The sequence below is a fragment of the Bombina bombina genome, chromosome 2 (assembly GCF_027579735.1).
Source record: "Bombina bombina isolate aBomBom1 chromosome 2, aBomBom1.pri, whole genome shotgun sequence".
Classification (NCBI taxonomy): Eukaryota; Metazoa; Chordata; class Amphibia; order Anura; family Bombinatoridae; genus Bombina; species Bombina bombina.
Window position 1 is genome coordinate 1,401,037,722 of NC_069500.1, and position 72,089 is coordinate 1,401,109,810.

Sequence of the window (72,089 nt, forward strand, 5' to 3'; positions counted from 1 at the left end):
GCAGTATTAGTGTGCTCATTGAGCTTGTATTGGAAGTAGTCAGTGAGAGCAGTATTAGTGTGCTCATTGAGCTTGTATTAGAAGTAGTCAGTGAGAGCAGTATTAGTGCGCTCATTGAGCTTGTATTGGAAGTAGTCAGTGAGAGCGGTATTAGTGCGCTCTTTGAGCTTGTATTAGAAGTAGTCAGTGAGAGCGGTATTTGTGCGCTCATTGAGCTTGTATTAGAAGTAGTCAGTGAGAGCGGTATTAGTGCGCTCATTGAGCTTGTATTGGAAGTAGTCAGTGAGAGCAGTATTAGTGCACATATTGAGCTTGTATTAGAAGTGGTCACTGAGAGCGGTATTAGTGCACTCATTGAGCTTGAATTAGAAGTGGTCAGTGAGAGCGGTATTAGTGCGCTCATTAAGCTTGTATTAGAATTGGTCAGTGAGAGTGGTATTAGTGCGCTCATTGAGTTTGTATTGGAAGTAGTCAGTGAGAGCAGTATTAGTGCACTTATTGAGCTTGTATTAGAAGTGGTCAGTGAGAGCGGTATTAGTGCGCTCATTAAGCTTGTATTAGAATTGGTCAGTGAGAGCGGTATTAGTGCGCTCATTGAGCTTGTATTAGAATTGGTCAGTGAGAGCGGTATTAGTGCGCTCATTGAGCTTGTATTAGAAGTGGTCAGTGAGAGTGGCATAAGTGTGCTCATTGTATTAGAAGTGGTCAGTGAGAGCGGTATTAGTGTGCTCATTGTTTTAGAAGTGGTCAGTGAGTGCAGTATTAGTGTGCTCATTGAGCTTGTATTAGAAGTAGTCAGAGAGAGCAGTATTAGTGCGCTCATTGAGCTTGTATTGGAAGTAGTCAGTGAGAGCAGTATTAGTGTGCTCATTGAGCTTGTATTAGAAGTAGTCAGTGAGAGCAGTATTAGTGCGCTCATTGAGCTTGTATTGGAAGTAGTCAGTGAGAGCGGTATTAGTGCGCTCTTTGAGCTTGTATTAGAAGTAGTCAGTGAGAGCGGTATTTTTGCGCTCATTGAGCTTGTATTAGAAGTAGTCAGTGAGAGCGGTATTAGTGTGCTCATTGAGCTTGTATTGGAAGTAGTCAGTGAGAGCAGTATTAGTGCACTTATTGAGCTTGTATTAGAAGTGATCACTGAGAGCGGTATTAGTGCGCTCATTGAGCTTGAATTAGAAGTGGTCAGTGAGAGCGGTATTAGTGCGCTCATTAAGCTTGTATTAGGATTGGTCAGTGAGAGTGGTATTAGTGCGCTCATTGAGTTTGTATTGGAAGTAGTCAGTGAGAGCAGTATTAGTGCACTTATTGAGCTTGTATTAGAAGTGGTCAGTGAGAGCGGTATTAGTGCGCTCATTAAGCTTGTATTAGAATTGGTCAGTGAGAGCGGTATTAGTGCGCTCATTGAGCTTGTATTAGAATTGGTCAGTGAGAGTGGTATTAGTGCGCTCATTGAGCTTGTATTAGAATCTGTCAGCTGTACTTATGGATTTTTAAAATGCTGTACTATATATGGTCTTGGTGGAACCATAAGCTGTGGCACTAGGTCTCATACCATTAAATCTGGTTAAATGCAGGATTTAGGCTTAATTATATGTATTTCAAAATTAAGTCAGCTGTAGTGTAAACTGAACAGTGTTAAGTTAATCTGTCTCATTTCAAACACCGAGCAATCTTAGCCTGAGAGTATAACATTTTATGAAGATGTAAAAATCTTAGATAAAATGCCTCCTGGCATCTGGAAAGTCCTTGCATAAAGGGGCAGTAAACTGGAATGTAATATATATATATATATATATATATATATATATATATAAATCATATCTGCCAAAAGGGCACCTACTATTTGTGTATTGAGGAGGAAACATTTCTGCATGATTTTAAATATAGAATTTCTACAGCCTTGTCAAATAATCATAAATACACTGCTGCATATTGCTAAGAAAAATTTGTTTTTATGGACCCCTGGCCCCACCACACATCTACCTCACTGACGTTACATACTGAAATTGCACAAATAAATAAAAAAACATTTACTAAGTAAGTCCTACCTACTCTGCAAATGAAAGTGATCTGCCGCCTGACTCAGGCATGCACTGTACAAACTGAAAAGCCAAGTCTGTACCACACTTTGTATAGTGGTTTAATGCACACTCAGAAATCCTCTCAAATGCTAATGTTTTATTCCTTGTAATGACATTTCCCATGCTCATGAGCGCACTAATACTGCTCTCACTGACCACTTCTAATACAAGCTCAATGAGCGCACTAATACCGCTCTCACTGACCAATTCTAATACAATCTTAATGAGAGCACTAATACCGCTCTCACTGACTACTTCCAATACAAGCTCAATGAGCTCACTAATACCGCTCTCACTGACTACTTCCAATACAAACTCAATGAGCGCACTAATACCGCTCTCACTGACCAATTCTAATACAAGCTTAATGAGCGCACTAATACTGCTCTCACTGACTACTTCCAATACAAGCTCAATGAGCGTACTAATACTGCTCTCACTGACCACTTCTAATGTAAGCTCAATGAGGGCACTAATACTGCTCTCACTGATCACTTCAAATGCAAGCTCAATGAGCGCACTCATACCGCTCTCACTGACCACTTCAAATGCAATGGGCGCACTAGTACAGCTCTCACTGACCACTTCTAATACAATGATCGCACTAATACCACTCTTACTGACTACTTCTAATACAAGTTCAATGAGCGCACTAATACTGCTCTCACTGACCACTTCTAATACAAGCTAAATGAGTGCACTAATACCGCTCTCACTGACCAATTCTAATACACGAATAATGAGCGCAATAATACCGCTATCACTGACTACTTCCAATACAAGCTCAATGAGCGCACTAATACCACTCACACTGACCAATTCTAATACAAGCTTAATGAGCGCACTAATACCGCTCTCACTGACCACTTCTAATACAATGAGCGCACTAATACCGCTCTCAGTAACCACTTTTAATACAAGCTCAATGAGCGCACTAATACCGCTCTCACTGACCACTTCTAATACAAGCTTAATGAGCGCACTAATACCGATATCACTGACTACTTCCAATACAAGCTCAATGAGCGCACTATTACCGCTCTCACTGACCAATTCTAATACAAGCTCAATGAGCGCACTAATACTGCTCTCACTGACCAATTCTAATACAAGCTTAATGAGCGCACTAATACCGCCGAAAAAGAAGGCATCTAAGCTTTTTTTTTTTTTGGTTCAGTACTCTGGACAGCACTTTTTTATTGGTGGATGAATTTATCCTCCAATCAGCAAGGACAACCCAGTTTGACTACACTTAAGAATAAAGTGCATAAACGTTTAAGTCACTTGGTCAAAAATTCCACGTCTAAGGGGGGGGGGGGGGGCCCTGATCAACGTTAAGTAAGGGGCCCCAAAATTTCTAGTGGCGGCCCTGGTGGTCAGTGAGAGCGGTATTAGTGCGCTCATTGTATTAGAAGTGGTCAGTGCGAGCTGTATTAGTGTGCTCATTGTATTAGAAGTGGTCAGTGAGAGCTGTATTAGTGCACTAATTGAGCTTGTATTAGAAGTGGTCAGTGAGAGCAGTATTAGTGCGCTCATTGAGCTTGTATTAGAGTGGTATAAGTGAGCTCATTGTATTAGCAGTGGTCAGTGAGGCTTAATTAGTGCGCTCATTGTATTAGAAGTGGTCAGTGAGAGCAGTATTAGTGCGCTCATTGGGCTTGTATTAGAAGTAGTCAATGAGATCGGTATTAGTGCGCTCATTGAGCTTACATTAGAAGTGGTCAGTGAGAGTGGTATTAGTGCACTCATTTAGCTTGTATTAGAAGTGGTTAGTGAGAGCAGTATTAGTGCACTCATTGAGCTTGTATTGGAAGTAGTCAGTGAGAGCAGTATTAGTGAGCTCATTAAGCTTGTATTAGAAGTGGTCAGTGAGAGCGGTATTAGTGCGCTCATTGAGCTTGTATTAGAATTGGTCTGTGAGAGCGGTATTAGTGAGCTCATTGAGCTTGCATTAGAAGTGGTTATTGATAGCGGTGTTAGTGCGCTCATTAAGCTTGTATTAGAAGTGGTCAGTGAGAGCAGTATTAGTGCGCTCATTGAGCTTGTATTAGAATGGGTCAGTGAGAGTGGTGATAGTGCGCTCATTAAGCTTGTATTAGAAGTGGTCAGTGAGACCGGTATTAGTGCGCTCATTAAGCTTGTATTAGATGTGATCAGTGAGACCGGTATTAGTGCGCTCATTGAGCTTGTATTAGAAGTGGTCAGTGAGAGCAGTATTAGTGTCCTCATTGAGCTTGCATTAGAAGTGGTCAGTGAGAGTGGTATTAGTGCGCTCATTGGGCTTGTAGTAGAAGTTGTCATTGATAGTGGAGTTAGTGCGCTCATTGAGCTTGTATTAGAAGTGGTCAGTGAGAGCAGTATTAGTGCACTTATTGAGTTTGTATTAGAAGTAGTCAGCTTGAGGGGTATTAGTGCGCTCATTGAGCTTGCATTAGAAGTGGTCAGTGAGAGCAGTATTAGTGCGCTCATTGAGCTTGCATTAGAAGTAGTCAGTGAGAGCCATATTAGTGCACTCATTGAGCTTGTAGTAGAAGTTGTCATTGATAGTGGAGTTAGTGCGCTGATTGAGCTTGTATTAGAAGTGGTCAGTGAGAGCAGTATTAGTGCGCTCATTGAGCTTGCATTAGAAGTGGTCAGTGAGAGCAGTATTAGTGCGCTCATTGAGCTTGCATTAGAAGTAGTCAGTGAGAGCCATATTAGTGCACTCATTGAGCTTGCATTAGAAGTTGCCATTGATAGCGGTACTAGTGCGCTCATTGAGCTTGTATTAGAAGTGGTCAGTGAGAGCGGTATTAGTGTCCTCATTGAGCTTGCATTAGAAGTGGTCAGTGAGAGTGGTATTAGTGCGCTCATTGGGCTTGTAGTAGAAGTTGTCATTGATAGTGGAGTTAGTGCGCTCATTGAGCTTGTATTAGAAGTGGTCAGTGAGATCAGTATTATTGCACTTATTGAGTTTGTATTAGAAGTAGTCAGCTTGAGGGGTATTAGTGCGCTCATTGAGCTTGCATTAGAAGTGGTCAGTGAGAGCAGTATTAGTGCGCTCATTGAGCTTGCATTAGAATTGGTCAGTGAAAGCCATATTAGTGCGCTCATTGAGCTTGCATTAGAAGTAGTCAGTGAAAGCCATATTAGTGCACTCATTGAGCTTGTAGTAGAAGTTGTCATTGATAGTGGAGTTAGTGCGCTCATTGAGCTTGTATTAGAAGTGGTCAGTGAGAGCAGTATTAGTGCACTTATTGAGTTTGTATTAGAAGTAGTCAGCTAGAGGGGTATTTGTGCGCTCATTGAGCTTGCATTAGAAGTGGTCAGTGAGAGCAGTATTAGTGCGCTCATTGAGCTTGGATTAGAAGTGGTCAGTGAGAGCAGTATTAGTGCGCTCATTGAGCTTGCATTAGAAGTAGTCAGTGAGAGCCATATTAGTGCACTCATTGAGCTTGCATTAGAAGTTGCCATTGATAGCGGTGCTAGTGCGCTCATTGAGCTTGTATTAGAAGTGGTCAGTGAGAGCGGTATTAGTGCATTCATTGAGCTTGTATTAGAAGTAGTCAGTGAGAGCGATATTAGTGCACTCATTGAGCTTGTATTAGAAGTGGTCAGTGAGAGCGGTATTATTGCGCTCATTGAGCTTGTATTGGAAGTAGTCAGTTAGAGCAGTATTATTGCGCTCAATGAGCTTGTATTGGAAGTAGTCAGTGAGAGCGGTATTAGTGCGCTCATTGAGCTTGTATTAGAATTGGTAAGTGAGAGCGGTATTAGTGAGCTCATTGATTTTGCATTAGAAGTGGTCATTGATAGCGGTGTTAGTGCGCTCATTGCTTGTATTAGAAGTGTTGTAAAAGAGAGTTGAAGCAGCACCAAATAGGAATATTCTTAAATCCTTTTATTCATCAGAGACATAAAAAAACAAACAACGTTTCGGTCAGCACCTGACCTTAATCATGTTGTATATACAAATGCCATACATCATTCCTTATGTAGCCATAATGGGCGGAGTTACTACCTGTACAGGTGTTGGACTATTTGTTAACCCTATGCATAAACAGACCTGGAAAAATTTCTTCATACTCCCTCTAGTGGTTAGACATTTTTCATCTTATCAATCTACAATAACCTGGAAAACACAATATATATGTATTTTTACATGTACATCAGTGTGGATATAGTCATTAAAAATTACATTTACAAAAATTTAATTTACAAAAATTTCATTTTAATTTTTTTTTTTAAATTTTACCAAAAATAGGTAGGTTCAAGAAACTACAATTCATAACAGCATTCCTCTAATAGATACTACTAATTATTAATTTCACAAAAGGATATTACATATGCTCTTACTTTGACACAACTAATTCAGGGTCACTTGCCAATCTATCTCCCTATTCATTCCCAGAGGTATTAGTGTTTGTAAGGTGTAGATCCAGTATGTTTCTCTGGATTTGAGGATCTGTTGTCTGTCCCCTCTCCTCCTAGGTCTCTTTATCTGTTCAATGACCTGATAGCTTAACTGGGAGATGGTATGTCCTGCCTGTAAAAAATGATTTGAAACTGGAGCATCCCTGTTATTGCAGCGTATATTAGATTTATGTTCCACAATTCTATCCCTTATCCTCCTAGTTGATTCACCTATGTATATTTTCGAACAAGGACACTTGACTAAATATATTACATATTCTGTATTACAGGTGAAATACCCTGGGATTTTGTACTTCTTACCAGTCAGTGGATGGGAAAAGGAATTCCCTTTAATGATGTTTCCGCAATTGCAGCACCCTAAGCAGGGGAAACATCCTAATTTAGGAGTAGAAATATAAGTCTGAATCTGTCTATTAACTGTACCTATATCTGCTCTCACAAGGACATCCTTTAAGTTTCTGCACCTCTTATATGCAGGCATCGGGGGCTCCTCAAATTCCTTAATGTGGGGATTTAGATTTTTAATAATAGGCCAATGTCTCTTGATCACTTTATTTATATCCGTACTCAATGGATTATACTGTGAGACAAAGACCATACGTTTCCCATCCTGTTTATTCTTTATCTTAGTACCTCTTAGGATAGAATGTCTGGGGATTTTGCTCACTTCTTCAATTTGTTTCTGTATAAATTGTTACTACTGTAATAAAGAATGGGAGGACACTGAAAGTTGATATCTATAGAAAGGAGAGTGATAGAAATAGCCTTTTAAGATTTGAGAGTGCACATCCATTGCCCCTAATTAAAAGTCTCCCTAAGAGCCAATTACTTAGAGTCAGGAAGATAGTCTTTGATGAGGATGTGATACAGACTAGACTGACTGAAATGGGTAATCTGTTTATTGAGAGAGGTTTTCCTAAACAATTTATACAGAAAACAATTGAAGAAGTGAGCAAAATCCCCAGACATTCTATCCTAAGATTTACTAAGGTAAAGAATAAACAGGATGGGAAACGTATGGTCTTTGTCTCACAGTATAATCCATTGAGTACGGATATAAAAGTGATCAAGAGACATTGGCCTATTATTAAAAATCTAAATCCCCACATTAAGGAATTTGAGGAGCCCCCGATGCCTGCATATAAGAGGTGCAGAAACTTAAAGGATGTCCTTGTGAGAGCAGATATAGGTACAGTTAATAGACAGATTCAGACTTATATTTCTACTCCTAAATTAGGATGTTTCCCCTGCTTAGGGTGCTGCAATTGCGGCAACATCATTAAAGGGAATTCCTTTTCCCATCCACTGACTGGTAAGAAGTACAAAATCCCAGGATATTTCACCTGTAATACAGAATATGTAATATATTTAGTCAAGTGTCCTTGTTCGAAAATATACATAGGTGAATCAACTAGGAGGATAAGGGATAGAATTGTGGAACATAAATCTAATATACGCTGCAATAACAGGGATGCTCCAGTTTCAAATCATTTTTTTACAGGCAGGACATACCATCTCCCAGTGAAGATATCAGGTCATTGAACAGATAAAGAGACCTAGGAGGGGAGGGGACAGACAACAGATCCTCAAATCCAGAGAAACATACTGGATCTACACCTTACAAACACTAATACCTCTGGGAATGAATAGGGAGATAGATTGGCAAGTGACCCTGAATTAGTTGTGTCAAAGTATGAGCATATGAAATATCCTTTTGTGAAATTAATAATTAGTAGTATCTATTAGAGGAATGCTGTTATGAATTGTAGTTTCGTGAACCTACCTATTTTTTGTAAAATGAAAATTATTTAGTAAAATGAAATTTTTGTAAATTAAATTTTTCTAAATGTAATTTTTAATGACTATATCCACACTGATGTACATGTAAAAATACATATGTATTGTGTTTTCCAGGTTATTGTAGATTAATAAGATGAAAAATGTCTAACCACTAGAGGGAGTATGAAGACATTTTTACAGGTCTGTTTATGCAGAGGGTTAACCAATAGTCCAACACCTGTACAGGTAGTAACTCCGCCCATTATGGCTACATAAGGAGTGATGTATGGCATTTGTATATAGAAGTGGCCAGTGAGAGCGATATTAGTGCACTCACTGTGCTTACATTAGAAGTGGTCAGTGAGAGTGGTATTAGTGCACTCATTGAGCTTACATTAGAAGTGGTCAGTGAGAGCGGTATTAGTGCACTCATTAAGCTTGTATTAGAAGTGGTCAGTGAGAGTGGTGGTAGTGCGCTCATTGAGCTTGTATTAGAAGTGGTCAGTGAGAGCGGTATAAGTGCGCTCATTGAGCTTGTATTAGAAGTGGTCAGTGAGAGCGGTATAAGTGCGCTCATTGAGCTTGTATTAGAAGTGGTCAGTGAGAGTGGTATTAGTGCGCTCATTAAGCTTGTATTAGAAGTGGTCAGTGAGAGTGGTGGTAGTGCGCTCATTGAGCTTGTATTAGAAGTGGACAGTGAGAGTGGTATAAGTGCGCTCATTGAGCTTGTATTAGAAGTGGTCAGTGAGAGCGGTATAAGTGCGCTCATTGAGCTTGTATTAGAAGTGGTCAGTGAGAGCAGTATTAGTGCGCTCATTGAGCTTGTATTAGAAGTGGTCAGTGAGAGCGGTATTAGTGCACTCATTAAGCTTGTATTAGAAGTGGTCAGTGAGAGTGGTGGTAGTGCGCTCATTGAGCTTGTATTAGAAGTGGTCAGTGAGAGCGGTATAAGTGCGCTCATTGAGCTTGTATTAGAAGTGGTCAGTGAGAGCGGTATAAGTGCGCTCATTGAGCTTGTATTAGAAGTGGTCAGTGAGAGCGGTATCAGTGCGCTCATTGAGCTTGTATTAGAAGTGGTCAGTGAGAGTGGTGTTAGTGTGCTCATTAAGCTTGTATTAGAAGTGGTCAGTGAGAGTGGTATTAATGCGCTCATTGAGCTTGCATTATAAGTGGTCATTGATAGCGGTGTTTGTGTGCTCATTGAGCTTGTATTAGAAGTGGTCCATGAGAGCAGTATCAGTGCGCTTATTGAGCTTGCATTAGAAGTGGTCATAGATAGCAGTGTTAGTGCGCTCATTGAGCTTGTATTAAAAGTTGTCAGTGATAGCAATATTGGTGTGCTCATTGAGCTTGTATTAGAAGTGGTCAGTGAGAGTGGTATTAGTACGCTCATTAAGCTTGTATTAGAATTGGTCAGAAAGACCGGTATTAGTGCGCTCATTGAGCTTGCATTAGAAGTGGTCAGTGAGAGCGGTATTAGTGCGCTCATTAAGATTGCATTAGAAGAGGTCATTGATAGCGGTGTTAGTGCACTCATTGAGCTTGTATTAGAAGTGGTCAATGAGAGCGGTATTAGTGCACTCATTGAGCTTGTATTAGAAGTGGTCAGTGAGAGCGGTATTAGTGCGCTCATTGAGCTTGTATCAGAAGTAGTCAGTGAGAGCGGTATTAGTGCGCTCATAGAGCTTGTATCAGAAGTAGTCAGTGAGAGCGGTATTAGTGCACTCATTGAGTTTGTATTAGAAGTGGTCAGTGAGAGCGAGTTGTATTAGTGTGCTCATTGAGCTTGTATTAGAAGTGGTCAGTGAGAGCAGTATTAGTGCGCTCATTATATTATTGAGTTTTTATTAGAAGTGGTCAGTGAGAGCGGTATTAGTGCGCTCATTATATTATTCAGTTTTTATTAGAAGTAGTCAGTGAGAGCGGCATTAGTGCGCTCATTGAGCTTGCATTAGAAGTGGTCAGTGAGAGTGGTATTAGTGCACTCATTGAGCTTGCATTAGAAGTGGTCAGTAAGAGCGGTATTAGTGCACTCACTGTGCTTACATTAGAAGTGGTCAGTGAGAGTGGTATTAGTGCACTCATTAAGCTTGGATTAGAAGTGTTCAATGAAAGCAGTATTAGTGCACTCATTGAGCTTGTATTAGAAGTGGTCAGTGAGAGCGGTATTAGTGCACTCATTATATTAGAAGTAGTCAATGAGAGCAGTATTAGTGCACTCATTAAGCTTGTATTAGAAGTGGTCAGTGAGAGCGGTATTAGTGCACTCATTGAGCTTGTATTAGAAGTGGTCAGTGAGAGCGGTATTAGTGCGCTCATTGAGCTTGTATCAGAAGTAGTCAGTGAGAGCGGTATTACTGCACTCATTGAGTTTGTATTAGAAGTGGTCAGTGAGAGCGAGCTGTATTAGTGTGCTTATTGAGCTTGTATTAGAAGTGGTCAGTGAGAGCGGTATTAGTGCGCTCATTATATTATTGAGTTTTTATTAGAAGTGGTCAGTGAGAGCGGTATTTGTGTGCTCATTGAGCTTGCATTAGAAGTGGTCAGTGAGAGCGGTATTAGTGCGCTCATTGAGCTTGTATCAGAAGTAGTCAGTGAGAGCGGTATTACTGCACTCATTGAGTTTGTATTAGAAGTGGTCAGTGAGAGCGAGCTGTATTAGTGTGCTTATTGAGCTTGTATTAGAAGTGGTCAGTGAGAGCGGTATTAGTGCGCTCATTATATTATTGAGTTTTTATTAGAAGTGGTCAGTGAGAGCGGTATTTGTGTGCTCATTGAGCTTGCATTAGAAGTGGTCAGTGAGAGCGGTATTAGTGCACTCATTGAGCTTGCATTAGAAGTGGTCAGTAAGAGCGGTATTAGTGCACTCTCTGTGCTTACATTTGAAGTGGTCAGTGAGAGTGGTATTAGTGCACCCATTGAGCTTGCATTAGAAGTGGTCAGTGAGAGCGATATTAGTGCACTCACTGTGCTTACATTAGAAGTGGTCAGTGAGAGTGGTATTAGTGCACTCATTGAGCTTACATTAGAAGTGGTCAGTGAGAGCGGTATTAGTGCACTCATTAAGCTTGTATTAGAAGTGGTCAGTGAGAGAGGTGGTAGTGCGCTCATTGAGCTTGTATTAGAAGTGGTCAGTGAGAGCGGTATAAGTGCGCTCATTGAGCTTGTATTAGAAGTGGTCAGTGAGAGCGGTATAAGTGCGCTCATTGAGCGTGTATTAGAAGTGGTCAGTGAGAGTGGTATTAGTGCGCTCATTAAGCTTGTATTAGAAGTGGTCAGTGAGAGTGGTGGTAGTGCGCTCATTGAGCTTGTATTAGAAGTGGTCAGTGAGAGTGGTATAAGTGCGCTCATTGAGCTTGTATTAGAAGTGGTCAGTGAGAGCGGTATAAGTGCGCTCATTGAGCTTGTATTAGAAGTGGTCAGTGAGAGCAGTATTAGTGCGCTCATTGAGCTTGTATTAGAAGTGGTCAGTGAGAGCGGTATTAGTGCACTCATTAAGCTTGTATTAGAAGTGGTCAGTGAGAGTGGTGGTAGTGCGCTCATTGAGCTTGTATTAGAAGTGGTCAGTGAGAGCGGTATAAGTGCGCTCATTGAGCTTGTATTAGAAGTGGTCAGTGAGAGCGGTATAAGTGCGCTCATTGAGCTTGTATTAGAAGTGGTCAGTGAGAGTGGTATTAGTGCGCTCATTAAGCTTGTATTAGAAGTGGTCAGTGAGAGTGGTGTTAGTGTGCTCATTAAGCTTGTATTAGAAGTGGTCAGTGAGAGTGGTATTAATGCGCTCATTGAGCTTGCATTATAAGTGGTCATTGATAGCGGTGTTTGTGTGCTCATTGAGCTTGTATTAGAAGTGGTCCATGAGAGCAGTATCAGTGCGCTTATTGAGCTTGCATTAGAAGTGGTCATAGATAGCAGTGTTAGTGCGCTCATTGAGCTTTTATTAAAAGTTGTCAGTGAAAGCAATATTGGTGTGCTCATTGAGCTTGTATTAGAAGTGGTCAGTGAGAGTGGTATTAGTACGTTCATTAAGCTTGTATTAGAATTGGTCAGAAAGACCGGTATTAGTGCGCTCATTGAGCTTGCATTAGAAGTGGTCAGTGAGAGCGGTATTAGTGCGCTCATTAAGATTGCATTAGAAGAGGTCATTGATAGCGGTGTTAGTGCACTCATTGAGCTTGTATTAGAAGTGGTCAGTGAGAGCGGTATTAGTGCACTCATTGAGCTTGTATTAGAAGTGGTCAGTGAGAGCGGTATTAGTGCGCTCATTGAGCTTGTATCAGAAGTAGTCAGTGAGAGCGGTATTAGTGCGCTCATAGAGCTTGTATCAGAAGTGGTCAGTGAGAGCGAGCTGTATTAGTGTGCTCATTGAGCTTGTATTAGAAGTGGTCAGTGAGAGCGGTATTAGTGCGCTCATTATATTATTGAGTTTTTATTAGAAGTGGTCAGTGAGAGCGGTATTAGTGCGCTCATTATATTATTGAGTTTTTATTAGAAGTAGTCAGTGAGAGCGGCATTAGTGCGCTCATTGAGCTTGCATTAGAAGTGGTCAGTGAGAGCGGTATTAGTGCACTCATTGAGCTTGCATTAGAAGTGGTCAGTAAGAGCGGTATTAGTGCACTCACTGTGCTTACATTAGAAGTGGTCAGTGAGAGTGGTATTAGTGCACTCATTAAGCTTGGATTAGAAGTGTTCAATGAAAGCAGTATTAGTGCACTCATTGAGCTTGTATTAGAAGTGGTCAGTGAGAGCGGTATTAGTGCACTCATTATATTAGAAGTAGTCAATGAGAGCAGTATTAGTGCACTCATTAAGCTTGTATTAGAAGTAGTCAGTGAGAGCGGTATTAGTGCACTCATTATATTAGAAGTAGTCAATGAGAGCAGTATTAGTGCATCCATTGAGCTTGTATTAGTGCTAGAGAGGGGAGTTCACTGTTTGTGTAAAGCTGTCTCACAACTCAATCCTTTCAACTGTCCCTCTTTACATAATTTCCCTTCGCCCCATCAACTGAACAACCAGAAACATCCACAATCTGCCCAGCGGTATTAGTGCACTCATTAAGCTTGGATTAGAAGTGGTCAATGAGAGCGGTATAAGTGCGCTCTTTAAGATTGCATTAGAAGTGGTCATTGATAGCGGTGTTAGTGCACTCATCGAGCTTGTATTAGAAGTGGTCAGTGAGAGCGGTATTAGTGCACTCATTGAGCTTGTATTAGAAGTGGTCAGTGAGAGCAGTATTAGTGCGCTCATTGAGCTTGTATCAGAAGTAGTCAGTGAGAGCGGTATTAGTGCACTCATTGAGTTTGTATTAGAAGTGGTCAGTGAGAGGGAGCTGTATTAGTGTGCTTATTGAGCTTGTATTAGAAGTGGTCAGTGAGAGCGGTATTAGTGCGCTCATTATATTATTGAGTTTTTATTAGAAGTGGTCAGTGAGAGCGGTATTTGTGTGCTCATTGAGCTTGCATTAGAAGTGGTCAGTGAGAGCGGTATTAGTGCACTCATTGAGCTTGCATTAGAAGTGGTCAGTAAGAGCGGTATTAGTGCACTCTCTGTGCTTACATTTGAAGTGGTCAGTGAGAGTGGTATTAGTGCACCCATTGAGCTTGCATTAGAAGTGGTCAGTGAGAGCGATATTAGTGCACTCACTGTGCTTACATTAGAAGTGGTCAGTGAGAGTGGTATTAGTGCACTCATTGAGCTTACATTAGAAGTGGTCAGTGAGAGCGGTATTAGTGCACTCATTAAGCTTGTATTAGAAGTGGTCAGTGAGAGTGGTGGTAGTGCGCTCATTGAGCTTGTATTAGAAGTGGTCAGTGAGAGCTGTACAAGTGCGCTCATTGAGCTTGTATTAGAAGTAGTCAGTGAGAGCAGTATTAGTGCACTTATTGAGCTTGTATTAGAAGTAGTCAGTGAGAGCGTTATAAGTGCGCTCATTAAGCTTGTATTAGAAGTGGTCAGTGAGAGTGGTATTAGTGCGCTCATTAAGCTTGTATTAGAAGTGGTCAGTGAGAGTGGTGGTAGTGCGCTCATTGAGCTTGTATTAGAAGTGGTCAGTGAGAGCGGTATAAGTGCGCTCATTGAGCTTGTATTAGAAGTGGTCAGTGAGAGTGGTATTAGTGCACTTATTGAGTTTGTATTATAAGTGGTCAGTGAGAGTGGTATTAGTGCACTCATTGAGTTTGTATTATAAGTGGTCAGTGAGAGCGGTATTAGTGCACTCATTGAGTTTGTATTATAAGTGGTTAGTGAGAGTGGTATTAGTGCACTTATTGAGTTTGTATTATAAGTAGTCAGCGAGAGCGGTATTAGTGCACTCATTGAGTTTGTATTATAAGTGGTCAGTGAGGGCGGTATTAGTGCACTTATTGAGTTTGTATTATAAGTGGTCAGTGAGGGCGGTATTAGTGCACTTATTGAGTTTGTATTATAAGTGGTCAGTGAGAGCGGTATTAGTGCACTCATTGAGTTTGTATTATAAGTGGTCAGTGAGAGCGGTATTAGTGCACTTATTGAGTTTGTATTATAAGTGGTCAGTGAGAGCGGTATTAGTGCACTTATTGAGTTTGTATTAGAAGTGGTCAGTGAGAGCGGTATTAGTGCACTCATTGAGTTTGTTTTATAAGTGGTCAGTGAGAGTGGTATTAGTGCACTCATTGAGCTTGTATTAGAAGTGCTCAGTGAGACCTAAAGTAAAGAATTATAATATTGACAGTTTCAGTGTGCTAGAGAGGGTAGTTCACTGTTTGTGTAAAGCTGTCTCACAACTCAATCCTTTCAACTTTCCCTCTTTACATAATTTCCCTTCGCCCCATCAACTGAACAACCAGAAACATCCACAATCTGCCCAGCGGTATTAGTGCACTCATTAAGCTTGGATTAGAAGTAGTCAGCTAGAGGGGTATTAGTGCACTCATTGAGTTTGTAGTAGAAGTGGTCAGTGAGAGCGGTATTAGTACGCTCATTGAGCTTGTATTAGAAGTGGTCAGTGAGAGCAGTATTAGTGCACTCATTGAGCTTGTATTAGAAGTAGTCAGTGAGAGTGGTATTAGTGCGCTCATTGTATTAGAAGTGGTCAGTGAGAGCGGTATTAGTGTGCTCATTGTATTTGAAGTGGTCATTGAGAGCGGTATGAGTGCGCTCATTGAGTTTGTATTAGAAGTAGTCAGCGAGAGCAGTATTAGTGCGCTCATTGACTTAGTATTAGAAGTGGTCAGCGAGAGCGGTATTCGTGCACTCATTGAGTTTGTATTATAAGTGGTCAGTGAGAGTGGTATTAGTGCACTCATTGAGTTTGTATTATAAGTGGTCAGTGAGAGTGGTATTAGTGCACTCATTGAGCTTGTATTAGAAGTGGTCAGTGAGACCTAAAGTAAAGAATTATAATATTGACAGTTTCAGTGTGCTAGAGATGGGAGTTAACTGTTTGTGTCAAGCTGTCTCACAACTCAATCCTTTCAACTGTCCCTATTTTAGATGGACAGTCCCTGATTCTGAACTCTGTCCCTTTGAGACAGCCATATGTCCCTCTTTACATAATTTCCCTTCTCCCCATCCACTGAACAACCAGAAACACCCACAATCTGCCCAGACACACTCACAAACCACCCAGAAACACCCACAATTCCGCCCTCTAACCACCCTTAATCCCTCCCCACCCAACAAAATGGTGACAGGCTTCCATCAACCTCTGCTGTGTCTCTCATTCTCAGCCACAAAAGATGGGAGGTATGTCACAACTATCATTATAGTCTCTAAGGGCCCAATTCTCTAAAGCACTTGTAAGATTCTGTAAGAAATCTCTCCATTACTATGAAGCTCATGTCCTAATTCTATAAAGAAAGCTTTTAGCTTGAGAACAGTGTGTTTAACAAAGTTGTGTTCCCTGCTTTTAAAGTGATAGTAAACCCTCCTCTTTGTATAAACAGATCCAGAATGTTAGTGCTATTTTACATTGAGTTTAATTTATCAGTTGTAATGAATATGCGCTATAAATTGCCTTTTAATGTAGATATGAAATTCAAATACCCCGTGCTCCTAGCGCCCACTTCAAAATAAATCTTTTTTGTGAGCTAATCATTTGAACTGTTCTCCAACTGCTGCTCTAGCTTCAACAAAAGTGCCGTATGGCTAGAGTGCTGATTGGAGAACAGTTCAAACCTTTATTGACTTTTAAAAAGGGTTACCGGTGCGCATTGTCTTCAGCCTCTTCCAGCTGTGCCTGTCTTCAGCCTGCTCTGGTGATGCCTGTTTTCAGCCTGCTCCAGTGGTGCCTGTAGTCAGCCTGCTCCAGTGGTGCCTGTCTTCAGCCTGCTCCAGTGGTGACTGTCTTCAGCCTGCTCCCGTGGTGACTGTCTTCAGCCTGCTCCCGTGGTGGCTATCTTCAGCCTTCTCCAGCGGTGCCTATCTTTAGCCTGTTCCAGCATTGCCTGTCTTCAGCCTCTTTCAGTGGTGCCTATCTTTAGCCTGTTCCAGCATTGCCTGTCTTCAGCCTCTTTCAGTGGTGCCTTTCTTTAGCCTGTTCCAGCGTTGCCTGTCTTCAGCCTCTTTCAGTGGTGCCTTTCTTTAGCCTGTTCCAGCGTTGCCTGTCTTCAGCCTCTTTCAGTGGTGCCTATCTTTAGCCTGTTCCAGCCTTGCCTTTCTTCAGCCTATTCCAGTGCTGCCTGTCTCCACCTGGTCTCTATGGTGTGGGTCTTCAGTGTATTTCAGCAGTACATGTCCAAGCCTTTTCCATAAGTGTATGTCTTCAGCCAGTCTATGCGGTGGTTTCAGCACTGCCTGTCTTCAGCCATTTTTAGCAGTGCCCATCTCAAGCAGGTCTTTAAAGTGCCTAACTGAGGCTAGTATTTGTATCCTCGAGTGGATACTACTGCTGCTGGCTCAGAAATACTTCTACTAATAAAGAAATACTTTATAAGTAGATGTAGAAAATGGCAACTACTAATAAAGTATTTATTCTTATTACTATGACTATCTCTATTCTTTAAAATGCCTAAGAATGGTAAACCTTTAAACAAACTGATTATTGCTGTCCCGTCTTAGGGCCAGACTACAAGTGTAGCATTATATAACGCTCCCACTCAAGTGTTAACTGCGATAGAAGTAAGCTTTTTGTGCCCATCCGGTTGTGCTCGTATTACAAGTTTAAAGTAAACTGTTTTCGCTTGCGCACAAACCCGACATGCGTAAAAAGCTGATAACATATTTCCCCAAAGAAGTCAATGGAAAAAAACCCTAACACCCTACTCGTGCACAAACCCGATAACATATTCTCAAGTGTGCTAACCTGATAGGAAAATATGAATATTTCATATTCTAATGTCTGTAAAAGAAAGCGGAAACCAATTTGGTTTTCCAAAGAAGTAGCACATGCTGTAAAGACAAAAAAGATAGCTTATAAAACTTACAGACACACACAATGTCAGCCGCTCTGGAATCAATCCGGGATGTAACCCAACTGCTAGCGTGAATTGAAAGCACACGCTAGCACACTGAGAAATATCCAGGACGTGACCCACTCAGGAAGCAGATTAGAAGATAACAAAAATGAATATTGTTCCAGAATGCAGGAAAGCCACAAAGGATAAAACGTCCCTTTAAGTAGTACAAAGAACAAAAAGGAAATGCTCTTACTTGAAGCTTCTGAAAAAGGTCCTCTTTAGCAGGCTTGTAAAACAAAGGAAAAGTTCTCTTTTGCAGCTTGTAAAAGTATAATGTCCCTTTAAGCAGGTTTATAACAAACAGAAAGGCAAAGTTCTCTTTTGCAGCTTGTAAAAGTAAATGTCCCTTTTAAGCAGGTGTATAACAAACAGAAAGGCAAAGTTCTCTTTTGCAGCTTGTAAAAGTAAATGTCCCTTTTAAGCAGGTGTATAACAAACAGAAAGGCAAGGTTCTCTTTTGCAGCTTGTAAAAGTAAATATCCCTTTTAAGCAGGTGTATAACAAACAGAAAGGCAAAGTTCTCTTTTGCAGCTTGTAAAAGTAAAATGTCCCTTTAAGCAGGTCTTGTTTATCAAAGAGTAGTTTTAAAGGTAAAGGCAAAAGCAAGGTCAGGCAGGCAGAAGTCGGCATCCAAATATCAGCAAAAGGTATAGGCAAAAGACAAGGTCAGGCAAGCAGAAGTCGGCATCCAAGTATCAGCAAAAGGGTAAAAGCTACAGGCAAGGTCAGGCAGGCAGAAGTCAATGTCCAAATATCAGCAAGTAGGGATTAGGCAAGAGGCTTGGTCAGGCAGGCAGAAGTCGGTACACAGAAGAACAAAACTGATATGGTACTCACAATCCAGGGAAACAAACAAACGGGCCCAGATTCAGATCTCCCGCCGAGATTTAAAGGGCAGGAGCGTAACCGTCATCAGGGGGTGTGAGAGAAAGCGTCATGTTGCTAAGCAACATGACGTCAGAGACACAGAGAAGTTCCGGGAGCCGCGGCGACACGGCGATGAACGGAAGCGATCATGACAGCACCCCCTCCTCAAGGACCCCTCCGGGGGACAGGACCAGGTCTATCAGGATGAGTCTTGTGGAAGGTCTTGACCAATATAGGAGCATTTACTTGATGAGCAGGTTCCCAAGAACGTTCCGTGACTGGATAACCCTTCCAATGAATGAGATAATACAATTTCTTGCCCCGCAATTTGGAATCTAGAATATGGCTGATCTCAAACTCAGGATGTCCATGCACCAATAACGGTGGAGGTTTAGAAAAAGGCTTAGAATACCTGTTACTCATCACAGGTTTTAAAAGAGAAACATGGAATACCGGATGGACTTTGAGAGACTTGGGTAAAGCTACCCGATAAGCAGTGGAACATACCTGACCCAGTATTCGGAAAGGACCCACATATCGTGGTCCCAATTTGTTAGAAGGTTGTTTCAGGCGAAGAAATCGAGAGGAAATCCAAACTTTATCACCAGGGCGATATTTGGGAGCCTTCTTCCGTCGAAGATCCGAAAAGAACTTGTAACGTCTAGAAGTGACAGAAAGAATACGATGTAACTTCTGCCAATGTCGAGTTAATCTTCGGGCTGTAAGATCAGAAGCAGGATTCACTGTGGAGGAAGTATGCAAAGGGAATGTCCTAGGCTGATATCCGTAAGCTGCATGAAAAGGAGAAGTCTGAAGGGAGGAATTGTACCGGGCATTATGGGCCAATTCAGCCAAAGGAAGGTAAGAAGTCCAGTTAGAATGATAATGATCCACATAATGTCTAAGATATGTTTCAAGACACTGGTTTACTCTTTCAGTCTGACCATTCGATTGTGGGTGGTGAGAAGTAGAGAGAGATATAGTAGTACCAAAATGTTTACAAAGTGACCTCCAAAATCGAGAAACGAATTGTACCCCTCTATCTGAAACAATATCTAGAGGAAATCCATGGATTCTTACAATATGAAGAATAAAAAGTTCAGAGAGTCTTTTGGCAGATGGTAATCCTGGCAAGGGTACAAAATGAGCCGTCTTAGTGAACCTGTCGACCACCACCCAGATAGTATTGTTCCCAGTGGACAAAGGAAGATCGGTAATAAAGTCCATGGATACATGAGTCCAAGGCTGGTGAGGTATAGGCAATGGTTGGAGTAATCCTGAAGGAAGTTGGCGTGGAGTTTTGTTCATGGCACATTGTGTGCATACTGAGACGTAATCCTTCACATCTTGAGAGAGTGTAGGCCACCAGACATGTTGTTTGAGGTTTCGAGTGGTAATACTGATGCCAGGATGTCCAGAAAGGGGACTATCATGAGCCCAAAATAAAATCTTGGAACGAAGGCGTTCAGGAACAAAGAGTAAACCATCGGGAGGTTTACAGGACAAAGGAAGATGCTCTTGAGCGGACTGTAATTCTTGTAACCAAGAAGTTGTTAACTGGGCAATGACTTCATGAGGTTGGAGAATGGTACCAGACTCAGGAACTGGGGTATCTTGAAATTGTCTGGAAAGTGCGTCTGCTTTAATATTTTTTGAACCAGGTATGTAAGACAAATTATAGTGAAACCGAGAGAAGAATAATGACCAGCGTGCTTGCCTGGAATTTAGTCGTTTGGCTGTTTGGAGATACAGAAGGTTCTTATGATCAGTAAGTATAGTAAATGGCAAAGAAGTACCCTCCAGCCAATGTCTCCATTCATCCAATGCCATCTTGATGGCAAGCAACTCTTTATTCCCTACGTCATAGTTAAATTCGGAAGGAGTGAATTTTTTAGAGAAAAAAGCAACAGGATGAATCCTTCCAGTCTCTGGTATTCGTTGAGACAGAACAGCTCCAGCAGCAACAGAGGAAGCATCCACCTCCAGAATAAATTGAAACTCAGGATTTGGATGACGAAGGATAGGAGCTGAGGAAAAAGCTTCTTTGAGAGATTCAAAAGCTTCTATAGCCTCAGACGACCATACTTTACAGTTTTGTCCTTTTCTTGTGAGAGAAGTAAGAGGAGAAGTAATAGTAGCAAAATTCTTGATGAACTTTCTGTAATAATTGGCGAAGCCTAGGAAACGTTGTAAAGCCTTCAAAGAATCAGGTCTAGGCCAATCCAAAATGGCAGAAAGTTTAGTAGGGTCCATTTCGAATCCAGCTGCCGATATTACATAACCCAGAAAGGGTATGGATTTTTGATGGAAAGAACATTTCTCCAGTTTAGCAAACAGATGGAATTCTCTTAGACGTTGAAGTACTTTCTTGACGTGGTGCACATGATCTTGGTGGTTCTGAGAAAAAATTAAGATGTCGTCCAGGTATATGATAACAAAAATATTCAAAAAATCACGAAAGATCTCATTTACAAAATGCTGGAAAACCGCCGGAGCATTGCATAGCCCAAAGGGCATGACCAAATATTCATAATGCCCAAATCGAGTGTTAAAGGCAGTCTTCCACTCATCTCCTTTGCGTATACGGATCAAGTTGTATGCACCACGTAGGTCGAGTTTGGTGAAAATGGTGGCTCCCTGAAGATAAGTAAAAAGTTCAGGAATAAGGGGCAGAGGATAACTGTTCTTGATGGTAATCTGATTCAATCCACGATAATCAATACAGGGTCTTAATCCGCCATCCTTTTTTCCCACAAAAAAGAAACCAGCCCCTACAGGGGAAGAGGAGGGTCGAATAAATCCTCTAGCCAGATTGTCTTTTATATATTCTTCCAGAGCCATGTTTTCTGGTTTAGAAAGTGGATATGTCTTGCCTCGAGGATAGGCAGCCCCAGGAAGGAGGTCAATGGGACAATCAAAAGGGCGATGAGGAGGAAGACGTTCAGCTTCTTTTTTGGAGAAGACATCCACAAAGTCATGGTAATGCATAGGTAAGGATTCTGGAGTTTCAACTGTGAGAGCAATAGTGAGTGGTAACTTAGTAATCTTTTGAAGACATTTAGTCTGGCATGTAGATCCCCAGGAAGTGAGTTCACCGAAAGTCCAAGAAAAAATGGGATTGTGAATCTGGAGCCAGGGTAATCCCAAGATAATGGGAAATTGCGGAGTGGGAATGACATCGAAACAAATTGTCTCAGAATGAAGTATTCCTACGGTGAGGATTAAGGGTTGAGTAGAAAACTGAATGTATCCAGAACCCAAAGGATCTCCACTGACCGTAGAGACTGAAATGGAATACTCCTTCTTTAGTAAGGGTATAGAATGAGTAGAAACAAATGTAGAGTCAATGAACACACCTCCAGCACCAGAATCAATTAGAGCTTGGGTATAGATCTTCTTATGTCCAATTAGAAGAGTTACTGGAACAAAGAGTTTCTTGTATAGGGAATGACCACTATTTTGGCTTAACTCAGTTCCCTGGACTAGAGTTAAGCCCTGGCTTTTACTGGCCTAGTAGGACAATCCCTTAATAAATGTCCTTTAAGGCCACAGTACAGACATAAGCCAAGAGTCCGTCTTCTCAAGCGTTCAGTCTCAGTTAATTTTATACTTCCTACTTCCATGGGTTCAGCCTGATCAGTAGTAGGAGAGGCTGGAGTGACTGGATTAGAAAAACGAGGAGCTAAACGAAAAGGAGTTCGAGTGGAAGTCCTCTGTGTTCTATCCTTTTCTTGTTGGCGTTCACGAAACCTGGCGTCGAGACTGATACAGAGATTTATTAAGGCTTCTAAGGACTCTGGAAGTTCACGATACACCAATTCATCCTTGAGACGCTCAGAAAGTCCTTTACGGAAAGCGGCTCTGAGTGCTCCCTGATTCCAAGTGGTTTCAGAGGCAAGGGTGCGGAACTCAATTGCATATTGAGAGACTGGTTGATTTCCTTGACGTAAATCCAGGAGAGTAGCTTCAGCAGCGGATGACCTTCCAGGTTTATCGAATACGTTTGAGAATGTAGATAGAAATGTATCAACATCCAACAGTATAGGATCATTCTTTTCTAGCAAAGGTGACACCCAAGCCAAGGCTTTTCCTTTCATTAAGGAAATAAGAAACGTGATTCTAGAAGAGGCAGTAGCAAAGAGAGTAGGGCTATTTCGGAAATGAAGACGGCATTGATTCAAAAAGCCTCTACATTCTTCAGGATTCCCATCATATTTATCCGGAAGAGGAATCCTGGGACTTAGTTGTACCTGAGACTGATTGTTAGGAATCGGAGGAGGTAATGCCTCAATCGGATTTGGATTGGGATTAGGATTGGGAGGTGCGGTAGCAACCAAATTTTGTAATAGAGCAGTAATTTGATCAAGTTTAGTGTCCAGAGACTGCAAGTGAGTGGCATGAGAACCCAAGAGCTGTCCCTGGTGAGCCACGGCCATAGATAATTCAGTGGGGTCCATTTTTATGGCCCGTTTGTAATGTCAGCCGCTCTGGAATCAATCCGGGATGTAACCCAACTGCTAGCGTGAATTGAAAGCACACGCTAGCACACTGAGAAATATCCAGGACGTGACCCACTCAGGAAGCAGATTAGAAGATAACAAAAATGAATATTGTTCCAGAATGCAGGAAAGCCACAAAGGATAAAACGTCCCTTTAAGTAGTACAAAGAACAAAAAGGAAATGCTCTTACTTGAAGCTTCTGAAAAAGGTCCTCTTTAGCAGGCTTGTAAAACAAAGGAAAAGTTCTCTTTTGCAGCTTGTAAAAGTATAATGTCCCTTTAAGCAGGTTTATAACAAACAGAAAGGCAAAGTTCTCTTTTGCAGCTTGTAAAAGTAAATGTCCCTTTTAAGCAGGTGTATAACAAACAGAAAGGCAAAGTTCTCTTTTGCAGCTTGTAAAAGTAAATGTCCCTTTTAAGCAGGTGTATAACAAACAGAAAGGCAAGGTTCTCTTTTGCAGCTTGTAAAAGTAAATATCCCTTTTAAGCAGGTGTATAACAAACAGAAAGGCAAAGTTCTCTTTTGCAGCTTGTAAAAGTAAAATGTCCCTTTAAGCAGGTCTTGTTTATCAAAGAGTAGTTTTAAAGGTAAAGGCAAAAGCAAGGTCAGGCAGGCAGAAGTCGGCATCCAAATATCAGCAAAAGGTATAGGCAAAAGACAAGGTCAGGCAAGCAGAAGTCGGCATCCAAGTATCAGCAAAAGGGTAAAAGCTACAGGCAAGGTCAGGCAGGCAGAAGTCAATGTCCAAATATCAGCAAGTAGGGATTAGGCAAGAGGCTTGGTCAGGCAGGCAGAAGTCGGTACACAGAAGAACAAAACTGATATGGTACTCACAATCCAGGGAAACAAACAAACGGGCCCAGATTCAGATCTCCCGCCGAGATTTAAAGGGCAGGAGCGTAACCGTCATCAGGGGGTGTGAGAGAAAGCGTCATGTTGCTAAGCAACATGACGTCAGAGACACAGAGAAGTTCCGGGAGCCGCGGCGACACGGCGATGAACGGAAGCGATCATGACACACAAGCAGACGATGATATGAAAATATGGAGACTCCAACAAAAAAAGACTAAGCAGTTAATTAGGAAGGTTAAAGCTCATGCAGAAGAGAAGATAGCACAGTCAGTAACACATGGGGACAAAACATTCTTTAGATATATCAGTGAAAGAAGAAAAAATAAGGTAGGAATAGTAAAATTGAAATCAGTTGATGGTAGAATAATAGAAGAACGACATAAGCAGATTGCAAACTGTCTCAATGATTACTTCTGTTCTGTTTTCACAAAAGATTGTGAAGATAGTATGTCTACATTAAGGGATGCTACGAAAAATAGAAACAAGCTTAACAGTAATCTTTCTAAAGAGAATGAGGTTTTGTTAGCATTATCAAAAATAAATGTTAAAAGGGTTTTAAAAGAAATTCGATCAGTGCTAACTGTCCCATTAACTGATCTGTTTAATCAGTCACTATTAACAGGAGCTGTCCCAGATGATTGGAGAATAGCAAATGTAATACCTCTTCATAAAAAGGGCAGTAGAGAAGAATCTGGCAACTACAGGCCAGTTAGTTTAACTTCAGTAGTAGGGAAATTAATGGAAAGCCTCTTAAAAGAAAGAATTATGACTTACATAAAGACAAACAATTTAGAGGACCAAAATCAGAATTGTTTTACTTCAGGGAGATCATGTCAGACTAATCTAATTGACTTATTTGATTATGTAACAAAAGTATTAGACAAGGGTGGAGCAGTTGATGTAGCATATCTAGATCTCAGCAAAGCATTTGACACTGTCCCATACAATAAATTCCCTTGGTCTAGACTCAAAAATTGTGGGGGGGGGGGGGGTATACAAAATGAGAAGTGATATACAACAACTGCAGGATTGGACAAATGACTGGGATCTAAAGTTTAACAAAGCAAAGTGTAAAATTATGCATTTAGGGAAGAAAAATCCAAATGTTAATTACAGACTCAATGAGACTTAACTGACTGTTACAGATGAGGAACAGGACTTGGGAATTATTATTTCAGATGATTTTAAACTTAATTAACAATGTAGTAATGCAGCGAGTAAGGCTAGCAGAATGCTTGGATGTATTAATAGAGGTATTTGGAGCAGAAATAGTAAGGTTCCTATGCAACTTTATAGATCATTAGTTAGGCCTCATCTTGAGTATTGTGTGCAGTTCTGGAGGCCATATCTTCAGAAGGATATTAACAAACTTGAATCTGTGCAAAGGAGGGCTACTAAAATGGTACATGGTCTAAAAAATAAAACTTACCAGGATAGGCTCAATGACCTAAATATGTATAGCTTAGAGGAGAGAAGGGAAAGAGGTGATATGATAGCAACTTTCAAGTACGTTAAAGGGCTTAGTAAAACTAAGGCTGTGGGTATTTTACATAAAATGGAAAATACAAGAACAAGGGGTCATGAGCTCAAGCTAAAGGGCAGTAGATTCAGGAGTAATTTGAGGAAGCTTCTTTACAGAAAGAGTGATTGATTTATGGAATAAACGTCCTCAAGAGGTAGTAGCGACAAACACTGTGGGAGACTTTAAAAATGCATGGGACAAGCATAAGGCTATCCTACAAACTAGATACATTTATACTGTTAGGTAATATCGGGCAGACTTGCTGGGCCTATGGCTCTTATCTGCCGTCAATATCTATGTTTCTATGGCCTGAATGGGGCTGTATATACTACTTTTTCTGTGCGAGCTTTCAGACTCGCCAGAAACAGGAGTTAAAAAGCAGCTGTCTTAAGACCGCTGCTCCTTAACTCGTACACCTCCTCTGAGGCAGCGGACATCAATCCACCCGATCGAATGCAATCGGATTGATTGACACCCCCTGCTAGCGGGCCGATTGGCCGCAAATCTGCAGGGGAGGCATTGCATAAGCAGTTCACTAGAACTGCTTGTGCAATGTTAAATGCCGACGTATGCTGTCGGCATTTAGCGATGCAGGGCGGACATGATTCGCTATAGCGAATCATGTCCGCCCAGGGTATGATAACTCTACCCTTGAAGTTTAGCAAAGATGTTGATACTTCTTGATCTATATTATTTATTCATGCTTTATGCTGTATACTTATAAATAAAGTTATTCCATATGAACAAGAAAATACTTTTATACATATCAATATAGTCTAGTATAATATGATATTTATTTTATATGCAAGCATGGTTTAAATTATTGTGACACTGCAACACTGGATTCTAACTTTAAACTTTCATAGCATTTATTTTAACAATTTATTTTTATAACAACTTTTTTTTACTTTTTCTATTCACTGTACTTTTATAAATAATAAAACAATTTTAACTCATATAACATGGGACGCAGATTCCTGCAATTTAGATTTCAATATAACCTCTCTCTCTAAAACCCTATAAAAGACAAGAGGTACGAACTGTTACAATACTATAAAACATTAATCAGTTTACAACTTTCTTGACAGTTTGTTGGAGTCATTTATACTCAGCATAATTTTTTTTTTTGCTGAAACATATTACATTTTTAAAATCACATTTTGTATTCATATGTTAAGGTCTTTATTTGAGCTGAGAAACAAGAGAAAGATGCACTACACAACCTTAGCGAAAATTTGCAGCTGGTGATCCGTCCTGCTGACAAGGGGGGGTTGGTTGTAGTTATGGATAGGACATATATTGTGAAAGAGGCCCTAAGACAATAAACTAATGTCCAGGACTATGTAGCTTTAGATGGAGATCCCACAAAATGGTTCAAGGACCAACTAAAAGATCTAATTGATGTTGGGGTGGATTCAAATATACTGGATATAGAAACTGGAAAATATCTTATGGTGTCCAATCTGGTAAAGCCGTTTTTTAACCATCTCGCAAAAGTCCACAAGTCTATTTCAAATGTAGTAGGCCGCTCTATTGTCAGCGGGATTGGGTCACTGACTGAGCACCTATCTGAATGGCTGGATGCTCTCCTCCAGCCATTAGTTCAAGAGCTATGGAGCAACATTACTGACACTAAGCATGTACTCAATTTAGTCAAGGAAATAGTGTGGGAGAAGGAATATACATGGGTTCACTCTATTCATCAATACCCCACAAACATGTTCTGAAAGCAATTTAATTATTCATGCAAAAATATCATGGTCACAATAGGGGACTGTGCCATTATGTTGTGAGGGTGACTGAATTCCTACTCACACATAACTTTTTACTTTTCAGGATAAATGTGGGACTGCCATGGGGGGCAAAGTTTGCCCCCTCCTACGCCAACCTCTTTATGGGGTGGTGTGAGCAGGACCGCATCTATGGTGATAGGAATCAATTTAGACAAGACATGGTCTTTTATTGAAGATTTATTGATGACATTCTGCTGATTTGGAGAGGGGATGAAGGAAGAATACTTTGTGGAGTATTTAAATAACAATAAAATAGGTAATGAATTTACCTTTGAGACACAAAAACATAGTATCAATGATTTGGACATTACTCTAATGGGTACCCCTGGGTTGAACATATCATCAGTAATCTATAGGAAACCCATTAGTGGTAGCACACTACTGCATGAAACTAGTAACCACTCAAAAAGAGTTTTCAGAGCAGTCACTAAGGGGCAATTCCTCCGTTTAAAGAGGAATTTTACAGAGGGAACAGATTATGAGAAACATTCACAGACCTTAGTACAAAGGCTTAGTGAGAGAGGTTATAAGAAGAAGGTGATTCTAGAAGCCAAAAGAGCAGCCAGTATGGTAGCTAGACAAGAATTACTAGCCGAAAAAAGCAAGAGCAAAATAAAGAAATTGGCTGAGGATAAGGGAATCATGTTCATCACAAATTTTTCTGACCAGTACTTTGATATATGTGACATAATAAAACACCATCTCCCTATGCTATCAGCAGATGATGACTTGGTGGATTTGAATAAGAGGGATTTAAAATTTGCATATAAAAGGAATTGTGCAATTGACAATATGTTAGCTCCGACCTCCCTGAAGCAATCAAAATCCACAAACTCCTCAAGGCTGACTTGGAATGGGATGTACAAGTGCAACTATACACAGTGTGTAGCGTGCAAAAAGGTTGAACAGGGGGAAGATTTCAAATCTGCTGTAGCAGGGCAAGCTTTTAAGAAAAAAATATGTATGAACTGCAGAACTACTTTTGCCATCTATCTTATCTCCTGTACACAATGCAATAAACAGTACATTGGTCTAACAACCAGGGAGCTGAGGTCTAGGATTAGGGAGCACCTGTCCAGCATCAGAGTAGGCACCTCAGGCGCACCACTAGTGTAACATTTCGTAAAGGAACACGATCAGAGTACAGACACTTTTAAGTGGACTGCAATAGAGAGAGTTATCAAACCACCTAGAGGTGGGGACAGAGAAAGGGCCTTGGCCAAACAAGAAGTCTTCTGGATTTTTAAACCAGGTTGCCAAGAGGTTTTAATTCAGATTATGATCTGATTAACTTCTGGTAGCCTGGTTTTGACTATAGTCCTTTGGTCGTAGTCCCCAGACAACAGCCACATCGAAAATCACGTAGGATCACCAGTCTAAATCAATTAATAATGTGAATTAGTAGTATATTGTCTAGGACATTGGTTACTAACCCTGTGTAAATATAAATGTATCTACAACTGTATCAGGGCTAAAGTCTAAAAAAAAAAAAATTCTCACTAGGTACCTGTGACCATTGAAAGTTTAGAAAATGGAAAAAACTAATCAAATCAATATTAAATAAGCTAACTTACATTGATACTTAAAAATGTTTAGGCAACTAGTATCTGAGGTTAAAATGCTTTATTTTTAATATCTGAAACAAATTAACATGTATTGTTATAACAGTGCTGGAATATATGGCACTCACATTTGTAAAATCTATTTTGCAATTTTTTTCAGATATAGATGTCAATGTTTACTACTAACCATCCTCTTTTTGTGCGTTTGCAAACCGTTTCCATGTTTTGACTGGGTTGCCAGTGATCATAAATATTCACCTATACATTAAATTTATTTAAATTACAAATGTTATAATGTTCCCTATGTGCATCAGGAACCAGTCACTGAAAGTCTGTTGCAACAAAACCGCATTAAGTTAAGGGTTTCTAATTTGTCCTGATTGGATGAATGTGAGATAACTATGTACGCCTCCTTTACCTATAATACAATTAACCAATAAAAGGCAAGTTTTCCTCCATAAATGGAGGGGTTGATTTTAATATGGATATGACAACTTGGAGTATGGCTATATGCCGAAACGCGTCATCTGTGTACTGACCTTTTACACTTACCTACTATCGTTATGCTGTGTACTATCATTTTTAACTTGGTTTAATAAAGTCTATGTTTTAAAACAGCCGGTGCTCCTCTCAAAGAATTCTCTTTTCTTCACTTTATTTGAGCTGCCCATGTGATGATTATGAACAAGGAGCAGAGTTTCACAGGCAGTTAGCCAAGAGCTTCCTGCACACTGGTGCTTGTGAGTTGCCTTTTCTCTCTTTGCTGAATTTCTTTTATACAGTTAGCCCTGTGTGTTTGGGGAGAGCCACCAACTGTATATGTGGAAACCAAAATTACATCCAGGAATCAGAATATTTTTAGAGACTGTTAATATCTGTTACTAGCGCCCCTTTTATAATACTGACTTGGATCATTTGTTTATTGCAAATGGCAGTGGTCCTGGAAAGCACCAAGCCTCTCTTTAGCGGGCCCTTTGATACAGGATTCCCTGGTGAGGTATGTTAGTCGTATTAGTAATCTCATTAGCTTTAATGAGATAAGACTCAGCGGGGAAACACTGCTTGGGAAAATACAGTACAAGTAGGTAGGCAGTGTTACTTCCTTGTTGTCCTCAAGGAGCTGTTTATGAACACAATTGTACATTAATTACACATAGAGAAACATAATGCTATATACGGTCACTCTTGGGTTAGAGAATGGAATATAAACATGTGAGATTTATCAGGGGACTAATGGTTAATTAAATATGTGAAATATTAAACAACCAATCTGTTAAGAAACATAAAAGTTAACAGACTGTCAGAGTAGGGGTTAATCTTGTAGAGTTATAGTACATAGAGACATATGAGGTCTCATTCTTCCACTACGTATATCAAGCATTAGGCCCTTATTTAATGTGCAGTTCCATATAAAAGGGAGAAGGGGGCCTGGATATAAGACACTTGTAATAAGACAGCATATATTAATCTAACTAAACAAAATTTGGGTAGCACACATAGTTTTCAAAATGAGGTAGACTAACAGTATTTGCTAATATACATGTAAAAATGTTTTGACATAGATATCTACATGGGTAAAAAAAAAAAAATTAAACAGTAAATCATCTAACAGCAAATAAACATGTAATTAATTGGTAATATAAAACCTGTATGACTCCCTACTCCTGTTACAGATCCATGACACTGGAATAATAAGACCAGACATATATCTTCTTGAGAAAAATTGTGTATATCCTCTTTAAACAGAACTAATATAAATATGTATGCATAATTCACTGTTGCGAGTCTGTAGATATCTATTTGGGCAAACATAGGAGTTATAGAGCACATTCTGCTGCATTAATATAAACAAAAAGGCTAAAAGTCTCTAACATCGTTTCAATAAGAGGGCAAAACTTAATATTATTCATGCTAATCTAGTTGGTGTTTGAGGTAAGAAGTTAACTAAGTACCCTGCAGTGTATCGTTCCTAGAATCGTTAGTCAGCCTACACCTCTCTTGAATAGCTGATCCAGTCTAAGTAGATAACAGGATAGGGAACCAGGCATATTATAGGGAGGCCACACATCATATAAGTTCCATAGATCAAAGCCATATGATAGGTTGTAGCGTAGGTGAATATGCTGTAGCAAAACGTAGAAAAACTTCAGCAAGCCTCCAGACGTAAAAAATCTGTATACTTTATTTAAATGACAAGAGCACAAAGAAATGATATAAAGCCATACTCTCAGCTGGTAATAAGCGTCTTACGCGTTTCGGCAATATGTAGCCTTACTCATAGACATGCTAGTTTGACACCAGCCAGAGCATACATAGCCCTAAGCCAAATAACTAATCAAAACCAGCTGAGAGATTTCTTAAAGATACCGCTACCTAAAAAGCAGACCATATCCACTTAAAAGAAACACTATGATTTCCATTATTAAACATGAGGCTTATCTTAATATTGTGTATAGTAACTTTTTAGTGCAATACTCTGTGCAATTTTCTGCACAGAAAAACAGACTTATTGAGTTTAAACAATATGGTTAGCTCCTGAATGCATTATCAAATACAAGCTAAAAAATATATGTGTGTACACTTCCAATACACAGATATCCATATACCTATCTAACGTTAAATTAATATTTAATTGGAAATTGCAAACGCATTTGTAAACACAAGATAGTGTAGAATTTAAAAGGAAAATACTCCCTATACACAAAATATTAATAGTAGAGGAGAGAGAACCAGATGAAGAGATATTTTATAGTTACTATCCTGGCATCAATGTAGGGGCTACACATTGTTCACGTAAGGATACTATTCAGTAGAGAACTATTATATATACATTCTCCTATAATGGTATTCAGGAATTCACACAGCAGCTAAATTTATTGTCTATGCCAGAAATTGATGATGTCACCATCGATATTAAGACCCCAAGGCCTCCTTGATTTAGTTGGAAAATCCAGAAATCCTCTCTGTATAAAAGCCTACTGGCCCTGTCTCCTCCTCTCAATGAGGGTCTAATCCACTCAATGACCTGCCATTTAAAACTATTTACATTTTGATGGTGTACCTGAATGAAATGACGTGCCAGATCAGAGCAATCATTGTTATTCTCAATATTGTTGAGATGCTCTCTTACACGTGATCTGGCTTCCCTTGTGGAACACTCAACATATTATTTCTCACACAGGGTACATTCAATCAGGTACACAACATGTGTTGTTCTACAATTTGTAAGGTCTAGGAGGTTGTAAACCCTCTGCGTGGTCTTTGATTAGAATGTACGGGTAGTTTTACTATGGCTACATGCTATGCATTTGCTATAGTGACATTTAGAGTGACCTTTGGCATTTAGCCAACTGTTACTTCTTGACTCCGTTTTCAACACGCTTGGGGAGAGGGTATTACCCAAAGTGCATCCTCTTTTAGCCACAAATTTACAACCATTAGAGACATAGTCTTTTAGGCTATCCTTCGCAGTTAGGATGGGTAAATGTCTAGCTACAATGTTACATATTGCTCTATATTGGGAACTGTATCTTGTTACAAAACCGGTTTTAGGGAGTCCAACCCGCCACATGTTTCTCCCTTCCTTTTGTCTTGCAATATGTCCCCTCTTGTCATCCTACTGGCTTCAAGGTATGTTCTGTTTATAATTTTATTTTTGTAGCCCCTCTACTTGAGCTGGACTTTCAATTGTCCGCTTTCTCTCTCAAAATCAGAGTTTTTAGAGCAGTTTCGCTTAATACGAATAAACTGCCCTTTTGCAATCCCAAAACCTGTATGAGGTGGATGATTGCTGCAGGCATGTAAGACTGCATTAGACGAGATTATTAGAACATTATGGAATGACCTCCCTCACACTTTAAAAACTTCCCCAAGCCTAAAATCCTTTAAGAGATCCCTCTATACATATCTCAAAACAGAATGCTCCTGTCATGGATAAATATTTCATACCTGCTCTATGTTAAATGTTTGCATATAATGTGTATTTTTATTATTGTTTTTGTATTTTATTGTACCCTATTGTATCAATGCAATGTTTTGTGATCCCAGGACATACTTGAAAACGAGAGAAATCTCAATGTATCCTTCCTGGTAAAATATTTTATAAATAAAATAAATAAATAAATAAATTAATTTTCTGTAAAGTACCGTATTGATCTTCCTATTAATGTTGTCTCTCATTAGTGTAACATCTAGATAGGGTATTTTAATTGGATGGTAAGAAAAGGTGAATTTAAGATTCATACCATTGTCATTCAAGAGGTTAACAAAATCCTGTGCTTCTTTCTCTGTTCCAGTCCAAATCAAGAGGAGATCGTTGATGTATCTCTTGTATAACTTGATACACCGACAAAAGGAGTTATTGCCCGCATAGATGTGGGACCGCTCCCACCAACCCATAAATAGGTTGGCATAGGCGGGGGCAAACTCCGCCCCCATAGCGTTACCACGTCTCTGCAGGAAGAACTCACCTCCAAACTCAAAAAAGTTATGTGTTAACAGGATATCAAGTACCCTCAGAAGATAATTTTTTTAGACCACTGTCGTAGTTACTATCGCCTAGATTTAGAGTTCTGCGGCCAAATGGGTGCGTTAGCTACGCGTGCTTTTTTCCCCACGCACCTTTTAAATACCGCTGGTATTTAGAGTTCACAGAATGGCTGGGTTTTCAGTGCGTTAGGCTCCAAAAAGGGAGCGTAGAGCATAATTTAACGCTACTGCAACTCTAGATACCAGCGGTGCTTACGGAAGCTGCCAGCTTCAAAAACGTGCTCGTGCACGATTCCCCCATAGAAAACAATGGGGCTGTTTGAGCTGAAAAAAAACCTAACACCTGCAAAAAAGCCGCGTTCAGCTCCTAACGCAGCCCCATTGTTTTCTATGGGGAAACACTTCCTACGTCTGCACCTAACACTCTAACATGTACCCCGAGTCTAAACACCCCTAACCTTACACTTATTAACCCCTAATCTGCTGCCCCCGCTATCGCTGACCCCTGCATATTATTTTTAACCCCTAATCTGCCGCTCCGTAAACCGCCGCTACTTACATTATCCCTATGTACCCCTAATCTGCTGCCCCTAACACCGCCGACCCCTATATTATATTAATTAACCCCTAATCTGCCCCCCACAATGTCGCCTCCACCTGCCTACACTTATTAACCCCTAATCTGTCGACCGGACCGCGCCGCTATTATAATAAAGTTATTAACCCCTAATCCGCCTCACTCCCGCCTCAATAACCCTATAAGAAATAGTATTAACCCCTAATCTGCCCTCCCTAACATCGCCGACACCTAACTTCAAACATTAACCCCTAATCTGCCGACTGGAGCTCAGCCCTATTCTAATAAATGTATTAACCCCTAAAGCTAATTTTAACCCTAACCCTAACACCACCCTAAATTAAATATAATTTTATTCTAACAAAATAAATTAACTCTTATTAAATAAATTATTCCTATTTAAAGCTAAATACTTACCTGTAAAATAAATTCTAATATATCTACAATATAAATTATAATTATATTGTAGCTATTTTAGGATTAATATTTATTTTACAGGCAACTTTGTATTTATTTTAACCAGGTACAATAGCTATTAAATAGTTAATAACTATTTAATAGCTAAAATAGTTAAAATAATTACAAAATTACCTGTAAAATAAATCCTAACCTAAGTTACAATTAAACCTAACACTACACTATCAATAAATCAGATTGAGCTTGCATTCTATTGGCTGATCGGAACAGCCAATAGAATGCGAGCTCAATCTGATTGGCTGATTGGATCAGCCAATCGGATTGAACTTGATTCTGATTGGTTGATTCCATCAGCCAATCAGAATATTCCTACCTTAATTCCGATTGGCTGATAGAATCCTATCAGCCAATTGGAATTCGAGGGACGCCATCTTGGATGACGTCATTTAAAGGAACCGTCATTCGGCGAGTAGGCGTCGGTTGAAGGGGATGTTCGGCGTCGGCTTGGAAGAAGATGGCTCCGCTCCGCTCCAGAAGAAAGAAGATTGAAGATACGGCTTGATAGAAGACTTCATCCCGATGATGGACTTCCGACTTCAGCCCGATGATGGATTTCTTCAGCCGCCGCTTGGATCCAGACTTCAGCCCGAGTATGGACGTCACTCTTCAGCCCCCCGCTTGGGCTTGGATCAACACTTCCGAGGCTTGGATCAAGACTTCCGAGGACCGATCGGTGAACCTGGTATGGTGAAGATAAGGTAGGAAGATCTTCAGGGGCTTAGTGTTAGGTTTATTTAAGGGGGTTTGGGTTAGATTAGGGGTATGTGGGTGGTGGGTTGTAATGTTGGGGGGGGGGTATTGTATGTGTTTTTTTTACAGGCAAAAGAGCTGAATTCTTTGGGGCATGCCCCGCAAAGGGCCCTGTTCAGGGCTGGTAAGGTAAAAGAGCTTTGAACTTTTTTAATTTAGATAGGGTAGGGCATTTTTTTTATTTTGGGGGCTTTGTTATTTTATTAGGGGGCTTAGAGTAGGTGTAATTAGTTTAAAATTGTTGTAATATTTTTCTAATGTTTGTAAATATTTTTTTATTTTTTGTAACTTAGTTCTTTTTTATTTTTTGTACTTTAGTTAGTTTATTTCATTGTATTTATTTGTAGATATTTTATTTAAATAATTTATTGATAGTGTAGTGTTAGGTTTAATTGTAGATAATTGTAGATATTGTATTTAAATAATTTATTGATAGTGTAGTGTTAGGTTTAATTGTAGATAATTGTAGATATTGTATTTAATTAATTTATTGATAGTGTAGTGTTAGGTTAATTGTAGGTAATTGTAGGTAGTTTATTTAATTAATTTATTGATAGGGTAGTGTTAGGTTTAATTGTAACTTAGGTTGGGATTTATTTTACAGGTAATTTTGTAATTATTTTAACTATTTTAGCTATTAAATAGTTCTTAACTATTTAATAGCTATTGTACCTGGTTAAAATAAATACAAAGTTGCCTGTAAAATAAATATTAATCCTAAAATAGCTATAATATAATTATAATTTATATTGTAGCTATATTAGGGTTTATTTTACAGTTAAGTATTTAGATTTAAATAGGAATAATTTATTTAATAAGAGTTAATTTATTTCGTTAGAATAAAATTATATTTAATTTAGGGGGGTGTTAGGGTTAGGGTTAAAATTAGCTTTAGGGGTTAAAAAATTTATTAGAGTAGCGGTGAGCTCCGATCGGCAGATTAGGGGTTAATACTTGAAGTTAGGTGTCGGCGATGTTAGGGAGGGCAGATTAGGGGTTAATACTATTTATTATAGGGTTATTGAGGCGGGAGTGAGGCGGATTAGGGGTTAATAACTTTATTATAATAGCGGTGCGGTCCGCTCGGCAGATTAGGGGTTAATAAGTGTAGGCAGGTGGAGGCGACGTTGTGGGGGGCAGATTAGGGGTTAATAAATATAATATAGGGGTCGGCGTTGTTAGGGGCAGCAGATTAGGGGTACATAGCTATAATGTAGCTGGCCGCGGCGTGCGGGCGGCAGATTAGGGGTTAATAAGTGTAGGCAGGTGGAGGCGACGTTGTGGGGGGCAGATTAGGGGTTAATAAATATAATATAGGGGTCGGCGGTGTTAGGGGCAGCAGATTAGGGGTACATAGGGATAACGTAGTTGGCGGCAGTGTACGGAGCGGAAGATTAGGGGTTAAAAATTTTTTATAGAGTGGCGGCGATGTGGGGGGGCCTCGGTTTAGGGGTACATAGGTAGTTTATGGGTGTTAGTGTACTTTAGAGCACAGTAGTTAAGAGCTTTATGAACCGGCGTTAGCCCAGAAAGCTCTTAACTACTGACTTTTTTCTGCGCCTGGAGTTTTGTCGTTAGATTTCTAACGCTCACTTCAGCCACGAATCTAAATACCGGAGTTAGAAAGATCCCATTGAAAAGATAGGATACACAATTGACGTAAGGGGATCTGCAGTATGGAAAAGTCGCGGCTGGAAAGTGAGCGTTAGACCCTTTCCTGACTGACTCCAAATACCGGCGGTAGCCTAAAACCAGCGTTAGGAGCCTCTAACGCTGGTTTTGACGGCTACCGCCCAACTCTAAATCTAGGCCTTAATGTGTCTAATGCAAATTTAATAGCTTCCATGCCAAATTGATGGGGTATGGTTGAATATAACCCTACTACATCAACTTTTATCCACGAACAGTTGGTCTCCCACTCTACTTGGTCCAATGTATACAGTAGATGCTTAGTATCTTTAATATATGAGGGTAAAAGATAGACAAGGGGCTGCTGGAGGGTTTCAGACCAATCTGAGAGATTTTCAAAGATAGACCCAATACCTAATAATAGGTCTTCCATGCATCTCAACCAAAGATTTATGAACCCTGCAGTGTATCGTTACTAGAATCGTTAGTCAGCCTGATCCAGTCTAAGTAGATAACAGGATAGTGAACCAGACATATTATAGGGAGGCCACACATCAGATAGGTTCCTTCGATCAAAGCCATACGATAGCTTGTAGCGTAGGTGAATATGCTGTCCATATTTAGTGACACTGCGCCACAGCACTTCTTGCAAAATATCGAGCATCCTTTAGCTCTTTTTGTGCTGTGATAAGCTGGGTTATTCTGCTCCATTTGACTGCAAGAGTGCCATCCCGCACCCGGAGGCCGGCCGCACCAACACGAGTTGCGACTGAGAGACATTCCCCATGAAGACTTTTTGTGGAAGCAAAGGTGCGATGTCTTAACTCGACTTGGAAAATTCCAGAGTCCCTAAAGGGGAGGGAAGATCTCCGTTCCCTCTATGTCACTTCTTTCGATAGACTAAAATTCGTCTTGAGTCGAGGATGACCTTCGCCAACTCTTAGAGCTTCATGTAACATTTTATCACCCTCACTGACAGTCACCTTAAGCACGCCATTAGTCCCATTTTTCGTTAAGGCTCTCATTGTGTGAGTGAGATCCTCATAGTTGATGTACATCCGGTGTTCTATATTCTTCAGTAGTGTGTTTTCGATAGGGTAACACTGCTCTACCTTCACCTGGCTAATCCTTCAACTGGGGGGGGGGGTCGATGGTACAGTGAGACAGGCCGTGGCCTTCTGTTTCATGTGGTCCAACTCCGGTCTTTTTCTTAGGAGTTCTCAATGAAAGAAGCATTTTCTGACTCAGAAACGATCCTTAGTAAGCAGTCAGAGATTTTAGTGCCAGGAGCTAGATATATGACGAGATAAGTTATTTAGTAATAAAGTTTAGATCGGAGCTAAAGGTTTATGCAACTTATCATCGCCACGGCTTGGACACGCCCCGAGTTGTTGTTTTTTATCAAATATTTATTTGTTGGCTGAACAATATTCACTTTGCTCCATTTTCTACAAATTTGTTGACTGTTCACACAAAATAGCCTGCAAATAAGAAAAGGTCATTGTTAGATAATTGAAACTTGGCATCTACAGACAAAAACAATATAGAGCAATACATGTTCACTATATTAATGTGAACCAGGGGTTTTCTGGGTAGGATTCAGACATTTATTTTCCCCAGTGGAATAGGGAGGTGCTAAACTGGGAACTCATTTTGGTTGCAATTGTAATTCTCTAAGATGCTACCTTCTTGTAGATTAGTGCCTGACTGGAGTTCTCCCCATTTTTGAGCATTGGTGTCTATAGATCAGTAAGAGGAACGGAAAGATATCTCTTAACTCATCTCAAGTTATAGGGCACTTGATCCCTTATTCAAATTAAAAGAATCTCCAACTTCTTTTCCAACTGAGGAGCCATTGAAACTGCTGGTAATCATGTGGTTATTGTAAGAAATGTTAGACACCAGTAATATATGTTGGGGGACTCAGAATGTGTACGTCTTTCTCAGGGGAAAAAAATCCATATGCCTGTTAGATCCATCAGACATAAAAGGGGAAATAACATGTGGTAGTTACAGTGAGTGGTGGGATTAAATCTGTTCTATCCAGTTCTTAAGACTCTGTTCCTAAAATTTAGAAAGATTAAAAGTTTTATATTACACAGAAGTTAGAGAGCCTGTTAACATTTCGGAATCTCACCACTGGGTAGTTATAAAAAATACAAATAATAAATATATTATACACCAGTTACTAATACTGTTAGAACCTTAAAATGACACCTCTTTCTGTGAAAAAATAAATAAATCATAATCTATAATATACCCTTAATTTGAAAAAGAAAGTGCTCCTATTTCAAATGAGGAGAACTATTAAGCTATAAATATTACATGGTTAATAAAAAAATGGGTTATATTAAATCTACTAGATACTGTACATTTAGTGGTAAATTTGCAGAGATCCCGCATAAAAAAACAGTTTCTTTCTTTAAATGGTGGGTCACATGAACCTCTATATATCATATGGTTGGCACATGGACCCAGTGGCTGAGAAGTGATATGGATAAGACACTATCCCAATTGGTGGAAAGAGGCAGAATTAGAATCATTGGGATGGTCTAAAGAATGCCAGAGGTTAAACACAGCTGGAAAATGGGGAACACAATCAGAGACCAGAATCAGAGCCAGCAAGTTAAGGGTCACAGTACAGTCCACAAGTATCAGTAGCAACACTGAGATACAAAAAGCAGAGTGAAAAACAGAATATAGACGATTATAGTGCACCAAGTATACTCTTATCACAAACTGGTGCCAAACAGAAGAATGTCCCATAATACATTTGTACCAAGTTTGTGCCAAAAATAAAGAAAAACAGGTGTCATATGATGATGCAAACCACACCTGACAGTGGCATTTGATGAGTTGCCATGGTTCCCACTTTTCCTGCATACCCAGAGGCATCCAACTTCGCCCTGGACTATCTAATCACCCCATTTTACTGACTGATTCTCCTCTTGGGTCACCCAGAAATGCTCTAGAACATCTGCAATGCTACAGATTTACTACACAGCCATTCCTCCAGCACTACACAAACTCTGTCACCTCCCAGTCCTGTGTAGAAGAAACAACCTATTGGGAGGTTCCTATTCCTAATGCACTAGCTACAAAGCCCACTGAAGAAGCAAAAATAAACGAAGGTGCAGATTAATGGCAAAAACTCTTTACCTATATCTTTATTTTTGTATAAACAACTTATACACATTCAAAAAAAATGTGTAAATAAAGTCATTACCAATTGATCGGGCATTTTATTGATACTACTATACAAATGTTAGCTATATGATCTACTCTTGCTAGTAATCGTCATTGCTATACTCATTACTTCCTTCTTTCTTATTAATAATGAATGGGATTACCTAACCCCAGATACCCAGTCACTGCTTTCTTGCCTGTACTGCCTATACATTATTTTCGGTAGTGAACAAATGTAATTTTACTGACCAGTATATATCACTATATACCTAAATCTTAAAGGACACATTTTAGGTAGAAGTATTACTAAAAATTTTTTTTCACATTTGCAAGTTTGTGTTTGAGTAATACTATACTGACATCTAGTGTCAATAAAGGTGTAATGTACGATTGAATGGTAATGTATACAGGAATTTAACAAAAGAGCTACTTAAATTGACCATTTGCTCTTTTAAAATGTATAGAGGTTCCCATACACTACCTAATAAGAAAGTGTCACCTTCAAGCATTCAGGGAATGGGTATACTGAGCAGCAGTAGTGAACCCCATTTGCTCACCACTGCCTTGGAAGGAACTGCAGTTTGCAAGAAGGGGGCTTATTATTGTTATCAGGTATTTGTAGAGCGCCAACAGATTTCGCAGCGCTGGAACCATATCTATAACGGCAGGGATGTGTTATCTCTTTAAAAGGAAACTAAACCCATTTTTTTCTTTAAAGGGACAGTCTAGGCCAAAATAAACTTTCATGATTCAGATAGAGCATGTAATTTTAAACAATTTTCCAATTTACTTTTATCACCAATTTTGCTTTGTTCTCTTGGTATTCTTAGTTGAAAGCTTAACCTAGGAGGTTCATATGCTAATTTCTTAGACCTTGAAGCCCACCTCTTTTCAGATTGCATTTTAACAGTTTTTCACCACTAGAGGGTGTTAGTTCACGTATTTCATATAGATAACACTGTGCTCGTGCACGAGAAGTTATCTGGGAGCAGGCACTGATTGGGTAGACTGCAAGTCTGTCAAAAGAACTGAAAAAGGGGCAGTTTGCAGAGGCTTAGATACAAGATAATCACAGAGGTTAAAAGTATATTATTATAACTGTGTTGGTTATGCAAAACTGGGAAATGGGTAATAAAGGGATTATCTATCTTTTAAAACAATAAAAATTCTGGTGTAGACTGTCCCTTTAATGATTCAGATAGAGCATGCAATTTTAAGCAACTTTCTAATTTACTCCTATTATCAATTTGTCTTCGTTCTCTTGCTATGTTTATTTTAAAAGCAAGAATGTAAAGCTTAAAGGGACACTCAATCAAAATTAAACTTTCATTATTCAGATAGAGCATGCAATTTTAAACAACTTTCCAATTTACTTCCATTAGCAAAATGTGCACAGTCTTTTTATATTTAAACTTTTTGAGTCACCAGCTCCTACTGAGCGTGTGCAAGAATAAGTGTGTATGCATTTGTGAATGGCTGATTGCTGTCACATGGTACGTGTATGCATTTGTGATTGGCTGATGGCTGTCACATGGTACAGGGGGAGTGGAAAAAGACATAACTTTTAAAATTGTCAGAAAAAAATCTACTACTCATTTGAAGTTCAGACTAAGTGCTAATGCATTGTCTTGTTATCTTGCATTTGTTGGTTATGCTAATCTACAGTGTTGACTAGTCCATTAAGAGTTGGCCCATTTTTGGTTCAGAACCTGGGTTATGCTTGTTTATTGGTTTGCTAACTTTTACGCAACATAAAAAAAAAAAAAAAGCAGTTTATAGGTACTGGCAGTGGAGGGCCCTCTAGTGGGCCTGTAACAAAATTAAGGGATAGCTTGAAGTCTGGAGTTTGCTCTGGGCATGTTTGTTACTTTGTTGCGACTGGAGGGGCGGAGAGTGTGCTTACCTTTATAGGTCCATGTTGCAGTTGTTCCAGCCTCTTTTCCTGCTTCCAGACTTCAAGAGGATTTTCCCGCCCACCTGTCCCCTTTTGGAAGCAGATGTTGGCGGCAAAGTGTTAATGGCACTTTTGTCTTCTGGTTAGGTCTTTTCCCTGGCGTGAGTAGGTTTTGTTGAATCAGCTCTTTAAGCCCAGGGCTTTAATTTAGACCTTCACTCTTGCTCAGCGGGTTGAATGGCATGTTGGTAAGGCTCACTCTCATGGGTTGGTGGTTTTATACCCTAGCTTGGCGGTCGGTCATGGCCATGGAGCAAGCAGTCAGGATGAAGAGTGACGGCCTTGAAAACAGGGAGGGGTGATGCCCACTAGGTGCCGGCCTAGTGGTTCCCCTCCTTGACGAATTGCTGGTCGAACAATCTCTAAGCTAACATCCATCTCTTTCTGCTATTGAGCGTGAGCAACCCGTGCCACGCTGTAAGCACCGTAGGGGGCCTTGACCGTCTGTCGGTAGGGGTTAGTTTAGTTATTATTAAGTGCCACCAAAGAATTTAGAACTTTTACAAAGTTCTAATTGTTAAAAAGTTGACTAAAAAACTATTACATAGTTTATAAAGTTTGCATTTTAATAAACGTAACCGTGACTGGTCTTTTCCCCAAAACAGGTGTATGTGTTTTATTATAGTGTTGTTAAGTGAGTGAACAAAATTATGTAATAGGAGGTTTATCCCTTATGGTAGACAGCTGCCAGTACCTAAGATGACGGCTAATAGGTAGAGGAGGGAGGTTTAGAGAGCTTTTTGTGAGGGATCAGGGAGATCTGTGTCCCGACACATGGTGATTTACCTTCCATAGCAAACAATAGAAATCCTCTGTGTCCCTACAAGTGGCAATGTACCTTCCAAAGGAAGCAATAGAGACCCTCTTTGAATCGACAAGTGGTGATGTACCTTCCATAGGAAACAATAGAGATCCTCTGTGTCCCGACAAAGGGTGATGTACCTTTCATAGGAAACAATATAGATCCTCTTTGTCCCGACAAGTGGCAATGTACCTTCCATAGGAAACAATAGAGATCCTCTTTGTTTTGACAAGTGGCAATGTACCTTCCGTAGGAAGCAATAGAGACCCTCTTTGTCCTAACAAGTGGCGATATACCTTCCATAGGAAACATTAGAGAGCGTCTGTGTCCCGACAAAGAACAATGTACTTTCCATATTTCCATAGGAAAGACTAGAGATCCTCTGTGTCCTGAAAAGTGGCAATGTACCATCCATACGAAACAATAGAGATCCTCTCTGTCCCGACAAGTCACAATGTACCTTCCATAGGAAACAATAGAGATCCTCTTTGTCTCGACAAGTGGTGATGTACCTTTTATAGGAAACAATAGCGATCCTCTGTGTCCCGACAAAGGGCGATGTACCTTCCTTAGGAAGCAATAGATACCCTCTTTGTCCTGACAAGTGGTGATGTACCTTCCATAGGAAGCAATAGAGACCCTCTTTGTCCTAACAAGTGGCGATGTACCTTCCATAGGAAACAATAAAGATCCTCTGTGCCCTGACAAGTGGCGATGTACCTTACATAGGAAACAATAGAGATCCGCTGTATCCCAACAAGTGGCGATGTACCTTTCATAGAAAACAAAAGAGATCCTCTGTGTCCCGACAAGTGGCTATTTACCTTCTATAGGAAACAATAGAGATCCTCTATGTCCCGACAAGTGGCGAGGTACCTTTCATAGAAAACAACAGAGATTCTCTGTGTCCCGACAAGTTGCAATGTACTTTCTAAAGGAAACAATAAAGATCCTCTGTGTCTCGACAAGTGGCTTTGTACCTTCCATACGAAGCAAAAGAGATCCTCTCTGTCCCAACAAGTCACAATGTACTTTCCATAGGAAACAATAGAGATCCTCTTTGTCCTTACAAGTGGTAATGTACCTTCCATAGGAAACAATAGAGATCCTCTGTGTCCCAACAAAGGGTGATGTACCTTCCTTAGGAAGCAATAGATACCCTCTTTGTCCTGACAAGTGCCGATGTACCTTCCATAGGCAACAATAGAGATCTTCTGTGTCCTGACAAGTGGCAATTTACCTTCTATAGGAAACAATAGAGATCCTCTCTGTCCTGACAAGTGGTGATGTACCATCCATAGGAAACAATAAAGATCCTCTGTGCCCTGACAAGTGGCAATGTTCCTCAGATAGGAAACAATAGAGATCCTCTGTGTCCCGACAAGTGGCAATGTACCTTCCTAAGGAAACACTAGAGATCCTCTGTGTCCTGAAAAGTGGTGATGTACCTTCCTGTAACACATGTTTAGGGGATACTTTATTATAAATTCACATATTGTACATTATTGGTATGTATGTACCTTTAAGTATCATTTCACTAATTTCACCTGTGCCTTTAAAAAGCAACATCACTTTCAACTCATTGCTTGGTAATATTTTGGTATTCGTTACTACAGCTCCTCCAAACTCTTCCTCTACTACTGCTTTTTGGAATCGCTTGCTAACTTACTCTAGTAAGATCTGTCAGGTTCATCTCTGCTGGAGTCATTCGTTCCTGTTGCTTTGTTTTTGTGCATCTATCATCAAATTGTTGACTGTAACTCAGGATACAGCGTGGTGTGTGACGTCATCTCTGCTCCAGCGGCAGCCTCAGCGTCTCCACTCACTCTCAGTGTTTGTTCTGCTCTGGTAAGAGAGTTCTGCCTTCCTCCTGCTCTGTTTAAAATTTATATGCATATTGAGATTTATTCTTAGATCCATCTGAAATCTAACCCTAATACTTGCTATCAACTTTGGTACAGATCTTCTCTTTCCCTACAAAGGGCGGTGTACCGTCCATAGGAAGCAATAGAGATCCTCTTTGTCCCGACAAGTGGCGATGTACCTTCCATAGGAAGCAATAGAGACCCTCTCTGCCCTGACAAGTCATAATGTACCTTTCATAGGAAGCAATAGAGATCCTCTGTGTCCCGACAAGTCGCGATGTACCTTCCATAGGAAACAATAGAGATCCTCTGTGTCCTGACAAATGGCGATGTACCTTTCTTAGGCCTAGATTTAGAGTTTGGCGGTAGCTGTGAAAACCAGCGTTAGAGGCTCCTTACGCTGGTTTTAGGCTACCGCCGGTATTTGGAGTCAGTCAGGAAAGGGTCTAACGCTCACTTTTCAGCCGCAAATTTTCCATACCGCAGATCCCCTTACATCAATTGCGTATCCTATCTTTTCAATGGGATCTTTCTAACTCCGGTATTTAGAGTCATGGCTGAAGTGAGCGTTAGAAATCTAACGACAAAACTCCAGCCGCAGAAAAAAGTCAGTAGTTAAGAGCTTTCTGGGCTAACGCCGGTTCATAAAGCTCTTAACTACTGTGCTCTAAAGTACACTAACACCCATAAACTACCTATGTACCCCTAAACCGAGGTCCCCCCACATCGCCGCCACTCGATTAAATTTTTTTAACCCCTAATCTGCCGACCGCCACCTACGTTATCCTTATGTACTCCTAATCTGCTGCCCCTAACACCGCCGACCCCTATATTATATTTATTAACCCCTAACCTGCCCCCCACAATGTCGCCGCCAGCTACCTACAATAATTAACCCCTAATCTGCCGACCGCCACCTACGTTATACTTATGTACCCCTAATCTGCTGCCCCTAACACCGCCGACCCCTATATTATATTTATTAACCCCTAATATGCCCCCCACAACGTCGCCTCCACCTGCCTACACTTATTAACCCCTAATCTGCCGAGCGGACCGCACCGCTATTATAATAAAGTTATTAACCCCTAATCTGCCTCACTCCCGCCTCAATAACCCTATAATAAATAGTATTAACCCCTAATCTGCCCTCCCTAACATCGCCGACACCTAACTTCAAATATTAACCCCTAATCTGCCGACTGGAGCTCACCGCTATTCTAATAAATGTATTAACCCCTAAAGCTAAGTCTAACCCTAACACTAACACCCCCCTAAGTTAAATATAATTTAAATCTAACGAAATTAATTAACTCTTATTAAATAAATTATTCCTATTTAAAGCTAAATACTTACCTGTAAAATAAATCCTAATATAGCTACAATATAAATTATATTTATATTATAGCTATTTTAGGATTAATATTTATTTTACAGGTAACTTTGTATTTATTTTAACCAGGTACAATAGCTATTAAATAGTTAAGAACTATTTAATAGCTAAAATAGTTAAAATAATTACAAAATTACCTGTAAAATAAATCCTAACCTAAGTTACAATTAAACCTAACACTACACTATCAATAAATAAATTAAATAAACTACCTACAATTATCTACAATTAAACCTAACACTACACTATCAATAAATTAATTAAATACAATATCTACAAATAACTACAATGAAATAAACTAACTAAAGTACAAAAAATAAAAAAGAACTAAGTTACAAAAAATAAAAAAATATTTACAAACATCAGAAAAATATTACAACAATTTTAAACTAATTACACCTACTCTAAGCCCCCTAATAAAATAACAAAGCCCCCCAAAATAAAAAAATGCCCTACCCTATTCTACATTAAATAGTAGCTCTATTACCTTACCAGCCCTTAAAAGGGCCTTTTGCGGGGCATGCCCCAAAGAATTCAGCTCTTTTGCCTGTAAAAAAAACACATACAATACCCCCCCCAACATTACAACCCACCACCCACATACCCCTAATCTAACCCAAACCCCCCTTAAATAAACCTAATACTAAGCCCCTGAAGATCTTCCTACCTTATCTTCACCATACCAGGTTCACCGATCGATCCAGAAGAGCTCCTCCGATGTCTTGATCCAAGCCCAAGCGGGGGGCTGAAGATGTCCATGATCTGGCTGAAGTCTTCATCCAAGCGGGAGCTGCAGAGGTCCATGATCCTGCTGAAGTCTTCTATCAACGGCATCTTCAATCTTCTTTCTTCCGGATCCATCTTGCAGACCTCCGACGCGGAACATCCTGCTGGCCCGACGGACTACCGACGAATGAAGGCTCCTTTAAGGGACGTCATCCAAGATGGCGTCCCTCGAATTCCGATTGGCTGATAGGATTCTATCAGCCAATCGGAATTAAGGTAGGAATATTCTGATTGGCTGATGGAATCAGCCAATCAGAATCAAGTTCAATCCGATTGGCCGATCCGATCAGCCAATCAGATTGAGCTCGCATTCTATTGGCTGATCGGAACAGCCAATAGAATGCGAGCTCAATCTGATTGGCTGCTCGGATCAGCCAATCGGATTGAACTTGATTCTGATTGGCTGATTCCATCAGCCAATCAGAATATTCCTACCTTAATTCCGATTGGCTGATAGAATCCTATCAGCCAATCGGAATTCGAGGGACGCCATCTTGGATGACGTCCCTTAAAGGAGCCTTCATTCGTCGGTAGTCCGTCGGGCCAGCAGGATGTTCCGCGTCGGAGGTCTGCAAGATGGATCCGGAAGAAAGAAGATTGAAGATGCCGTTGATAGAAGACTTCAGCCGGATCATGGACCTCTTCAACTCCCGCTTGGATGAAGACTTCAGCCGGATCATGGACATCTTCAGCCCCCCGCTTGGGCTTGGATCAAGACATCGGAGGAGCTCTTCTGGATCGATCGGTGAACCTGGTATGGTGAAGATAAGGTAGGAAGATCTTCAGGGGCTTAGTGTTAGGTTTATTTAAGGGGGGTTTGGGTTAGATTAGGGGTATGTGGGTGGTGGGTTGTAATGTTGGGGGGGGGGTATTGTATGTGTTTTTTTTACAGGCAAAAAAGCTGAATTCTTTGGGGCATGCCCCGCAAAGGGCCCTGTTCAGGGCTGGTAAGGTAAAAGAGCTTTGAACTTTAGTAATTTAGAATAGGGTAGGGCATTGTTTTATTTTGGGGGGCTTTGTTATTTTATTAGGGGGCTTAGAGTAGGTGTAATTAGTTTAAAATTGTTGTAATATTTTTCTGATGTTTGTAAATATTTTTTTATTTTTTGTAACTTAGTTCTTTTTTATTTTTTGTACTTTAGTTAGTTTATTTCATTGTAGTTATTTGTAGATATTGTATTTAATTAATTTATTGATAGTGTAGTGTTAGGTTTAATTGTAGGTAATTGTAGGTATTTTATTTAATTAATTTATTGATAGTGTAGTGTTAGGTTTAATTGTAACTTAGGTTAGGATTTATTTTACAGGTAATTTTGTAATTATTTTAACTATTTTAGCTATTAAATAGTTCTTAACTATTTAATAGCTATTGTACCTGGTTAAAATAAATACAAAGTTACCTGTAAAATAAATATTAATCCTAAAATAGCTATAATATAATTATAATTTATGTTGTAGCCATATTAGGGTTTATTTTACAGGTAAGTATTTAGCTTTAAATAGGAATAATTTATTTAATAAGAGTTAATTAATTTAGTTAGATTTAAATTATATTTAACTTAGGGGGGTGTTAGTGTTAGGGTTAGACTTAGCTTTAGGGGTTAATACATTTATTAGAATAGCGGTGAGCTCCAGTCGGCAGATTAGGGGTTAATGTTTGAAGTTAGGTGTCGGCGATGTTAGGGAGGGCAGATTAGGGGTTAATACTATTTATTATAGGGTTAGTGAGGCGGATTAGGGGTTAATAACTTTATTATAATAGCGGTGCGGTCCGCTCGGCAGATTAGGGGTTAATAAGTGTAGGCAGGTGGAGGCGACGTTGTGGGGGGCATATTAGGGGTTAATAAATATAATATAGGGGTCGGCGGTGTTAGGGGCAGCAGATTAGGGGTACATAGGGATAATGTAAGTAGCGGCGGTTTACGGAGCGGCAGATTAGGGGTTAATAATAATATGCAGGGGTCAGCGATAGCGGGGGCAGCAGAATAGGGGTTAATAAGTGTAAGGTTAGGGGTGTTTAGACTCGGGGTACATGTTAGAGTGTTAGGTGCAGACGTAGGAAGTGTTTCCCCATAGGAAACAATGGGGCTGCGTTAGGAGCTGAACGCGGCTTTTTTGCAAGTGTTAGGTTTTTTTTCAGCTCAAGCAGCCCCATTGTTTTCTATGGGGGAATCGTGCACGAGCACGTTTTTGAAGCTGGCCGCGTCCGTAAGCAACTCTAGTATCGAGAGTTGCAGTGGCGTTAAATATGCCTGTACGCTCCCTTTTTGGAGCCTAACGCAGCCATTCTGTGAACTCTCAATACCAGAGTTATTTAAAAGGTGCGGCCAGAAAAAAGCCAGCGTTAGCTACGCGGGTCGTTACCGACAAAACTCTAAATCTAGCCGATAGGAAACAATAGAGATGTTATGTGCCCTGACAAGTGGCAATGTACCTTTCATAGGAAAAAATAGAGATTCTCTGTGTCCCAACAAGTGGCGATGTACCTTCCATAGAAAATAATAGAGATCCTCTCTGTCCCGACAAGTGGCGATGTACCTTCCATAGGAAACAATAGAGATCGCCTGTGTCCTGACAAGTGGCAATGTACCTTCCATAGGAAACAATAGAGATCGCCTGTGTCCTGACAAGTGGCAATGTACCTTCCATAGGAAACAATAGAGATCGCCTGTGTCCTGACAAGTGGCAATGTACCTTCCATAGGAAACAATAGAGATCGCCTCTGTCCTGACAAGTGGCAATGTACCTTCCATAGGAAACAATAGAGATCGCCTGTGTCCTGACAAGTGGCAATGTACCTTCCATAGGAAACAATAGAGATCGCCTGTGTCCTGACAAGTGGCAATGTACCTTCCATAGGAAACAATAGAGATCGCCTGTGTCCTGACAAGTGGCAATGTACCTTCCATAGGAAACAATAGAGATCGCCTCTGTCCTGACAAGTGGCAATGTACCATCCATAAGAAACAATAGAGATCGCCTGTGTCCTGACAAGTGGCAATGTACCTTCTATAGGAAACAATAGAGATCCTCTGTGTCCCGACAAGTGGTGAGGTACCATCCATAGGAAACAATAGAGATCCTCTCTGTCCTGACAAGTGGCGATGTGCCTCAGATAGGAAACAATAGAGATCCTCTGTGTCCCGACAAGTGGCGATGTACCTTCCTGTAACACATGTTTAGGGGATACTTTATTATAAATACACATATTGTACATTATTGGTATGTATGTACCTTTAAGTATCATTTCACTAATTTCACCTGTGCCTTTAAAAAGCAACATCACTTTTAACTCATTGCTTGGTAATATTTTGGTATTCGTTACTACAGCTCCTCCAAACTCTTCCTCTACTACTGCTTTTTGGAATCGCTTGCTAACTTACTCTAGTAAGATCTGTCAGGTTCATCTCTGCTGGAGTCATTCATTCCTGTTGCATTGTTTTTGTGCATCTATCATCAAATTGTTGACCGTAACTCAGGATACAGAGTGGTGTGTGACGTCATCTCTGCTCCAGCGACAGCCTCAGCGTCTCCACTCACTCTCAGTGTTTGTTCCACTCCGGTAAGAGAGTTCTGCCTTCCTCCTGCTCTTAATTGTGTTTAACATTTATATGCATATTGAGATTTATTCTTAGATCCATCTGAAATCTAACCCTAATACTTGCTGTCACCTTTGGTACAGGGCATCTATGCTATATATTGATAGCCGTATTTTTAAAGTTAAAATCAATGTTGTTCACTAATGTTACTTATTATGCACAGCAATACATTCTAAGTAACATTAGCTTTCCTAACACTTGTCCACTAACTGAGCATACAATTCTTGCATTACCTATACATAAATTCCATTCTTAAAGGTATATCACACTTATTTACTCAGAGAGAATATCTCTGTTATATTTCCAGGTACTACAGTTGTGATTCTTCAAGGACAACTTAATTTAGAGTTCATTATAACTCCTTATAATATTCCTATTCAAGTTGTTACACATTACCAAGCCTCTTTATATTATGAATCCAGTAGACCTGCTGCCCACTCACGTACTAAATCTAACTCAGAAGGTAGATTTATTAGCCCAAAATGTCAGGGAATTACAGGTTGAGAATGATCAACTTAAAGCATATATTAATGTCAAAGCCAAAAGTTCTACAGTTCAGACTCCTGAGCCTATAATAGGCTTGCCTGACAAATTTGATGGTACAAGGACTACGTACAGAGATTTTAAAAACGCCTGTACACTCCTCTTCACCCTGAAACAAAAAAGTACCCTTCCTAGAGAATTAGGGTGCTCACAGTTATTTCCTTACTACAAGGAGAACCTTTTGCTTGGGCCAGTTCATTTTATTAGGTTTGCTCAATCGTTTCTTTAATGAGATGTCTTTACTATACAATGATCCAAACAAATAAAACACTGCAGAATCTCTCGTAAGAGCATTAAAACAACATAAAAGACCAGTTGAAGAATATATAATAGACTTTAAAAGATATGCTACTGATAGTCTCTGAAATGATATAGCTTTAAGAAACCAATATAGATTAGGTCTATCTGAATATAGTAAGGACGAATTGTCCAGAATCAATATCCCTGATACTTTAGAACAACTCATGACACTATCAGTATCAATAGACCCAAGATATAGAGAGAGACAGGGTTTAACCCAGATTACAGTAAAAAAAGAAAACTTCCCTCTTGCCCCAGCCTCTACAAATAGCAAAAGGTAGCAAAGAACCAATGGACAGTAAGTTTGTACGTGGACCATTATCCCCTGAAGAAAAACTTTGCAGACGCTCTCTCAACCTCTGTCTCTACTGTGCGGGAAAGTCCCATACTGTCAAGGATTGCCCGAACCTCTTGAAACAAAAGATGGGTAAATCCTGTATTATTCATCAGTGCTTTACTACTCTACAAGACAAACCCTCATATTGTACCCTCTCTCTCTCTCTCTCTCTCCAGTGGGGCTCGCATGCAGTGACGACTGATGCTGTAATAGATTCAGGAGCTTGTGCAAACTATAATGATATCACTTTTGTAAATAGAAATAAAATACCCTTGATTTCAAAAACTGTCCCTATTGTGATTAGAGTTATTGATGGTAATCAAATAAGTTCTGGACCTGTCTTACATGACACAGAACCTCTATTAGTTTCTATTAAATCTTCACATTCTGAACATCTCACTTTCAATGTAATTTCTTCACCCCTCTTCACAGTGCTGTTGGGTTTAGACTGGTTACGTAAACATCAACCCACTATCGATTGGGTTACGAATAGTATTCATTTTGAATTAGATTATTGTGTGTCTACCTGCATACCTACCTCTTGTATCTTACATACTCAAGAAACACAGCTACCTATAGAGTATCAATCTTTTTCTCATGTTTTTGATGCCAAGGAAGCGACTTCCTTGCCCCCTCACAGAATTTATGATTGCCCCATTGATCTTCTCCCTGGGGCAACAATACCCTGTGGACACATATATCCCCTTTCCCAGCCCAAACGTAATCATCTGAAGTCTTATATTGATGACAACCTTAAAAAAGACTTCATTTGCCCCTCAACTTCTCCCGCTGGGGCTGACATTTTTTTTGTTAAAAATAAAGATGCTTCATTAAGGCCTATAATTGATTATAGACAACTGAACCAGCGTACAATAAAAAATCATTACCCCCTTCCTCTAATTCCTGAAATGATTGAATGCCTGCAAGGTGCTTCTGTCTACACCAAGTTAGATTGAAGAGGGGCATATAATCTTGTCAGGATGCGTGAAAGGGACAAATGGCTGACAGCGTTTCATACTAGGCATGGACTCTACGAGAACACTATCATGCCATTCAGTCTCTGTAACACCCAGGCTACGTTCCAACGTTTTGTGAACAATATATTTAGGGACCTCTTTGACATTTTTCTAGTCATATACTTGGATGATATCCTTATATATTCCTCCAACTATCAAGAGCACATAAAACACAGTGTTATCTCGACAGCATAAGTTATTTGCAAAACTAGAAAAATGTACTTTCAATACCGATCATATTACTTTCTTAGGCTATCAAATTTCTCCAAATGGTATTGAGATGGAGTCCAGTAAGGTCAAGGCCATTACAGAATGGAAACCCCCAAAATGTATTAAAGAAGTCCAATGCTTCATGGGTTTCTCAAACTTTACAGGAAGTTCGTAAAGAACTTTGCTCTTGTCACTAAGCCCATCACTGATTGTACAAAAAAAATAATATTCACTTTGTATGGTCCCCCTCAGCTAATATTGCATTTGAGAAACTAAAGAAAATATTCACTTCAGCTCCTATTCTCAGATTACCAGACCCCACAAAACAGTTCATCCTAGAAGTAGACTCTTCCCAATATGCACTTGGGGCTATTCTCTCACAAAGAGATTTGCTTCAAACCCCTATACACCCTGTCGCATTCTATTCCAGGGTCCTCACTCCTGCTGAATCCAATTACCCCATTGGGTGAAGGAGCTGCAAGCTATCAAGGTAGCATTAGAAAATTGGCTTCACTTACTTGAGGGTACCATATTCCCCTTTTTGATCTATACCGATCACTGTAATCTTCAGTTTCTTAAACTAATGAAAACCTTGTCTTCTAGACAAGTGAGGTGGAATCTGTTCTTTAGTAGATTCAACTATCTGATAACATATTGACCTGGTGGTAAGAATGGGAAGGCTGTTGCCTTATCACGTAAGGATGATGACACTCATCACCTTTCATCCACATCATCCATTATACCCAACGATCACGTTCTTGCATTAACCTTAAGCAACCTATCTTATCTACAGTCTTGTCAACAACAAGATCTTACAAGACCTCTACAGGTTCTCACTAAAGTAGATGGGTTACTATACCACAACACCAAACTTTATATTCCTCCGATATTGCGTGAACAGGTCTTATATTCTGTACATGAAAGTTTACTCGCTGGTGATCCCGGTCAGGATAAAACTTACCTACTACTTAAGAGAAGTGCATGATGGCCCACAATGGTCACTGACTCCTGTAATTATGTAAGGTCTTGTCCAGTTTGCACCACAACTAAGACAGAAAGACGTCTCCCTTACGGTTTGCTGTTATCCCTACTTGTACCTAACAAACCATGGTCTCAAATTAGTATGGATTTTATTGTGGATTTGCTCGACTCTGATGGGTATAACTGTATTCTTGTTGTGGTCGACTTAATGACTAAAATGGCACACTTCATTCCTCATTTCACCTTACCTTCAGCTTCCCAAACCGCTTTTCTTTTTCTGAACAATATTGTCAAACTTCACGGACTCCCTACTAACATCACAACTGACCGCTGCTCTCAGTTTACCTCCAAATTTTGGAAGGGATTGTGCAGAATGCTTCAGATTTAACAGCGATATTCATCACCCTCAGACAAATGGACAGTGTGAACGCACTAAACAGTGCCTGTAATATGGAACAAAATAATTGGATTACTCTTCTACTTACAGCTGAATTCTGCTATAACAATACTGTACATTGTTACACAAAACAAACCCCCTTCTATGCCATTTACGCTTTCCATCCCTCATTCCATTTCCTTCCTGATCATCATTTGCCTTTTCCTTTATTAACTGATCTCTCTAGTACGATTGCACAAAATATGCAACTACTAAAGGGAAACATCAAAATTGCCCAAAACAGGCTAAAGAGCCATTATGACCTTCAACATCGTCCTCCTCCTATCTATTCGGTTGGAGACCTAGTTTGGTTGTCTACCAAGAATCTCAAACTGCATACTCCATCTAAGAAACTTAGTGCCAGGTTCGTTGGACCCTTCCCTGTCATCAAGGTTATTAATGCCAATGCTGTAACCCTCGATCTTCTTTCCTCATATAGGATACATCCTACTTTCCACACTTTTCTCCTAAAACCTCACCTTCCAGTTCGTTCTATGACCCCTACTCTGTGTTCCTATTTCTTATCTGCATTTAGACTGCGAGGTTGATTCCATACTAGACTCCAGACATGTTAGGGGTCAATTACAATAACTGGTACATTGGACTGGTTTTGGCCCTGAAGAAGACTCATGGGAGCCTTCTACCAACCTTTCCGCTCCTCAGTTGGTTTCAGTTTTCCATTGCCGCAACCCTAACCATCCAGATCCGTGAACCTTGGTGTGGTTCCTCTTTTGAAGGGAGTTATGTAACACATGTTTAGAGGATACTTTATTATAAATACACATATTGTACATTATTGGTATGTATGTACCTTTAAGTATCATTTCACTAATTTCACCTGTGTACAGCTGTGCCTTTAAAAGGCAACCTCACTTTCAACTCATTGCTTGGTAATATTTTGGTATTCGCTACTACAGCTCCTCCAAGCTCCTCCTCTACTTCTGCTCTTTGGAATCGCTTTCTAACTTACTCTAGTAAGATCTGTCAGGTTCATCTCTGCTGGAGTCATCTGTTTTTGATGCATTGTTTTCGTGCATCTATCATCAAATTGCTGAGCGCAACTCAGGATACAGCATGGTGTGTGACGTCACCTCTGCTCCAGTGACAGCCTCAGCGTCTCCACACGCTCTCAGTGTTTGTTCCGCTCCGATAAGCGAGTTCTGCCTTCCTCCTGCTCTTAATTGTGTTTAACTTTTATATGCATATTGAGATTTATTCTTAGATCCATCTGATATCAGAAATCTAACCCTGACACTTGCTGTCAACCTTTTGTACAGGGCATCTGTGCTATATATTGATAGCTGTATTGTTGAGGTTAAAATCAATGTTGCTCACTAATGTTACTTATTTTGCACAGCAATACAATCTAAGTAACATTAGCTTTCCTAACATTTGTCCACTAACTGAGCATACAATTATTGCATTATCTAAACTTAAATTACGTTCTTAAAGGTATATCACACTTATTTACTCAGAGAGAATATCTCTGTTATATTTCCATACAGATACTACAGTTGTGATTCTTCAAGGATAACTTAATTTAGAGTTCATTATAACTCCTTATAATATTCCTATTCAAGTTGTTACACTTCCATCCTCTTTGTCCTGACAAGTGGTGATGTACCTTCCATAGGAAACAACAGAGATCCGTGATGTACCTTCCATAGGAAACAATAGAGATCCTTTGTGTCCCGACAACTTGCAATGCACCTTTCATACGGCTAGATTTAGAGTTTTGTCGGTAACGACCCGCGTAGCTAACGCTGGCTTTTTTCTGGCCGCACATTTAAAATAACTCTGGTATTGAGAGTCCACAGAATGGCTGCGTTAGGCTCCAAAAAAGGAGCGTAGAGCATATTTAACGCAACTTCAACTCTCGATACCAGAGTTTCTTACGGACGCGGCCAGCCTCAAAAACGTGCTCGTGCACGATTCCCCCATAGAAAACAATGGGGCTGTTTGAGCTGAAAAAAAAACCTAACACCTGCAAAAAAGCCGCGTTCAGCTCCTAACGCAGCCCCATTGTTTGCTATGGGGAAACACTTTCCCACTATGGGGAAACACTTTCTACGTCTGCACCTAACACCCTAACATGTACCCCGAGTCTAAACACCCCTAACCTTACACTTATTAACCTCTAATCTGCCGCCCCCGCTATCGCTGACCCCTGCATATTATTTTTAACCCCTAATCTGATGGAACAGCCAATAGAATGCGAGCTCAATCTGATTGGCTGATCGGATCAGCCAAACGGATTGAACTTGATTCTGATTGGCTGATTCCATCAGCCAATCAGAATATTCCTACCTTAATTCCGATTGGCTGATAGAATCCTATCAGCCAATCGGAATTCGAGGGACGCCATCTTGGATGACGTCCCTTAAAGGAACCGTCATTCGTTGTCTAGTCGTCGGTTGAAGAGGATGTTCCGCGTCGGCTTGGAAGAAGATGGCTCCGCTCCGCTCCAGAAGAAAGAAGATTGAAGATGCGGCTTGATAGAAGACTTCATCCCGATGATGGACTTCCGACTTCAGCCCGATGATGGATTTCTTCAGCCGCCGCTTGGATCCAGACTTCAGCCCGAGGATGGACATCACTCTTCAGCCCCCCGCTTGGGCTTGGATCAAGACTCTGGACGGATCGGTGAACCTGGTATGGTGAAGATAAGGTAGGAAGATCTTCAGGGGCTTAGTGTTAGGTTTATTTAAGGGGGGTTTGGGTTAGATTAGGGGTATGTGGGTGGTGGGTTGTAATGTTGGGGGGGGGGTATTGTATGTGGTTTTTTTTTCACAGGCAAAAGAGCTGAATTCTTTGGGGCATGCCCCGCAAAGGGCCCTGTTCAGGGCTGGTAAGGTAAAAGAGCTTTGAACTTTAGTAATTTAGAATAGGGTAGGGCATTTTTTTATTTTGGGGGGCTTTGTTATTTTATTAGGGGGATTAGAGTAGGTGTAATTAGTTTAAAATTGTTGTAATATTTTTCTTATGTTTGTAAATATTTTTTTATTTTTTGTAACTTAGTTTTTTTTTATTTTTTGTACTTTAGTTAGTTTATTTAATTGTATTTATTTGTAGATATTGTATTTAATTAATTTATTGATAGTGTAGTGTTAGGTTTAATTGTAGATAATTGTAGGTATTGTATTTAATTAATTTATTGATAGTGTAGTGTTAGGTTTAATTGTAACTTAGGTTAGGGTTTATTTTACAGGTAATTTTGTAATTATTTTAACTAGGTAACTATTAAATAGTTATTAACTATTTAATAGCTATTGTACCTGGTTAAAATAATTACAAAGTTGCCTGTAAAATAAATATTAATCCTAAAATAGCTACAATATAATTATAATTTATATTGTAGCTATATTAGGGTTTATTTTACAGGTAAGTATTTAGCTTTAAATAGGAATAAGTTATTTAATAAGAGTTAATTTATTTCGTTAGAATAAAATTATATTTAACTTAGGGGGGTGTTAGGGTTAGGGTTAGAATTAGCTTTAGGGGTTAAAAAATTTATTAGAATAGCGGTGAGCTCCGGTCGGCAGATTAGGGGTTAATTATTGTAGGTAGCTGGCTGCGACGTTGTGGGGGGCAGATTAGAGGTTAATAAATATAATATAGGGGTCGGCGGTGTTAGGGGCAGCAGATTAGGGGTACATAAGGATAACGTTGGTAGCGGCGCTTTGCGGTCGGCAGATTAGGGGTTAATTATTGTAGGTAGCTGGCGTCGACGTTGTGGGGGGGCAGATTAGGGGTTAATAAATATAATATAGGGGTTGGCGGTGTTAGGGGCAGCAGATTAGGGGTACATAAGGATAACGTAGGTGGCGGTCGGCAGATTAGGGGTTAAAAATATTTAATCGAGTGGCGGCGATGTGGGGGGACCTCAGTTTAGGGGTACATAGGTAGTTTATGGGTGTTAGTGTACTTTAGGGCACAGTAGTTAAGAGCTTTATGAACCGGCGTTAGCCCAGAAAGCTCTTAACTACTGACTTTTTTCTGCGGCTGGAGTTTGGTCGTTAGATTTCTAACGCTCACTTCAGACACGACTCTAAATACCGTAGTTAGGAAGATCCCATTGAAAAGATAGGATACGCAATTGACGTAAGGGGATCTGCGGTATGGAAAAGTTGCGGCTGAAAAGTGAGCGTTAGACCCTTTTTTGACTGACTCCAAATACCGGCGGTAGCCTAAAACCAGCGTTAGGAGCCTCTAACGCTGGTTTTCACGGCTACCGCCAAACTCCAAATCTAGGCCATAGGAAGCAATAGAGATCCTCTTTGTCCCGACAAGTCGTGATGTACCTTCCATAGGAAACAATAGAGATCCTTTGTGTCCCGATAAGTTGCAATGCACCTTCCATATGAAACAACAGAGATCCTCTATGTCCCGACAAGTCGTGATGTACCTTCCATAGGAAACAACAGAGATCCTCTATGTCCCGACAAGTCGTGATGTACCTTCCATAGGAAACAACGGAGATCCTCTATGTCCCGACAAGTCGTGATTTACCTTCCATAGGAAACAACAGAGATCCTCTATGTCCCTACAAGTCGCGATGTACCTTCCATAGGAAACAACAGAGATCCTCTATGTCCCGACAAGTCACGATGTACCTTCCATAGGAAACAACAGAGATCCTCTATGTCCCGACAAGTCGCAATGTACCTTCTATAGGAAACAACAGAGATCCTCTATGTCCCGACAAGTCGCTATGTACCTTCCATAGGAAACAACAGAGATCCTCTATGTCCCGACAAGTCGTGATGTACCTTCCATAGGAAACAGCAGAGATCCTCTATGTCCCGATAAGTCGCGATGTACCTTCCATAGGAAACAACAGAGATCCTCTATGTCCCGACAAGTCGCTATGTACCTTCCATAGGAAACAACAGAGATCCTCTATGTCCCGACAAGTCGCTACTCTCTATGTACCTTCCATAGGAAACAACAGAGATCCTCTATGTCCCGACAAGTCGTGATGTACCTTCCATAAGAAACAGCAGAGATCCATGATGTACCTTCCATAGGAAACAGCAGAGATCATCTATGTCCCGACAAGTTGCGATGTACCTTCCATAGGAAACAGCAGAGATCTGTGATGTATCTTCCATAGGAAACAATAGAGATCCGTGATGCATCTTCTATGACTGAACACAAATCCGCCCATATTGCCAGTGATCTTGGATCTTGGTAGTGGGGAGGGGGTGTATTCAAAGCAGGTTTTCACAACATATACTGTGCGTTCACTAAAACGAAAAATGATTTTGCGTAGTAATAAATGATACATATGTAAACTGTTTCACTGCAAAACATTTAGAAGATTTTCTTTACAGTTGCAAATCTCACCACTGAAAAGCTGGCGAAACAGGTACGTATAAAAGGTGCATTTAAAGGGACAGTAAAGTCATAATTAGATATTCATAATTCAGACAGAACAATTTTAAACAACTTTCTATTTTACTTCAATTATATAATTTGCTTCCTTTTCTTGTTATCCTTTGCTGAAAGATTTATCTAGGAAAGCTCAGGAGCAGCAAAGAACTTAGGTTCTATTTGCTGATTGGTGGCTGCATTTATATACCGATTGTCACTGGCTCACCCATGTGTTCATTTAGATATTCATAATTCAGACAGAACAATTTTAAACAACTTTCTAATTTACTTCTATTATTTATTTTGCCTCCTTCTCTTGTTATCCTTTGCTGAAAGGTTTATCTAGGCAAGTTCATGAGCAGCAGAGAACCTAGATTCTAGCTGTTGATTGGTGGCTGCATATATATACCGATTGTGATTGGCTCATCCATGTGTTCAGTTAGAAACCCTTAGTGCATTGCTGCTCCTTCAACAAATGATACCAAGAGAATAAAGCAGATTAGATAATAGAAGTAAATAAGAAAGTTGTTTAAAATTGTATTCTCTTTCTGAATCATGAAAGAACATTTTTGGGTTTCATGTCCCTTTAACAAAGAACAAGTTACTGAGTAGCAAGACAAATCAAAGTTCTACCAACAGCAAATCAGCATCATTGGTGCTGATTTCACACTCATAGGGGTCAATGTATTATAGTGCGAGCGGACATGATACGATGTAGCGGATCATGTCCGCTGCACATCGATAAATGCTGACAGTATACGCTGTCGGCATTTATCATTGCACCAGCAGTTCTTGTGAACTGCTGGTGCAATACCACCCCCTGCAGATTTGTGGCCAATCGCTAGCAGGGGGTGTCAATCAACCAGATCGTATTCGATCGGGTTGATTTATGTCCACCGCCTCAGAGCAGGCGGACAGGTTATGGAGCGGCAGTCTTTAGACCTCTGCTTTATAACTTCTGTTTCCGACTAGCCTTCAACACGGGGCATCAAGCGCCGTACGGAGCATGATAAATTGACGCCATAATGTGGACGATTCAACACCGCTATTGCAGTCAGTTAGAAAACTAATTAAACCCTTTTATTAAAAGTGGTATATGAATATAATAGTCTGATGTAGCAAGCGTGGGTACCTTGTGGTAAAGAAGCATTAAGAAGAGTGTTTGGGAGCAATTTGATTGGCTGAAAAATATACTTTAAACTTTAAAAAAAGGCAGCCTACAAACACACCAATACTTTTTAAACTTTTATGAAATGTGTAACACAAAATGTATAAACAACAAATATCTAGTGAAAAAGACATTTTTAAGAATTAAAAGCATTTTTCTACACTTGCAGTCCCTTTAAGTGGCATTTTTGTCTACACGGCTTTTTGTAAGTATTTATCGCAGCGCTTCCTGTCACATGTCAATAAACCAGATATTTTTTTAGTTTAAATAAATGTGTTCATTTAAATTTAAATGTTTATTTATGGTTTTTGATGTTTAAGAATGTTTATTATGAAATTAATCAAAATGAGTGAAATCACTAATTATTATACACATATTGCTACAATAAAAAAACAGCTGCATTCATATAAATTAGGCATTAGTTAATTTCACTATAGAAAAGAGAATATTTCTTAATGTCTGAGAGAAATTACACACCTGTTTCTTAAAGGTTTTTATATTGTTTGCTGCCAGTTGTTATACTTGGTCATGAAAACGTGTAAATATTACCACGCATCTCAAGTGTTTTTTCCCCTTGGTGGTTTCGCTGACTGATTGAAATCTCGCTGACACAGGAGCTGCTTTCATATCTATAGTGTTTTCTTGCCAAAACAAATATTGGAATCCAGGACAGTGGTTGTGGCAAGTTTACATCTCTTTCCATAAGAACAATTATTGGCAGCAAAAAAGTAAAAATAAAAGGTTGTGTAATGTTAAAAAAATGGTTCTTTTAAGTGCATTGCAAGAGTAAAGCAATTATCTGCTGCTTTAAGTATGTATTTAAACACTTTTATCCCTCTAGACATTCGTCCTTTTGCACGCTTCGGGTTGTGCGTGTATTACAAGATGAAAGTAAAAAGTTTTCATTGTGCGCTTACCCGACATCCACAAAAGCTGAACTTCAAATATCACAATAGTGTTAACGTATTCCCCAATAGACTTCAATGGAGAGCGAAAAGTGGGGAAAAAACAAGTTGCACAAACCCAATCACGTTTTCTTAAGTGCCTTAACCCGACATGAAATTTAAATAATTCACATTCCAATGTTCTTCACATAGAAGAATATGTTATATTTATTCATAAATAAATAAATAAATGTGTGTGTATATATATATATATATATACACACATATATATTTGCCTAGGGCTGTGTCAGGTCTGGATGAGTACGGCGCTGACGTCATCGCCGCATGCTCCTCTCCCTCTATGACGCCGGTCACGCTGTGGCGCGAATCCTGCACCTATTTAAGTGATCCTAGTACGATCTATCACTGCCCAAGTATAGGTGTTACTTTGTATGCTCCTGGGTGTGATAGATCGTACTTTTCTTACTGCCTTATTGATTATTGCTGCTGAACTCTGCCTGTCTGACTACTCTGCCTCTTAACCCCTAAAATTGCTGGATTGATTATTGTTGCTGAACTCTGCCTGTCTGACTACTCTGCCTCTTAACCCCTAACTCCTGGATTTATATACTGCTGCTGAACCCTGTCTGACTGCTCTGCTTATTAACCCCTGTTGTCTGGATTGCCTCTTTGTTGCCGAATCCTGCCTGCCTGACCATTCTAGTGGTGTGCCCTTGGACTGCTTTACTGTTGCCTAATCCTGCCTGACCATTCTACTGGTTTGCCCTTGGACCGTTCTGCCGTTGCCGCTGGGTACTGCCCTGCCTATGGTGAGTGCCACTTTCCTCATCTTACTAACTTTCTCTGCTCTGGGATTTTCCCTATCTTTCCAGCTTGACGCCGGGATAACAAGACTACTGGCCGAGTTCGGTCTGATAGAGGAATATCCCACGAGCATTACATTATACTTGGGCCATGCAGCCAGATAAGGTGGCACAAGCTGTTTATTCAGGGACAGATGTTGGGAACCCATACCACACAGTTGCAGAATATGGATTCCAAGCTAGAGGCTATTAACGCTCAACTCTCCTTACTAGTTGCAGCGAGGGATGCCGCTCCTGTTGTTACACCACCAGCCCCTATTCCTAGTATTGTGACTTCTTCCTCTGCTTCTGGAAGTATTCCCCAGATAACATTGCCTGACAAGTATGAAGGTACTACTGATTGCAGGGGCTTTCTAAACCAATGCAGACTGCACTTCCGGAATTATCCTCACACCTTTCAGTCTCATCAGTCAAGGGTCAACTTTATCATTTCCTTGAAGGACAAGGACCTAGCCTGGGCCTCCCCCCTTTTGGAACAGAACGCTACACTCCTGCATGATGCTGATGAGTTCATTTCTGCTTTATCTTCTGTGTTTGGGGCTTCTGGCCATAACTCTGCTGCAGAATATTGTTTCCTGGATCTCCGCCAGGGCAATAAAACTGTGGCACAATTTGCCATCGAGTTTCGCACCTTGGCACTTGAAACCACTTGGGATGGCAATGCTCTCAAGGCAGCCTTTAGGAGGGATCTGCATGAACGCATCAAAGATGAACTCACTTATCGTGATATTCCTTCTTCTTTGGATGACTTTATAAAGCTTTGTATCAGTCTGAACTCTCGCTTTCAGGAAAGACAAGCTGAGAGAGACAGAACAAGGAGGGTCCTTCCCTCCCGTCCTCCTGTTCACCCAGTTACGGCAAAATGCGCTACCCCTTCAGCAGCTCCAGTTACCTTAGTGGAGGAACCCATGGATCTCTCCTCCTTCAAACCTTCAGAGTCTGAAAGACAGAGAAGAAGGAGACTGAGACTATGCTTTTATTGTGGATCTAACTCCCACCAACTAAAGGACTGTGACATTCGGCCAGGAAAAGCCAATGCTTAGGAGATAACACAGGGGTACCTCTAAGCATGATCTCTACTAAATCCCCTCACTCCTCTCGGATCCTGGTACCTGTTACCCTTACCTTCCTTCAGAATACTGTCCACACTCAAGCCTTCATTGATTCAGGGGCAGCTGGGAATTTCCTGGATCACCATTTCATGATTCAAGCTGGCTTGCCTCTTTTGCAAAAAAAATAACCACTCTGGATGGCACCACCCTTGGTTCAGGCTTGATCCATTTTGAGTCAGCACCGCTGACCCTGACTGTGGGGATCCTTCATACCGAACAGCTGCAGTTTGAGGTCAATCATTCCCCAGCACAGCCAGTCATCCTTGGTCTTCCTTGGCTTCGGGTACACAATCCACAGTTCGACTGGGCTGAGGGACAACTGGCCTTCTGGGGTACCTCCTGTTTCCACTACTGCCTTGCTAAAGTCACTCCTCTGCCCCGTATTCTCATAGCCAGTATACAGACTCCTTCAAACCTTCCCTCAGTATACACAGACTTTGCAGATGTGTTTGAGAAAAAAGCAGCCGACATGCTGCCACCCCACCGTCCTTATGACTGCAAGATCGACCTCTTTCCCGGAACCCCACTTCCTAAAGGGAGGACTTATCCACTCTCCAAAGCTGAAACCAAATCCATGGTGGAGTTCATCCAAGATAACCTTGCTAAAGGTTTCATTCGCCCTTCCTCCTCTCCTGCTGGGGCAGGCTTCTTTTTTGTCAGTAAGAAGGATGGCGGGTTCAGACCCTGCATCGACTACAGGGCCTTGAACAACATACCCATCAAGAATCACTATCCCATATCATTTTTCACTAAACTGTATGACTCACTCAAGGATGCTCGCTTTTTCAACAAATTGGACTTATGTGGGGCATACAATCTGATTTGTATCTTTCCAGGCCACAAATGGAAGACCCCCTTTAACACGAGATCTGGGAATTACGAATACCTTGTAATGCCCTTTGGGCTGTGTAACGCCCCTGCAGTCTTCCAGGCATTCGTCAACGATTTCTTCCATAACCTCCTCAACCGTACTGTCATCGTCTATCTGGATGACATCCTTGTTTTCTCTTCCAAGGTGCTTTTACGTCTCAGAGACAATTCTTTGGTAGTCAAGTTAGAAAAATGTGAGTTTGATCAAGTTCAGATCCAATTCCTTGGTTATGTCATCTCGAATGAGGGTTTTGCCATGGATCCTGCTAAACTCACTGCAGTTCTGGAATGGCCTCAACCTACTTCTCTAAAGGAATTACAGAGGTTCTTGGGGTTCTCCAATTATTACCGCAAGTTTATAAAGAACTTTTCTCAAAGAGTCGCTCCTCTCACTGAATGAACAAAATGGAACAAAGACTGTAAACATTGGCCTCCCGAAGCCATAAGTGCCTTTTATAGTCTGAAAAAGGCTTTCTGTTCAGCTCCTGTGCTCCGCCATCCTGACCCTAACCTACAGTTCACTTTAGAGGTTGATGCCTCCGAGATATGCTTTTCTCCTGCTGAGAGGAACTACAATGTGGGTAATCGTAAACTCTTAGCCATTAAGATAGCTTTGACCGAATGGCGTCATTGGTTAGAGGGCACCGCCAATCCCATTCAGATTCTCACCGACCCCAAGAATCTAACTTACCTAGAGACTGCTCATTGACTTAATCCTCGACAGGCCAGGTGGGCCTTGTTCTTTTCCCATTTTAATTTTGTGGTCTCTTATCTTCCTGGGACTAAGAGCAAGAAGGGGGACACCCTTCCCCATCAGTTCCCTCACTCAAGTGATTCTTCTGAAGCGCCTATTGAACACATCATACTCCCCTCCTGTGTGGTTGCTCAACTAAACACCACCTTTCTGCAAAGATTGCAACGTGCCCAGTCTAGTAAACTTCCTGGAGCCCCCGGCCTCCAATATCCTCTTTGTATCTCTGAACCTACGCATCCCTGTGTTAGCCTGGGCTCATGATAGCAAACTCTCAGAACATCCTGGTTCGACTAGGACTTTCAAGCACCTTTCCCAACATGTATGGTGGCCTACTATGAAGTCTGACGCTCAGGATTATGTGAAGGCCTGCACAACTTGTGCTGCCAATAACACTCCCCGATCTTTGCCTCCTGGCTTGCTCCAACCATTGTCCATTCCCAAACAACCATGGACACACATAACAATGGATTTCATTGTGGATCTTTCTCCTTCTGACCACCATACAGTTATCTGGGTTGTGGTGGATCGCTTTTCTAGACTGGCTCATTTCGTACCCCTAACCAAACTGCCTTCTTCCCAGGAATTATCTTCTCTCTTTCTCTTGCATGTGGTACGACTTCATGGCATCCCTGTGAATATTGTTTCTGTCAGAGGTCCACAGGTTATCTCTGCCTTTTGGAGAGGCTTTTATAAGTTGATTGGAACCACTGTCTCTTTGTCTTCTGGCAACCATCCTCAAACCAATGGACTAACTGAGAGAGCAAACCAGGATCTTGAAACCTACCTTAGAGCCTTTGTCAATGCTCGCCATACCAACTGGTCTGAGTTGTTACCCCTAGCTGAGCTTGCAAGAAACACTCATTGGCACTCTTCTCTTCAATGTTCTCCTTTTCAAACCGCAGCAGGGTATCAACCTTGTGTCTTCCCTCTTTCTGCTCAGTCCACTGGGGTTCCTGCTGCAGACCGACACGTCACTAGACTCACCACTCATTGGCAAAGTATTCGCTCTCAGCTACGTACAGCTGTCTATAGATATAAGAAGTTTGCTGATCATCATAGAGCTTCTGTACGTGCCATCCCAGTGGGTGAACGTGTCTGGGTTTCTACTCGACACATTCGTCTGTGTCAACCCTGTCACAAATTGGGGCCCAGATTTATCGGCCCTTACATGGTCCTGAAAAGACTGTCTCTTGTTGCCTACAAAGTGGCCCAGTCTTCCACATCTCACTACTAAAACCTTACATCAAGAACAGATATACCCGACTCCAAGCTCCTCCTCCTCCACTCCTGGTCCATGGTGACCCTGAATATGAAGTAGTTAAGATCCTGGACTCCAGATACAGACGCAGACAACTGCAGTATCTGATACATTGGAAGGGTTACTCGTGGCAGATTGTTACTGGGTTCCTGCCCGTGATGTGCATGCTCCATCCTTGGTCTCAAGATTACATGCTGCTCATCCTTTGAGGCTGACTCTGGTTCCCGGAGGAAACCCTTGAGCAACATATGCTGCCATCCAGACGTCGTCGTTTCCAGGGACTTCCCTGCATTTTACAGCAGGACAACACCAAACCACATTCTGCCCGGATTACAAGCACATGATTGTGTAAGCAGAGAGTGTGGGTGCTAGCATGGCCTGCCTGCAGTCCTGACCTGTCTCCGATTGAGAAAGGGTGGTGCATTATGAAGCACAAAATAAGACAACAAAGGCAGCTGAAGACATGTATAATGGATGAATGGGGGAAAATTCCGCTTGCTAAACTTAACCAACTGGTGTCTTCAGTGTCCAAAAGTGTTTTTAAAAGAAAAGATGATTTTACACTGTGGTAAACAGTGACTTTTTTGGAGTGTGTTTCAAAAATACATTACATTCACAAAGTAAAACATCAAATTATGTGTTAATAATAGTTTCTCAATATAGTACAGGGGGAATTGAATTTTCAAATGACTCTTTTTATGAATTGGGGTTGTATATATATATATATATATATATATATATATATATATATATATATATATATATATATATATATATATATATATATACAGGGCTCAAAATTCCCACTCTTTACTAGCCATTGGCGAAAAATTTAATGGTGGCGAGTGAAAGCTAGTGAGTGAATGTTGAATCAAAATGTACACTCCTATTGCAGCATTGACAAAAAAATATTTTGGGCTTTGTGCTAAAAACATATATCCTAGAAAGGGCAAGGATATGTAATTCCTCTAGGTTTGTAGGAACACCATTGGTGCTTAAACTGTTGAGAGGGTAAACAGGGGCAGAGAGAGAGATATTGGAAAGGAAAAGTGGAGAAGAGGATAGCTATACTAGAGAGTGGAGAAAAAAAAAAGAAAGAATTAAAAGATATGAGAGATGGGAAATAACAAATGTAAAGAGAAAATATGACCTGAAAGATAAGGGAGAGGGTAAAAAGCAAGATTGAAGAGAGGAGGGAGGGAAGAAAGATTGTTGAAAGAGAAGGAAGAGATACTTATTAAAAACAATCTCCAGGTCTGCTATGACCTTCCATGACTGTCAGCACTCTCTTTCTCCACTCTCTTACTTCAACAACTTCCTATTTCTATCCTGCTGTTGTCTCACCCAGAGCCTCCAAGTTGATGTTGCTAACTGCTATGCACTTATTTATGTCAATCTATTACTGTATGTAATTTGTTAAGGTATAAAATGGCTAAACATATGCAAAGAGGGCATTAAGTAGTGGGTGTGGTGTTGGCAGGTAGTGGGTAGGATCAGAAGTGGCGAGTAACATTTTGGCCTGGCTAGTATCTTACGACCTGAAATTTTGAACCCTTTGAAACGACATATAAATATTTAGACATGTGTATGTATGTATGTAACTCTGTGTTAACCCTTTAGACCCTCCCTCACTTCTGCAGCCTTGCTAAAGTGGCAATATTGCGCTATTGAAAAAGACACCCCAAAAGTAAAGCCCTTTAAATGCTTTTTTTCCTAACACCTGAGACCTGATTTCTTTGAGCCCTTATAACTTTTAAATGCAATTTAAAAAAAAATAATATGATGTGTAACTGTATTTTTAAATGTAATTTTGATGTGTATTGGGCAACGTTTTAGTCAAGCGTACCAGTTAACCAGAGCTCTGAGGTTACACTATCCTGATTTGCGGGAAACTCAGTTACACTCAGGCAAACTAGTTTACTTTCAACTTGTAATACTTAAAAATGTGCACAAAGAGCCGCGATAAACCCCTTATCACTTGCACGCAACAGTTAGCACTCCACTCATAATCTAGCCCTTTGCGGGGGGTTATTTCATAGACGGGCGGCATCTGCAATGTTAAAATTACATGCAAATTAGATCATGCAATGTTTCCACTACATTGTCCCTTTAAAGGGATATGTAATTCCAAAAAATGCAAAAAATAGAGCATATTATTTAAGAAAAAAACTTTCCAATTTATCTATTATCAAATTTGCTTAGATCTTATGGTATTCTTTGTAGAAGAGATACATAGGAAGGTGTCTGGAGCAGTATGTGGCAGGAAATAGTGCTACCATCTAGTACTCTTGCAAATGGATAATATTCTGGCAAAACTGCTGCCATATAGTTCTCCGGACACGTGCACGCTCCTGAGCTTACGACCCTGCTTTTCAACAAAAGATACCAAGAGAACAAATACATTTTGAGAATAGAAGTAAATTGGAAAGTTGTTTCAAATTGCATGTTCTATCTGGCATACCTACAAAAGAATGGTTACTACTCGCCATGCTAATGTATTTCCTATTGACCTTACAGCCCTTTTCAAACCGTTCTCCTAATTTAATCTCTAAAGTGCCGACTCTTGATACTGGGTGCGGCCATCTTGTAGTTAGGTATTCTCACACCCTGTAACAGAAGCACTGCACACTTACAGATAAGTGCTGTTACCAGCTTTTTGCCAGCTCTGCCATTTGCTTGGGGTCAGTGTGAATGTTACAGTGCGCAAATTTTACATATTTGCATTTTTACACAGGTTTAAAGTTACACCAAATTTATTAAAAAATAAAATTAATAACACAGAGCAATGCAGCCACTGAAAAATGTAAAGCTCCTACATAGTAATGTGTATGGTAGCCTGAAACATTATAATACAGTTCCTCACTGATGGGTAAATACACACTGCTTCTGTCAAAGATGAATAATTTTATAAATAAAGGTCCTGTCATACTAAAAGATTTCCTACGTGTGTTGGAATCTAATTGTAAACAAACCATCCTTTAAAATTATTTCTACCAGCTTTAGTTACTGAGTTATGTTGTGTAATCACTTATGCAAATTTAAGGAAATGGCCATGGTTGAAATGTTTTACTAAAAATGGTGGCAATCCTAGTCACGGGTGTAAGAATACCTGTGTTCCAAGATGGCTGCCTCCAGTGACGGAGCTTGACCATCTGGTAACAAAATTTGGTCAAAATGCAAAAATGGCTTTCAAGAGAGCTGCAGGAACAGGAGAAAAAGCAAAAGCATAAGGAGTAGTAACCCTATTATTGTAGTTGTGCCCAGCAGTTTAATGTCCCTTTAAAGACTTTATGCCAGGTAGGTACATTGATTAATTCTAAAACTCTATAATGTTAAAAGTAAATTAAAATTATAAGTAAATCCCTCCCAAAAATACTCCCAAATGTACTTGTACATTGTGTAAATTGTGCTTTTATACTTCCTGTTAAATTCCGAACTGTGATTGAACCTGCAACATGCTACATCAGACCAGTACCTCATTTACATCTCTTACAAATTTGTCAACGGAGATAAGATAAATATTCTCAAGAAGAAACTTTAGTGGGTATGTCCCAGGTCTTCAAGGGATTGCTAATTTTGCTAACACAAGAAGGTTTAAATGTTTTAAAAACATTTATTTTGTTTGAAGAGCTGTTGCAATAGGATGCTTAATTGTTTGTACATATATTATTTTGTTTAAAGAGCTATTGCAATACAGTACTTAATAACAATTTGTTTGCTTGCTAAGCTATTGCAATAGAAAGCTTCTCACTCTTTTGGGAAGGCTTTTCCCAAGATTTCGGAATGTGTCTGTGGGAATTTGTGCCCATTTAAGCAAAAGATCATTTGTGAGGTCAGGAACTGATGGTGGACAAGACGGTCTAGCCTTCCAATTCATCCCAAAGCTGTTAAATGGGGTTGAAGTCTGGGTTCTGTGCCGGCCACTCGAGTTCCTCCACACCAGACTAATCAAAACATGGACCTTGCTTTGTACAAAGCGGCACAGTCATGCTGGGGAAAAAATAATGTACCAGTTGGAAGCACTCAATTGTCTAAAATGTCTTTGTAGCCTGAAGCTTTAAGATGATCATTCACTGGAACTAATGAGCCGAGTCCAAACCCTGAAAAGCACTAAACACGTGCAGGGCAGACAAATTCATTTTGGACACATTTTTTGTACCGAATTTTCAGAGAAATTTGTTTCCCTGAATATTCAGTGGCTGCACTATTGGGTATTTGTTTAGTTTAAAAAGAAAAACATTTACATTTATTTTCACTAAAAAGATAATATAAATGTTTCACAGTTCACCTGTAGCTACCATTCTTACCTTAATGTGCTCTGGAGAGCATGGGATGCATCTTAAGGTAACTATCAAACCCTTAAAAGAAATATTAAAATAAATTAACGCAGACGATCGTATCAGTATTTTTTCTTTCTTTTTTTTTATTGGTACATTTTTCAGATATTAATTTTGTTAAAACAAAATGTAAATTAAATTTTCGTGACAAATGTGCATTCGTCCGAAAAGAAATGCACAGCTCTAAAAAACAGACAGTTATCCCCTGCGCAAAACATTACAGTAGGCATTAGGCATATTCTCCTGGCATCCAACACACCCAGCCCCTTCCATCAGACTGCCAGATAGTGAGGTCATTCATCACTCAGAGAACATGTTTTCCACTGCCCCAGAGTCCAGTGGTGGCATTTGCACCACTCCAGACAGCGCTTGACATTTAGGTTACTGGGAGACTTAAATACAACTGCTCGGCCATGGAAACACATTTCATGAAGCTCCCAACACACAGTTCTTGTGCTGCTGCTGCTTCCAGAGGCAGTTTGGAACTCTGTAGTGAGTGATACAACAGATAATAGGTGATTTAAAGGCACAATGCACTTCTGCACTCAGTGCTCTGTGAATCTGCACCATCTACCCTAGGTGGCAGGGCTGTTATTCTAGAGGATTCCTTCACAATAATAGCACTTCCAGTTGACAGGGGCAGATCTAGTAGGACAAACATTTTAAAAACTGACTTGTGGCAAAAGTGTCATCTTATTTCATGTTTAAAGTCACTAAGCTCTTCAGTATGACCCATTGTACTGCAAATGTTTTTTTATGAAGTCTCATGGATATGTGCTAGAATTTAGCCACTGGTTAGCAATGGGTGTGGCTGATACACCTGGGCCTCCATTACATATGCAGTGTTGCCCACAAAATCCTCCGGTGCCAGATTTGACGCAATTTTGGTATCCTATATACTGCGCCGCATATAAATGCGGCACGTATATTTCACCCGTCGCTCGCAATTATTACTCCCATAGGCTAACATGGGACCGCGTTGTAAATCGGTATTCAATATCCAGCGCAAGGACTTACGTGGCAAAAATGGAGAAATCTTACTCCATTTTTACCTCGCCATAAAAGGTAGCCATAGCAGGCCTTGCGCTGAGTATGGGAGCACCTTAACTCCCGAAAATGCCTGCAAAAATAAACTAACATCCAACGCATGCGCAATGTCTATCTACCTGTCAACCTCAATCCCCCACCGCAATAACTAATAAAGTCTATTAACCCCTAAACCGCCATAGCCCACAACGCAATAAACCTATTCTAGTATTAACCCCTAAACTGTCATAGCCCACATAGCCTATTAAATGTATTAACCCCCTATCCTGCCCC